The sequence below is a fragment of the Python bivittatus genome, unplaced genomic scaffold, assembly GCF_059951505.1.
Source record: "Python bivittatus isolate LINGU-HERP-01145 unplaced genomic scaffold, Pbiv_v1 ctg000480_np1212, whole genome shotgun sequence".
Lineage (NCBI taxonomy): Eukaryota > Metazoa > Chordata > Lepidosauria > Squamata > Pythonidae > Python > Python bivittatus.
Window position 1 is genome coordinate 68,565,958 of NW_028277075.1, and position 60,948 is coordinate 68,626,905.

At 40.0% G+C, this 60,948-nt stretch overlaps 1 protein-coding gene and 1 long non-coding RNA gene across 4 annotated transcripts; one reads left to right on the forward strand and one right to left on the reverse strand.

Annotated features, from left to right (window-relative positions):
• Positions 1 to 18,543: 18,543 nt before the first annotated feature.
• Positions 18,544 to 53,083, forward strand: LOC103052091 (acyl-CoA (8-3)-desaturase-like). Its single transcript, XM_088146180.1, has 12 exons — positions 18,544 to 18,817; positions 27,103 to 27,213; positions 31,406 to 31,603; positions 32,246 to 32,347; positions 36,898 to 37,026; positions 38,724 to 38,784; positions 45,114 to 45,187; positions 46,009 to 46,106; positions 48,186 to 48,282; positions 49,135 to 49,214; positions 49,340 to 49,465; positions 50,375 to 53,083. The coding sequence occupies exons 1-12, from the start codon at positions 18,575 to 18,577 to the stop codon at positions 50,457 to 50,459; spliced, it is 1,404 nt and encodes a 467-aa protein (XP_088002306.1). The 5' UTR covers positions 18,544 to 18,574; the 3' UTR covers positions 50,460 to 53,083.
• Positions 49,366 to 55,831, reverse strand: LOC148215007 (uncharacterized). 3 transcript variants are annotated; one of them, XR_015797138.1, is made up of 3 exons: positions 55,557 to 55,831; positions 54,678 to 54,799; positions 49,366 to 49,514 (listed from the first exon to the last, which is right to left on the reverse strand). It is a non-coding gene; the product is annotated as an uncharacterized LOC148215007 (long non-coding RNA). The 3 variants fall into 3 exon arrangements; XR_015797139.1 differs by having other exon boundaries at positions 54,659 to 54,799; XR_015797137.1 differs by having other exon boundaries at positions 54,678 to 54,857.
• Between the last annotated feature and the right edge of the window lie 5,117 nt (positions 55,832 to 60,948).

Here is a 60,948-nt window from a genome sequence, read left to right on the forward strand (position 1 = left end):
CTGAGGGACCACCTCTCCCTGATCACATCAGCCCATCCCGTTAGATTTGGCAGGGAAGGTATGCTATACATTCCAACAGCCAGGGACTTGCATTTGGTGGGTCCCAGGAGGCGGGCCTTCTCTGCTGTGGCTCCCTCCTTCTGGAACATTCTCCCTTGAAGTAAGGCTCACCCCTTCCCTGCTATCATTTAGGAAATCCCTTAAGACCTGGTTGTGTCACCAGGCCTGGAGGTCTTTGAGAACTGGAGACATTTTTAGATGGCTCTACTATGGTTAATATTCTCTCTCCATGGGGTTTGTATATTTTAAAAGTTAAAATTTTTAAATTGTTTGATGATGTTGTATTTTAATAATCACTTTTTAATATTTTATAATGATTGTTTTTACCTATCTGTTATTTTATTTAATTGTTGTACACCTCCCTTGTGCAAGATGGGCAGCTATATAAATGTGATATATAAAGAAATAAATAAGGGCAATGAAACATCATTATTTCTCTGCCCTTATTAAGTCAGCTGATAGCTGTTGGCAGCCCATTCCTTGGTAGGAAGGGGCAGGCCTCAGAAACATCTACAAGGCTGCTGTGAAAAATATTTGAGCTATCTGGAGGATAAAATCACTCAGATCCACTCAGAGTTGGACTCCAGCTGGGTAGGTCCAACTGAAGTGCCTTGGCCATGGTCTTGTAGGTTACCTGGACTGAGTCTGAATTCCAGTGATGTGGACAAGATCCTCCTGTCTGTTAGTCTGGCTAACAGTTCTCTACTGGGTTATCAAGTCTGCCTGGGAGGTGACCATTATTTGGGTCTATGAGGTGGTGTCAGCCACCTTGAGAGAAGTTGCTTCTGCCTTGAAGGAGATAATGGTATGCCCCTCCTGAAGAATCTATTGCTGAGCCGAACAATTATTGGCAACCACCATCCAGTCTGCAACTTTCCCTTCTTAGGGAAGGTTGTTGAGACATTGGTCAGACAACAGTTGCAGAGGATCTTGGAAGAAGTGGATTATCTTGACCAATTTCAGTTGATTATCAGGCCAGTGGTACAGTACAAAGACAGCATCAGCTACTCTTTTCACTGACCTTTGGCAGAGCCGGGATGGAAGTAGTGCATGCTTCCTTGTACTCCTTGATTTTTCAGCAGCTTTTGATACCATCAACCACTGTATCTGTTTGGACTGGCTGCAGGGTTTGGGGTGAGAATTCATATTGGTAATCAGAATTCATTACCCCCATTATTAGGAATTTTAATTTCCCTCATGATGAAATCACTATTTTTTCCTTTAAATAACCAATTTGTAGATGTATCAAGGGCAGTGGCAAAATTTCTATCTGTAGAATTAGCCTATAGAAACTGACTGGTACCTCCTTCACAATTTGGATTGACTTGATACTATGTTATTTTTATGCATGCTTTTTAATTGTAGTATATGTTTTAATGTATGATGGTTTGGTCTTGGACTGTAAAGCAATAAAATAAATAATAATATGAGAAGTCTGTGATGGTGCAGAAGAGGTCTTTATACATTTCTGCATTGAATTAATGATGTCTTGGAAAGTATCAAAAACAGAATGTATCTGTCAGCCCCCTAAGTAGACCAGATTAGGAAATCAACTCCACAGAAAGGCTAAAACTACCTTTATTGAGATTGATCATCTTGCAAGTCTGATTGTGTTGTACCTCCTCCTCCTTCTTATACTTCAGGGAATTAGGGAGACGTCTGTCTGGGCCACTTCTGAATGTTACCTTGTTGTTCTGGACTTTGAAAATGTTTCAGCAATTTGTGCCTAGATAACAGTTCATGTATATCTCCATCAAGGTAATCTTCCTTACTCTAATCACACAGACTTCATTCATGGCCTCTTTCAGGTGTTAGACTCTGGATTAATGTAGATATTCAATACACGCACATTCTTATTTATGCAACCATTTATGGCAAAAACATTCTGATTCATTAAAGTTTCCAGAACAATTTGATTCAGTGTATTAACTTTTAAAGGAAAGAGAAAAAAACTTAGGGGAGATTATTGCTATCAGGGAGGGAGGAAACACAAAAGTTTATACAAGTTGATACAAAAGGTGGTCACGTTGTTAGTAATTGGCATGTAGTCAAATATACAAACTCCTGTCCCTTTCCAGAACATAAACTCTCCCCAGAACACAAGGGACTCAGCTGTTTAGGATTAAAATAACAAATTTAATGGCTAATGGTACTAATTTCCATCCCCTTATATTAATACTCTAGTCTTTAGAATTACAAGAGCCAAATAAATGGGAAATAACTGAATATAGGTCAAGGACATTAAAATGTTGGAAGATGCATTTGTTTGTTTATTTCTCCAAACCCACTGAAATCCCTGCAAAGATCATCTCTGAATTTGGCAACTGGTCTGCCAACTCAAGCAGCCAGTCTTCAAAACTATCCCAGTTTCTATTAGTCTGTGAGAAGCTTGCAGGGGAGAAAGTGTATGTTGATTACTGCAGATTCAATGTTACATCTTTAACTAATTAGCCAGTGCTAATGAATCCAGGGGAACTAGAGGAAAAAAGAAGTTACACAAGGTTTAGAAGAGATAATTATTTAAATAACCCCATGAGTATGCAGCCCTTCAGGGGGAAAAAATGGCAGACTGAAGACAGCTCCACTAAAATCAGAGCCAATGACTGGCTATGAAATAAAGACCTGGTGAGTAGACCAGCTGTTTGTAATTTCTCTTCAGACAAGGAGAGGACCTGAGATCACCCACAAGTGCTCCTTACATAGCTCCTTACAGCAAGACAGCAGTCTCCAGTGGGTTTAGAGCTCTGGGAGATGAGAGAATAACTATCTTGTTCAACTCACAGTCAGCGCCTTTAAGAACACTGGATTTGCATTCCTCCTTTTCTAATCACTTTTGGAAATTGCTTGTTAACTGCTTTTCAGCTATTAGGAACCTTTGGATTGATAAGTTTGACAGCACCAGGGGAGTTTCTTCAATTCTTAGCGAAAGAAGTTTTAAATACAAGTTTAATGACTTGGGTTTTTTTCCTGGAATAAACAGCAAAAGGGTGATTAAAACTTTGATTTTAGAAAGTCTTTTTAAAAAATGATAGCATGGGACTTCGAAGATTGAAAACTGGAGGGAACCAAAAGGAACTAAAGATTACAATTAAAGGAGAAGAACACTTAAATTTGACCTATTAATACAGAATGGAGCAAAATATTTTAACATTGGACATACTGAAGGATATTTTTGAACAATGGACCCAGAAGTTAATTTTAGGAGTGTTTGCTTCTATAGATAGATGGTGTTTAAAATATGTTATGGAAGAAGAACCAATTTTACTTGATAAGACTGAGACTGATTTGAAAGTGGATTTAAAAATGACAGGCTACGATATGGAAAAGGTGCCTCACTGGACATATAAAAGAACCCAGTTGGTATCTTAATAATTAAAGGGGATATACAAATAACAAACCGAGAGAGTGACCTGGATAATCATCCTATATTGGATTTGCAAAAGAGGCTTGTTAAAGCTTCAAAAAATTTTGTGAGAAGGGACAAAGAAAAAATGAAAAAAAAATAAAGTTTAAGGACATTATTTGAAGAGACTAAAGAGCAAGATTGTTAAAAGTAAAAGGAAGGAATATAAAGTTGGTTTATTTGACTAAGCTTAAAATCAAATCAAACTTTATTGTGGTCATCAACCAGCAAGGAAATTGGCATTCAAATATCCAAAATATCCAAAATTAAGTTGATAATATGAAGATAATTAGGAAAAGTACAGACAGACAGAGAGTTTGTCTAAAAGACAATATTAAATCAAAATATGCTAAAGGGCTTGCTCAGGCTACACATATGCAGCAAGAAAAAGAAATTAAAATTAATAATCCAGATAATATAGACTTTAAAATAGCGACATAAAATGCAAATACAATACAGGTACATATGCATATAGTTGTGTTTGTGTGTGTGTGTATACACACACACACATACACAAATATATATTTATAAATAATACAATAAAATTATCAAAAAGGAATTTAAGAAATATAAACTTCTCTTACAGATCCCTGTCAGACCTAAGTAAAATATAGTGTAGTAGCTAACATTGTACGTACACACCAAAGCATAAAAGAAGTTAAAAAGTAGCCAATGGATAATGCTGAGCCTGAGTTTTTCTGGCTATCCATACTCAGGCAAGTTCAATTGCTCTTAATTATCCTTTGCCTGATTTTGCATGCCACCACACAAAACCTGGCAACCTTGTGTGCTATTTCAGGGTTGATATCGGAAAGTAGAAATTGCTAATACTTTCTACGGAAAGTAGAAATACTGATTACTGTATCCTGTTTTGCTGGTCAAAAGTGGGGTAATTAGGGTGTTTCAGGGTTCTGTATAAAATTGGCAATACACAACATGTTTGATAGTCTGTACCTGTCCTGAGTCACAAGGGCATATTCATAGTAGATATGGTGTCTTTTTATATTTTCCAGCCAGAAGTGCTGAAGGAAGAGCATTACATCAGGCGAAGGCGAAGGCCCTTCTCTGATTTGGAATGTTAAGCTGTGTGAGATACATAGCTTGTGTCAGAGTATATCTCCAGCTCTCTGCCATGGGAAGCTGAGTGGCATTAGTGACATCCATTTGACAGTCTATGTCGAGCAGACAATGCTTAAGTATAGCCCTTGCTTGCTCATGGCCCAGAGATAGTAGCTAACTGGGAGAAAGTCCTATGAGACAGAACTTGTTGTAAACTACTTGTTTCCACTCACTTTGGAATCTGTCTTCTAAAGTCAACGGGGCTAAGCCTACAGGGAAAAATATTAGCTTCAACCAGAAGTGTAGCACAGCTTGCCATATACTAGTCTCCACTCTCACCATTCCAGCCTCCATGCGTAATGAAGCATTGGAAACACAGTGAGGAACTTGAAAAATTGCTCTTAAAAATTGAACCGGTTCCAGTGGTACAAGGTTGTGGGGTATGATAGGATTTTCTCATGGGAAGAAATTCATCTCTCTATCTTTACAACAATATTACGGCTATATAAGTCATGTGGTTGTATGTTGTTTGTAACTGTGCACGTATACTGCTATTTATTGCCATCTATTGGCGTGTGTATGTTAGTTATTCAAGGAGTGGCAATATAACTGGAGGATTATATGCCCAGCCTCGCAGTATAGTTTTAGCCACCATGTAGTTAGTTTTTATGGGTTATGTAGTTGTAACTAATAACCAAGTAGTGTACCTCTTCTGAGAGTTTTTGGCTAGAGACTTTGTTAAGCTTGTGTTGTGGATAAGTCTTGGATGCTAAAATACATGAGAACTAGTGTTTTTTCCTATATTTTGTATGCAACTTGTATTTTATGGAATTTTGCATTTTTTATCAATAAACACCAGTAGTATATATTTTCTGGCTGGATTTCTTTGGGGAACAAGATATGGACATTGCATTTTGTAAATCTTTCATGCTGATGTGTATTTTTCCTGGGCACACTTTCCTGGAAGTATTGCTGCACTCTGCACAACAGGGTAGTCCAGGTTGTGCACCATATAATGATTGAACTAGCGGCTTGGCCTTAAAGAACTTGGAGGCTGCAGGTATATATTGACCTCCTCTGGAATAATGAAATCTTAAAATAGCTGCTGCACTCCTATGTGCATTTTGTGAAGCATGGTTAGCATGGGCTCTTTTATTTCCATTAGCCTGGAAGATTAACCCAAAGTATCGAAAACGTTGCACTTGTTCAGTGGTATGGTTGTTAATAGTCCAGGAGCACTTTTTGGGCCGATCTGCCACATAGTTTATAAAAAAATTAAATAGGAGATAATATGCAGCTTTGTTTTATGCCCTTGGTAGTTGGAATCCAATCTCTGAGCTTCCACTGAAAATGTCTTGCATAAACTTTACTTATAAGATTAAGAAGGCTTATAGGAGAATAGAATAGAATAGAATAGAATAGAATAGAATAGAATAGAATAGAATAGAATAGAATAGAATAGAATAGAATAGAATAGAATAGAATAGAATAGAATAGCCTCTTGATGAGGATGAAAGAGGAAAGTGCAAAAGCTGGCTTGAAACTCAACATTAAAAAAACTAAGATCATGGCATCTGGACCCATCAATTCCTGGCAAATAGAAGGGGTAGAAATGGAAGCAGTAACAGACTTCATTTATTTGGGCTCCAAGATCACCACAGATGGAGACTGCAGCCATGAAATTAAAAGATGCTTGCTCCTTGGGAGGAAAGCTATGGCAAACCTAGATAGCTTGTTAAAAAGCAGAGACATCACCTTGCTGACAAAGATCCACATAATCAAAGCTATGGTTTTCCCAGTAGTAATGTATGGCTGTGAGAGCTGGACCATAAAGAAGGCTGAGAGCCGAAGAATTGATGCCTTTGAACTGTGATGCTGGAGAAGACTCTTAAGAGTCCCCTGGACTGCTAGGAGGTCAAACCAGTTGATCTTAAAGGAAATCAACCCTGACTGCTCATTGGAAGGATTGATAATGAAGCTCAAGCTTGGATACTTTGGTCACCTAATGCGAAGAGAGGACTCTTTGGAAAAGACCCTGATGCTGGAAAAGATTGAAGGCAAAAGGAGAGAGGGACGGCAGAGGATGAGATAGTTAGATAGCATCACTGAAGCAATGAGCATGAAACTGAGCAAACTCAGGGAGGCAGTGAAGGACAGGAAGGCCTGGCGTGATATGGTTCATGGGGTCATGAAGAATCGGACATGACTTAACGACTGAACAACAACAATAGGTCAATAATTGGCAGGTCAGTCTTACTCCCTTTCTTCTGTATAGGCACAATGATTGCTAGTCCCCAGCCCTTTGGTATGCGGCCAGATTTGTCAATTGCAGTGAAAAATGATGCCAGTATAGAGGCCCATCATGCTGCATTATTTTTAATTAGCTCAGGTGTGATAGCATCTGCACCTAGTGCTTTCCCTGATTTAAGTTGGGAAATTAGATCCATAACCTCCTTGGGTTTTACTGGTTGCCAGAAAGGCAGCTCTTCCATGTCAATATGTGGGGATCTGTTAGACACTGAGCTGTCTCTGTATTGATTTTTCCATATTTCTGGCAATATAAAGTTATCCAGCTGACATAGGCCAGGGACAAGGCATCCTGCAGTGATACACCAGAAAAGGAATGAGTTCTTTGTTTTAACTGACTGAACAAGACAAGTCTATAATGCTTTCATGTCCTCCATTTTCTTTCATTGAATTGAGTACTTATATCATCGCTTCTGGTTAAGTAGATCTTTTACTGTAATTTTGCTATTATGTCCCTTATAAGAATTATAACTAGCTATTAATCTTTTCCTGGCTACTATACAATTTGCATCTAACCATGGTTTTGATGGATGTGCAGGCTGCCTGTAGATCTTCGTGTTGTTTCAAAGTGGATGTTTCTGAAGCTCCTGCACAAGGTTATTAAATAATTCTAAAAGATCACTGATTGAATCAGTTGTAGCAAAGAGTCAGCACATGTGAAAGGAGCGTTTAGTAGCTAGTTGTTCTGCAATTAATTTATCGAGTTAAATGGTCCATTTTACTCTGCAAGATGTAGTTGGGAAAACATTACACTCGTGCATCAATTTAATGGGGATCCATCGAAGTAGGGATAATAAATGTAGACTGAGTGGGAAATTATCACTATCAACTTGAGGGGAAAATTTAAAACAATCAAGAAACTGTAGAAGATTTCCAGATGCAATTGCATAGTCTACAAGGCTATGGACCCATTCCAATAAGTAAGCTCTGTAGGGTGGTCTGATTTAAGGGACCCATTCAGGATGTAAAGATTGAGTCTATTAGTTGTTTGTGCCAGGCATAAGCCTGCAAAGTTTGCTTTCAGATCCTTTGATCGCCTTGTGCATGGAAGGAAATCAGATTCTAAACTGGGTTGATGGAGATGGTATTGTGCATACAGAGTTTCATCATCAGGACCAAGCCTGGAATTTAAGTCCCCGATTATCAATATATATGCCAATAGGTATGTATGAAGTAAATTATTTAAATAGCATTCCAGTTCCTTCCATAAACTCCTGATCTCGTATTTTCTTCTCAGTGGTGGGAAGTATACATTGACTATTATTAAGATACAGGATCCTGATTGGATCTTTACTGACATGACATAGTATTTTAGTGGCAGGAGTTCATTAGTTGTTACATATAGGCTGGTGGTTTTCAATATACCTAAACCACCTTTGGGTGTACCTCTACCTTCCCCAACTACAGCATTTAGGGACTAAGTTGTATATCCATTTAGTGCCAAATCAGTTGGAAGCCAAGTTTCTTGCAGCAAGATGACATCAAATGTAGTTTTGAAACTTATAAAATTATTATCTCTACATTTTGGCAGCCAACCAGCAACATTCCAACTAATCAGGGTAGCTTTGTTCTGATGGACCTCGTGTCAGTCCTCTATATGGCTCTGAGGAGCATCTGTCTGTGGCATTGAAAGTACTTCCTCCTCAATAGTTAACAAGGTCTGGCACTCTCCAGCAGGCTTCCCATTCCTCCCATAAGGGGTGGAACAAATATTACTTGGAGGGCAATTTCCATCCATTCCATTATCTGCCAAAGAATAGCAATTAGTGTTAGTATTTGGAGACACAAGGTCAATAAGTGGCTCTGCTGTAGCAATAGTGACCAGTAAGGTTTTCTTAAGATTTTCCAGCTTATGTATTATATTAACTTGTTCATTCCTGGGCAGACAACCAAAGGCACTGATAAGGCCAGCCTCAGCTGGATCTGATGCATCTTCATTTAATAAGGATGGCTGACTCCCATTGGCTTGCTTTTTCAAGGCCATACATGGGGGAGAGGAAGGCTTGCTGACATCTCCCCCAAATATTGGAGTGGGTATGAAGTCTAGATGAGGCAAAGCCAGATAAAAAAATAACTTTTACATTGCGAAAGACTCTGATGAGGAAACTTTGAAATGATGCTAAAAATGGTCTCATTTTAAAAAGCATTAGTGGGATAGTAGACTGATTAAAAGATAAAATCTGTTTTCAGTTCTGAACAGTAGGAAGCCATTCAATGACACATAGATCTATCTGTCTATGCTGACAGTGAGGAAGTTGTCCTAGGGAAGTTTTAATTACTCTCCTAGAACCCCAACGTCCAGTACTGAGACTGTTCAGGAAGATACACAGAGCAATCTGCTGTGTCTAAAGTGAATGGTTTAGCTTGCAGGGAGTTTCCTCTTTTGTATCCAGAGAGGTGTTAGAATGTATAAGACCAGCACTCTTTACCTTGTCAGAGAGTGCGGGTTTATCAATACAATAATTTGGTCATTGCACACTTTTGTCAATTTGTTTTATGTTAATGATTTGCCCTTTTTCAAACTGTATGCCAGGAATGTATTGCTTTGCAGGATTGCTTTGCATAGCTCTGGCTATGTATTTTTGAACAAAAGCCTCAAAGTCTTTTTTCAGCAAATCTAGGTCATATTTTATAGCTGACAGTTGTTCAAATAACAAGATAACAGTTTGTGCTATAAAATGGCATTGCTTTGTCATAAACTCTATTGTATTTTCCCATGGGAGCCTCTCCAAATTCTGATTTTGTACCTTATTTTTAAACTTATTTTTATTTCCCTTGAGTTAGTAGGTGAGCTAGCTAGTTGTACTGGAGACATACAATGAGAGACTTGGAGGGGATCCAAATTTTCATTTAACTCTTCCCTGACAGATAGTGAGAGATCTAACAACTGCTGTTTTTCCAGTTCTGTTTGAAAGTCCCATTCCAGTGAGTCAAGGGCTGTAAATTTGTTGGAAGTGGGAGGAAAATTTGTTTTACAGATTCTTTTCTTGTAAAATGTTCTTCTTTCTTTGGTTGTTTAGCAGACTTTGATGAGGAGAGAGAGCCTGGACTGAGGCCATGTCATTTATTTCTTTTTTCCATGTTGTTCAAATCCACTCAGACTCTTTTGTTTGCCCCTTTTGCCATCACACTATAGCAAGTTGTGAGTATATTTAAAATAGTCTGGTAAGTCCAATAAAAATCTTATTAGAATCTACAGTAACCTAATATACTTATTTAAGTAAAACTAACTAAAAGAAAGCAAAAATAGCTAAAATATACTATTTAAAATAATATAAAATTGAAAAGGGCAGGAGCATGGAAAAAACATGTATTGCTGGGCTGCTCAAGGTTAAAATAGATATGTTGTTATCTCTGGTAACCCTTAATGGGCTTTTGCTCATCAGGACTGAAATGATGAGGTTTTTAAAGATTTGATTATTAGGTAAGAGATGGGATATGGGAAGAAGAGATCATTTGTTGTATTTTAAGAGAAGGTGATAAGTTACTAAAATTGTTTATACTTGTTGTGATAAAAAGGAGGTCATTTCTTTATATATTTCTTTTCTTTTCTTTTTTTACTATATTTGGAACAAAAAGTTTATTTGGAAGATCAAACAACCTTTATTCAGATTATTATTTCCTTCCCCTTTCTCTTAGTTTCCCAGAATATAACACACTGGTTTTTCTTTCTTTCATTTCATTGCCTGATTCATGCTCTTTGTTATTTATTTCTCTTACATTCCAAGTCACAACTTTCCATCTACCTTAATTACCATCAATTATGTTAGATGGGGCCTATTAATATTGACCTTTGCCTCCCATCATAGCTTTAGTTAATCAAGGCTTTCACATAATAGTTTTTAGTAAGTTAAGAAAGGCATAGTGTAGGTTGCCGGCCCAAGATCACGCCCTCTATTGAGCACCTAACTTTGTCATAAGTTTCAATAAATTTTACCCACTTTCAGGTTGTCCTTGGATGAGGATAGTCTATGAAGGAAAATATTACTTATATATATGTATAGCTAATTATGACTTAAAGCTATCTCAGTCCTGGGCTGGGGCTGGGGGTCAAAGAGAGAAATTTCTGTTGTCAAGTCATGATTGTGTGGTGGTCAAGCTCTTATTCTTCTGGGTGCTATGTAGACTCAGAAGGTAAAGATGATGTGTGGTGAGCCATTCTTTGCTTTGATACAGTCATGGCTATACTGTGAGAAGGAGGAGGAAGCGGAAGAAAAAGACTCCATGTGGCTATGTGGGGAGGGACTTCAAATGGTGAGGGAGAATAAAATGAAGAGACCAAAGTAAACATAACTGGAGACAACCAATGTTGCTATAGGGGATCTACAGATAGAAATACTGGAGTTGATAACTTTTTGGCCAGTGGAAGGTGCATTTCAAACATTATTTTTTCAGAGGCCAAGAGTGTACTGCTGACAGCAGTAATGTAAAAATATTCCTAATTTTTTAAACTTTTTTCAGTTGTATTTGAGGCAGGTGACAGATACTTTCACTTTATAAATGTGCTAAGCCTATCCAATATTGTTTTATTTCTCACTGAAAATCAACAGGAAATAGTGCCATCATTGTTGGGTAGTTTATCATCAAATTTCTGCTGCATGATATCAGGGACATATAATAGAGGTTGGGAGAATGCACACTGGCCTTACCTGCATTACAACATCCTCCAGAGTGAGCTACTTGGGGGAGAAGACTGGGCAAGGATCTAGGCATGTCTGTTTGCAAGAGACATATCAGTGTATAAGAGAATGCTGGAGGGCAGCCTGGAGGCAAACCTGAAAAATGAAGATTATTATGATTTCAAAGGATCAGAAATATTTTGGTACTTCATTCCAAGGTACCTTATATTCAGTTTGTTATCATTTTGTTCATAAGTCTATGCACTTCTATGAAACAGGTGTTCTTGTGCATGCTAGGGCAGCCATTTTGTCAACCCCACCATCCCCACATAACATCTGCTTTGTGATGCTGCTCATGACACTTTTTCAAGTTCCAAATGTGCTCACTGACCTTGAAAAGTTGGGGGACACCTATTAAGCTTATTATGGCTTACTTTGGAATAGGCTTGTATGAAATTGTGGTGTGAGGAGATGGAGTTTGTGATACAACTCAATAAATGCGTATGAACATGTGTGTATTATGTAACAGGTCAGGCAGGCATCTAAATATTAGCAACAGTGGGGTATGTCCTCCCACATTCTTTAAAGCATATTTAATGCCTTCAAATCCTTTATTATTTACACTTTCCCTTTCTTCAGATTTGAAATACTGATGCCCTCCAGTATTTTTCATGTATAGGCTTATAAGCTTGTTACCTTAATATTTTAAGTATGCAGCAATATTTTGATTGCATCTTTAAAATCGTAATGGATTAGATTGTGCTAAATGCAATGTTTCATATCTATCAATTATCTTGCAGATTATTATAATTCCTGCTAACCTTGATGATATATAGTTAACATCTTTGTTGTTGTAATATATTTAGTTATCTTAATGGGAAGCCAAATAATTTCCTAAGGATAGTTGCATGATAAAAGAAAAAGTAAAGTAAAGTAAAGTAAAGTAAAGTAAAGTAAAGTAAAGTAAAGTAAAGTAAAGTAAAGTAAAGTAAAGTAAAGTAAAGTAAAACAAATAAAAAGGGCCAGGGAAACAAATTATGTTATAAATAGAACAATTCCAAAAACTTTGACATATTTTTAAAATGTCTTCTTCCTTGCCCCTTTTTTTAAAAAAATCCTAATTTAAATGTTGACAAACAAGCATGTCAACAATCCATTTTTAAAGTCATATGTAGATTTCTCTTGCCAGTGGTGTATGATCATTCTTTTAACCAATCTTTATGCCCTAGAAATCCACAATTCTTGATAAGATTCCATATATTGGAGGTATAGTTATTCCAAAGTTATTCTTATGCATCTTTAATATACAGCAATTGATCCAAAGTCATATTAACAATCCTTCTGATGTCAGCCCTAAATGTGATGAAAATAGGACAAGTCCAAACCTTATAGGATAATATTTTAACTTCTTAGTTGCATCTCTAACTGCAAGGCAATTATAACCTTCTGTATGAAACATTTTCTGAGGTGTCCAATATACATGAAACAAAAATTTTAATTGCATTGACCTCATTTTAAAAACACAGGAAACTAATTTCATATATTTAAGTGACTTTCCCTTGATTTACCAAGACAAAACATTCAAGCTTATTATTCCAGACATTCTGTAGATAACTAATTTAATCAACTTCCTTCAGCTTCCTATAAGCCAAATACCTAATGCTCAAGTGGAATAAAGTGCCAAAACACTCCAAGATATTTTTGCAATTCTGCAAAAGTTTTTAAAAAAGGTTTTCTCCAAACAGAATTGATCCAAAGTAATAATATTGTAGGAAGCCTAGTTTGCCACCCCCCACCCCCCAAATAACTAATAGATGCTATTTTTTCAGCTGAGATTATTCCATAGTGTAAGCTTTTCATATAGAGAGCCAGTTTGGTGTTGTAGTTAAGGCAGCAGGCTAGAAACTGGGAGATTGTGAATTCTAGTCCTGCCTTAGGCATGAAGCCAGTCACCTTCTCTTACCCCTAGGAAGGAGGCAATGGCAAACCACTTCTGAAAACTTGTCAAGAAAACTGTAGGGTCTAGTCCAGGCAGTCACCAGAAGCCAACGCTGACTTAAAGGCACAAAAAAAGAAAAAAGAAAAAAAGCTTTTTATAGAAATTGGGTTAACATTACATCTTCCTTGTATAACGTGATTAAAAATCTATTTGGAAAGTGTAAAGCTGTTAAGTTCAAATTCAGCAGAAACCAAAGATCTGTATCAATTAATAGATGGGATGATAAAGTAATAATAAATCTTTGATTTTCTCTTTAAAAATTATTATTGCTTGTTTTTATAGTGTATAAGATATTTTGGCCTCAAAACATCCTTTAGTAGCATCCCATACCAAAGGCAGTGATGTGCTAACTTCCTGATAAACCAAAACCAGAACCAGAATCAGAACAAAACACCTAACCCTAACCTCAAATCCTTCTTCTTTCATCTATATCAATGTTTCTCAACCTTGGCAACATCAAATTGAAGTTCACACATCTTAAAATTGCCAAGGTTGAGAAACACTGATCTATTTAATAAAATCATTATAATTGAAAAAGAGACAAAGAATGTATTTTTAATCAAATAAAGGAATAAATTTCACAGGAGCATAAAATTGTAATAGCAACTATTTCACATACTTAAATTTTACATATCAAACAATGAGATAACAAGAAATAATTTAGCTATACACAACTCTTACATCTGAAAGAAAGAAAAGTATTTCTTGTTGGAAAAGATTAACAGAGTGCCAAATATCCACTAAGCTGAATTTAGATATTAATTTAGCAAAATATTCCAGTTCTAGGAATATAATTTGGATGGTGAAATGTTGTAATCTAAAAAAAGACCCCAAATTAGATTCAAATCACTTATAATTATTTTAAAGTCCACTTACTATACATGCTTTGGAAACATTTCTCTACTTCTGAAGAATCTGTGGCTGGGCCATATGAACACTAGATGTTAATTATGTAATTTGGCAACATCTATTTAAAAACAACCTTCCCCTTCTAATATTTCATCTGGAACAATCAAATTAGAAAAGTGATAATTTAAATTACATCTCATGCACACTTAGAATTGCCACTGATATAAACCTACTCCACCCGAGCTTCCTGTGAAAGCCACTTGTTTTGAATATGAGTCTCCTGCACTAAAGAATTTCTAGGTTCCATCTTTTTTAACTTAGCTAATATGTGCCAATATTTAACAGGAGATCCTAGCCCTTTAATGTTCCATGTTATAAAGGGAACTTCTATTACCTGTTATTAAAACAATGAGCAAGAAAAAAGATCCATCCATACCATATCTAGATTGTACAAAAGATCAAGGCCCAGGAAAAAAAAAGAAGAAACACTTCAATTGTGTGAAAATATTCTGTGAAGTGACATTATTAGCCTACAAATTGCCAATCATCATTAAATTGTGAAATAATGGCTAAAATTGTTTTCCTGATCTGTTTTGACTGCTGTTCAGTTATTTCTCCCAGTCCCAGGTCAAACTGATGCAAGAAAATAAACTGAAGTCAAATTCATGTGAATATTTATTATCATAGATACATAAGACTGCAACACTGCTCTGACATACCTGAGTGGAAGCACCATCAAATTAAATAGGATGTCCTTCTGAACTGACATGTTTAGGATTGCACCAAAAGATAATAAAAATGCATACAGATTAGACTTCAAAAGAGCTTTACCAAAATGTGTGAACGTTTCCTCTTGAAGCACTGTTTTTCCTAGGAAGTTAGAAGGCATCTTTCTTAGGCTTTATCTGCACCAGCAATGATGAGTTCTCTTTCAGAAGATATCAGAAAGAAGCGACATCAACCAATAGCTGAAATAGTAATTTCCCCTCCCAAACATGCTTGCTTCTTTTCCTACATGCTCAGTGTCAACAGATGTTTATTTATTATTTATTGAAAATCAGCAAGAAACAAGATGCCAACACTTGCTCATACCTCTTTTTAAATCTTTTAATTAACTAAATACCAAAAAATGAAGAAAAAGAATACATAAAATTATAAAAGAAAAAAGAACACATACAAAATGTATATTTGCAGGCAGGCAGATAGACAGACAGATAGATAAATAAATTGAAGCCATGATTCATTACAGTCATCCACAGCTGATCTAAATTAATTCTGCAAACTGCCAAATAGTTGGAGGCATATATTTGTGCTTCCAGTCCTGAACAGTAAGTCTTTTGATTATGTGTTCATTTTCTCTGTCCAAAAGTCAACTCCCATGTGATTGAGATAAGTCTCAATTTGAGTTAATACATGTAATTGCTTCTCACTGAAATGAAACAATATATTTTAATAAAGTGTTAGTTTCACTGAATCTCCCACAACATAAATGGTCATTTCTGAAATATTGTTTCTTGTTGAAAAGGATGTAATCTAAAAATCTATTGAACTTTTTGGGGTTTTTTTAACTTCTCTTCTTTTTATTGGTTAAAAGATATATATATATATATAAGATATATATATTTCTATACTGTTTTTATTGTATTTTAATTAATATTTATTTGTTGCTTTACTGTGAACCACCCAGAGTTACTTCCTTGTGAGATGGGCAGTATCTAAATTTGAAATATAAATAAATAAATACATAAATAAATAAATAAATAAATAAATAAAAAGCATTCTGGTAGCCCCCCTCTCTTTCTTTCTCCTCTTCCCCCTTTTTTAATCCCAACCACTAACTGCTACTTAGATTTTTTTTTATAGTTTACATTAGACATTATTACTTATTTCTGTTTATATTATTTTAATTATTATTGTTGTCATTATTTAAAACAGTTTCTTTTTCTTTCTTCAAAAACTACATTTTAAGTGTCTTAGCTTTCCTCACTGTGTGATATGTTGTATATAAGGGAACTTGCTTGAATTTGATTAGACTTCTACAGTGGATGAATATCGTTTTTCCATTGTCACATATTCTTAAATTTTAATATACCAATCCTGTATTGAAAGCAAAGTTTCTCTTTTCCAAAGTTGTGCCAAATGGATTTTTGCCACTGTCACCATGTACTTCTTCCATTGCTAATTTTCTTGAACAAACTTTAGTGGTTTTCTTCCCCATCTTTTCCATACATCCTGTGCTCACTGAGATACTGCTTAACTTACAGAAGTGTTTACATAAAATCAAAACATCCAACTATCTAGTACAGTTTAGTCTGTAATCCTTTAAATTGGGGTGGACAACCTGTGGCTTCAGGGCCACAAACAGCCCTTAAGAGTCTCTTTTTGCAGCCCTCAGAGCCTTTCTGATCATGATTATTGAAAACTGCTAGCACACTTTCCATCATCTTCAGATGGGAAACAGGCGAAAACTATAATGTCATCCCTAAAATAAGCATGTTATAATTACACAGCTAAGAAAACTCACAAATCTTCCCCAGGCCTCAAACCATGCCCTTCAGAGTTGCCCATTTCTGCTTTAACTGGATGCTTCAGTCATTGTTTTATCTTTCTCACTGCCTTATTGCTATTGAAAGTGTTTATAAAATTTTAGGTTGCCCTTCTGGAAAGCTCTTAAATATGTAAAATTCTCTCACCATATCCATTAACTATATTCGGACTACAGTAAATTTTCCTGAGTCCTTCAGCATTTTCTCTTACAGTTTGGGAAAACATCTCTTTCAAGTCCCATTAGTTGAGACGCAGCAATAGCCCACCACATCCACTCAATTGTTCTGGAAATTGTGTTGATTCTAGGCTTCCACATCTAGTTTCCTGGCCTGTTGCAATGCAATCATTCTATTAGAATAACAGGCAGCAGGCAGAGGGATTAGAAGGCCCTGGAGTATGCATAACCCTTGAAATAAACATTTCCCAAGACACATACACATGTGATCTGAGCTTAGGCACTTGAGCAACTGTGAGATGAGGATGCGGTTTATTAGAGATCCATCCCTGTCAGTCCCCCGTAACAGAAGGACACTGCCGTAAGACATGAGCTTTGCCACTGTAATGCCTGGACAAATGAAAAGCTGTTTCAGATTGTGCAGGTCTCCTTCTTGTGTAGCAGGTAGAAATCCTCAACCTGCGGTATTCCAGGGAAGGAGAGGAGGCAGGCAGAATGAACCAACTGAATCTTTTGAGTCAGTCCCAGGTCAGTCTCTAGGACTTTGGGGCTCTGTTCTCCAAAATGAACAGATACTGGCACAGCTGATGTCCAGCCCATCACTACCAGCTGGGGAGGGCAAGTGTCAAGGCGCACACAGAGACCACCAGGGTTTGGGTTGCAGGGTTAGGGCCGTCGCTCTTCTCCCTCCCAGGCCGCCAAATGCTTTTCTAAGAAGCGTCTGCATCCTCCGTCTGCGATCAGGACGTGCAAAGTAAATGGCGATGACATTCGGGAAGAGCTTTACTTCAGACTGAAACACAGACTGGTGCGCGATCGAAAGGTCTCCCGTGACTGCGGGGCTAAAAGACTCGGTAGGTCTTGCCTCTTAGTGAAATCAGTCAGAGTGGAGAGACTCCAAAACCTGTTTCCCATTTACCTGCCCTGCTGGAAATCAACCTAAGGATCCTTGATCCTTATCGTTTTACTTGCGAGGAAATAGGATTTTCACGGAACCGACAAGAGGAGTTTGGCTGGTGTGGGTCTTCCGGGCTGTGTGGTCGTGGTCTTGAAGTTTTGTTTCCTAACGTTTCGCCAGCACCTGTGACCGGCATCTTCAGAGTGCAGGAGCACAGACAGGAGCAGATAGAACTGCTCCTGTCTGTGCTCCTGCACTCTGAAGATGCCGGTCACAGGTGCTGGCGAAACGTTAGGAAACAAAACTTCAAGACCACGGCCACACAGCCCGGAAGACCCACACCAGCCATCGTATGCCGGCCGTGAAAGCCTTCGACAATACAAGAGGAGTTTGCTCCGCTTACTGCAAAAAGCCTGCCGCGCCGTCCAGCCACCGGCTCCTCCTTTGTACAGTACTCGAAAAAGCGAACGACTTAAGCTCGGCCGGGTCGGCTTTTCCTGTGCTGCCGTCGCCGCGCTTCTTACGCGCCCGCGTAACTCGGTCCGCCAATCGGAGGCGCAGAAGCGAGGCCTCCCTCGCGCGGACCCGCCCAGTCCGCCCTCCCGGTGGTGCTGAAAAGGACAGTGCCAGGTCCCGCGAAGGCTCAGTCGGGGGCGAGATGGCTCCCCAGCAAGGAGAAGCCGCGGGGAGGCGGGCGAGGGAGGCTGATCCCGCGGCCGATCTTTCCTGCCCTTCGCGGCGGTTCACCTGGGAAGAGATCGGCCTGCGCACTGGCCAGGGAGACCCGCCGCGGGAGCGCTGGCTGGTGATCGACAGGAAAGTCTATGATATCAGCCGGTTCCACAGGAGGCACCCAGGGGGCTCCCGGGTCATCTGCTGCTACGCAGGGCAGGACGCCACGGTAAGGCGCGGCGAAGACTCGGGTGGTCACAGCTGCCTTGCAGCCGCGAAGCCTTCATTCTTAAAGTCACAGCTGGATTCTTTTTCTTGCTGTCCGTACTCTTCCTTTTTAGCTTCTTTCTCTACGTGGTGCTAAGATGTGTGTAAAAGTGAATTGATCTATGATGCCAGGCACGGAGTCCTTCCTTTCTGAAAATCAGACTCTTCTTTCAATTCCTTCTTTCTAATCATACGCTAATCTAATTTAATCATAGATTTTCTCCATGATGATCTGTCCCTAACCTGGTCTTTCAGATTTTCCAACGGTGCGCCCATCGCCACTGTAACTGAGTCTATCCAGGTTGCTGCTGGTCATCCTCTTCTGGTTCCTTGCACCGTTCCCAGCATTAGAACTTTCTCCAAGAGCTGGGTCTTCGCGTAATGTGTCCGAAGTGAGATAACTCTAGCCTGGTCATTTGGGCCCTGAGTGAGAATTCTGAGTTGATTTGATCATTGATCCATTGGTTTGCTTTCTTGGCTGTCCATGGTATTCTCAGGAGTCTTCTCCAACTCCAAAGTTCAAAAGTGTCAATACTTTTCCTATCCTGTTTCTTCAAAATCCAACTTTCGCTTCCATAGAGTGTCACAGGGAATAGCATGGCTTGCACAATTCTGATCTCTTTAGATATAGACACATCATGGCATTTGAATATCTTTTCCAAGGCTTTTGTGGCTGCTCAACCAAGTGCTAGTCTGTGGAGTATTTCTTGACTGCTTGTTCCTTGTTCCTTTACTGTTGATGGTTGATCCTAAAAGGCAATGTCTTCTTCCAATCCAGTTTCCCATAATATATATTCTTCATATAAGTTGAATATGAGGGGAAGGCATACAGCCTTGTTGCACTCTTTTACCAACCTGGAGCCAGTCTGTTTTACAGACTGGCTCCAAGTTGGCAAAGGAGTGCAAGAAGAAGTCTGTAGCTTCTTGACCTATATATAAATTTCTCATGAGAACAATGAGATGTTCTGGGATTCCCATTTTTGTAAGCACATTCCACAGCTTGATGTGATTGACAAAATTAAAAACCTTTCTATAATAAATGAAACACATATTGACCTCTTTTTGGTATTTTGGTTTCTCAATTATCCATTGTGCATCAGCAATAATGTGTCGTGTTCCTCAGCCTTTTCTAAAGGCAGCTTGAACATCTGGCATCTCTTTTTCCATGTAGGGCTCTAATCTGCTTTGGATGGTCCCTGTAATAATATGTAACCAGAAGGGAATGACCTGTGGACATGATCAAAGCAAACAATTAGTTCTAAATATTATATTCAAAATAAATTGAAAAGGAAAGAAACAATGTATTAGTTGCTCCATAAAGATGGTAAAGAGATAACAGATTTAAAAGAAGATAAAGGAAAGACATTTTCTCAACTCATGTTTTGGCTCATAGTTCTCAGAGAAGAGAATATTTGTTCCACTGGACAATTCAGAGGAGCCTGTTAAAGGAGCACGATTCTAGTTTCATTGAAAGGGACACACTGAAATTGAATCTCCAGGGCCAAACTGATTGATTGATTCCAATTATATCATGCCACTATCCAAAGAAACTCTTGAGAGTTTATGTGTATAAACTTTAAAACATCCACAGTAACTATTAAAATAAAACAGAAACCAACATGATCACAAAAGAACATAAACCAAACCTTTTTTATCAGAAATAAAAGATGGCCAAGACAGACCAGAATGCCCTCTGGAACAATTCATTCTGATCTCTACCAGGAAACTCTTCCACAGAACTGCCACTGCTGCTTCTAGTGGGGAACCAGAGGTAGCTACTCCAGAGGTGACCTAATAGGCCAGGCCAGTTCTGATTGGAGTAAGCAGTCCTGCAGGTACCTGGATGGCAAACCATGGCTTGACGGAATGTCTCTTGACTTTGAGAAATCCTGGAGAATGGATAAAATACCAGATGATTGGAGGAAGGCTAATGCTGTCATGAATTTCGTGGGGTGGGGAGGACCCATGGAACCGCAGACTGGTCAGTCTGACAGCAACACCTAGAAAGAGTTTAGAACAGGTTGCAAAATGATCATTAGGCAAGACCTTGAAGACAATCCAATAATCAAGACAAGAAACCAGCATGGAATCATCAAGAACAACTCTTCTTAAACTAATATCTTTTTTATTATTTAGACAATTTCCTTAGTAGATTTTGGAAGTGCTACAGGCAAATGCTTAGCAAAGAATCCTATGACACCAGTATACCTATTTGATGGATCCAGAACTGGCTTCAAAACCATTCTAAAAAATTATCATTTTTATTAATAATGTGGATGAACAGGAAAGCTTATTGAATGTACAGATATTACAAAATTGATAATTATATTCTAGAAAATTGAAATAAAATCATAATGATTTTGAAACATTAGAGAAGTTGAGTGAAAAGAATAGAATGAAATTTAATAGAAATAAATGCAAACTTTTTCACTTAGAATACAGAAATCAAATGCACAGGTAGATAATACATGTGAAAAGGATCTTGGAATTGTAGACAATCACATGTTGAATATGAATCAGCAAAATAAAACGGCTGCTAAAAAGGCAAATGCAATTTTAGGCAGCATCAATAGAAATATAGTTTCCAAGTTACAAAATGTTCCATTTATTCTGATCTTTATTCGATTTTGGGAGCTGCAGTTTTAAAATATCTGTTCTGGAGTGGAGGACATGAAAAGACTTCAGTTATAGGAAGGCTGATTCCAGCTTAATGTTGGGAAAACAATAAGTGTTGTCTGAGAATGGAACAATTGATTGAGGAAAGGCATGCACTTCCTTTTGGGATGTCTTCAGGCAGAGGCAGGACAGCCTTCCATTCCCACACAAGAAGAGAGGTTTGACATGATCGCCTACATAGTCCTTTATAAATCTATGATGTTGTGAGTCTATGATTTTTCCCAACTCTGCAGGAACAGAGCCAAACAGATGATGCATAAGCAAGCAAATCTTGCAAACCCGTTGTTTAAACTAAATTGAAGTGAGATAATTAAAAGTGGAAACCTACCTACAAAATGGAGCAATGAAAGCAGTACTCACTCTTTCTCTTTCTCTTTCTCTTTCTCTCTCTCTCTCTCACATTCACGCACACAAACACACAGATGCATACAAAGTCTATTGCTGACAAAAGCTATGCAAAAACCATCTTTTAGGATAAAAAAGAAGACAAAACCTATGATGTATAGCTTTGCTTTTCTTAAAATTTTCTATAAAACACTGCAGGTTGCTTACAGCTTCACCAAAACCAAAGTGAAGATCAGAGCAACAATAAAATCCTTCCAACTATATTTAAATGTAATTACTAAATCATAACTCTGAATTAGATCATCGGTAAATTAATTTGTAAGCTTTTAATTAATCATAAGCAACTTTGACAGGGACCCAGTTCTTCAGTCATGCAATAGCTAGCCTCTGCCTCTTCCCTTTTGCAAGCAGAGAAATTGGATCTATACCGCATGTTTATTTGAAGATACAAATACGTCTTCATCTTTTTGGTCAGCTGGGAAAACCAGTATCTGGCTTCTATTAAGACAGACTGCAAGTGGGAGCTCACAAAACAAAATACACCTCTAAAAAGAAAGAGAAAAGAAAAGAAACCAACCCTGCATGTAGAAAATAAGCAGATAAGCATCAGCTAGCATATTTCTGTTCCTGAGTTATGTTATGTTACGTTATGTTTGTTATGTTATGTTATATTTAAAGGTCTACAAGAAGGATATATAGAAGCATTTAGTCAAAATGCTTCTGCACCTAGAAGCAGCATAACTCAAGGACTGATGATAATAATAATAATTAATAATAATAATTTATGAAATGTATATACCAGCTGACTCCCAGCAACTCTGGGTGGCTCACAAATTATTAAAAACATTTAAAAGAAGAAAACAACACAAAACAAAAAGAACAAAGATGGCAGAGATAACAAACCCAAATGGAAACACAGAAAAAGAAGAAAAGGGGGCGTCAATCACACTCACCAAAGACCTAGGCAAAGAGCCAAGTCTTCGGGGCCCTTTGATATACAAGCTCAGAAGAGCAAGGAAGGAAGGAGAAATAGTGGATCCATATGAAACAGTACAGACTAAGAAAAGATTGCTAGCTAGATAAAAACACAGTTGTGAAAAGTGTTATGACAGAAATCAACAATGCCCAGAAATGCACCTTGCAGTAGGATTGAGGAACTCAGCCTCATGAAGATGATTTCACAATGCTTTTTTTTCCCCTCAAGATTATCATCTTAACAGCAAGTTAATCTTTTAAGGATGATGGTGCAGCTGGAAGTAAGCCTGTAAAAGGATTATTGATCATCCTGCAATTTGTATGAGTCATCTTTACATATACAATTTTTCCACTTGTAGTCATCTTTTCTTTTAACAAGGCAGCAGTGAAATGTTTGGAGGTGAACCTTTTCTGCATGAAAAGGATTTTGTGGGAGATGATTGGTGAAATATTCCTTGAAAATTTTTCTCTCTTTCTTTTAAGCAGCTGAGGAAGAGGGGCATCCAAGGCGGGGGGAGGGAGGGTGTGAAAACAATCGAGATGGCAGCTGTGCCAGCATAATTAAAACCCTGCCCTTTTTTACATGCATCACAGGAAGAGGCCTGTATTTTTTTGTTTTTGCAATCCAAACTGGGTGCGGCAACAGTGCAATTTCAAAAATCCTCTTCTTTCTCTTCTGTCAAAATAACTCTGTCGTTAATAGCCAAATCTAATTTGCTTCATGACACTATTCTTAAGGTGAGAAAGCTGATATATATATTTTTTAAACTAGTTATGGTGTTGAACTTCAAGCAATAGCTTTTCTAGGTTGACAAAATAATCAATCTATCATATATAGCAATCAATCTTTCATTTCTGTTCTGTTGAATTTTATAGCCACCAAAGGGCATTTTTCCCCACTGGTAATGCTCAGTGTTGGTCTACATTTTGGCAAGGTTTTATTTTTGATGAAAAGATAACTAATTTTCTGGACAGTTAAGAATAAAAGTAAAAGGTTATCTGTGGAGTTCTTGGGATTCTCTGAGCTTGGTTGTTTTCTTGCAGACGTTTCATTACCCGTCTAGGTAACATCATAAGTGCTAGAACAGAGCGGGGTTTGCTCTCTGTTTATATACAGTAGCTTGCCCTGTCAGTGTTAGTGGGGGAGTTGTTTTTTCCTTGGTAGTTCCTAGATTAGGCTGTTGTTTACTGCTCGATTATTTGTCTGAGTTGGTAGTTCCTTGATTAGCATAAATGTTGTTTATCTCTATGTGCCTGTTGATGGCTGACTTGTCTGAATACCAAGCTTCCAGGAATTCCCTCATATTTTTGGACTTAGCTTGGCCTAAGATGCTGACAGTTTCCCAGTTTTGATTATGGTTAAGTCTGTCCATGTGTTGTGAGATTGAGGAGTTTTCATCATGTCTTTTGACTGCTAGTGGGCGTTCATGTCAGACAAGTCAGCCATCAACAGGCACATAGAGATAAACAACATTTACACACTATTCAAAAGAGACCATAAAAAGGAAACAAAAAGACAGAACACCTCCTCGCCAGCAATCAACACCCGGATAAGCAGGGATTAACACCAGGATTAACACCAGACAAACAATCAAGCAGTCAACAACAAGGACCTACCAACTCAGACAAGCAATCATGCACCTAGGTAAGAAGATGTACCTAGACGGGTATCAAAACGTCTGCAAGAAAACAACCAAGCTCAGAGAACCCCAAGGACTCCACAGTTCAACCCTAAGCTACATATATTCTCTTCTATTGGTAAAAGGGTATATATTATATACAATTTACATTTCACTAATTAAAACCATGATTAATAAAACCCAATCCTATGCATATTAAATATATTTTATTCCAACACTGTTGGAAAGAATACACATAGAATTACAGGTTTCTTTACTTCATTTATAATTGGTTAGATATTTCCTATTATGCTGATCAAGCAAAGTTTAGAACCTAAGGCTGTAATATAGAGAGGAATGAGAGTGTAGAATATCATCTTTGCTTGATCACTGTATTAAGATTTATTTGTAATTGTTTTATTGTCTTTTTTAAAATTAAGACTGCATCCAGTCTCTGAAACCTACTTTCTGCCTTTCTCTCTCTTACCTTCTCCTTTTAAATGAATTTTCTTACAATGAATTTGAATGAATGGCTGACATTTTGGTGTCTTTTGTTTAATTGGTCTACATATTACATTTTTGTAAGTTTTACATTATCTAGGTTAAATTTTTATATCAATAAGTTTCTTCATTGAAAGTGGATGTACTAAATATGTAAATATGCATGTATGAAAGTATAAAAGATTATACTTACTATAAATGTCTTTAGAAAAAAGCAAAGAATGGATTTTTCCCAAATCTAAAATTAAAGCTTAGGCACTGTACATGCAGAGTGGAGCAGTAAAACTAGTATGGGGTTTATGTCTAGCAATTGCTGATAAAAGCTAACAATAAATACCACTTTCCAGAGAGAAAATATTGAACAATTAAAATATGTGATTTATAAATGTTGCTGTCTTTGATGTTTTCTGTAAAACGCTGCAGTTTTTCTGTCATCTGTTGCTCCAGACTTTGCTTGAAGCCAAAATCATTTTCTGAATAATTATAGTTTAGAATTAATCATAACCTTTCAGAACAAAATGTGATTCCTTAAATAATAGTGCAAACCTATAAATCATCCCAGAAGCAAATCCCACTGCATTCAAGCAAATTGATGTAGGAATGTGGCGTAAGTGCAGAAGTTGAAAAAGAAGTTCTGGAAAGAAGTTCAGCAAGTTGTGATGCTGTGATTATGCAATCATTCGTTCCAGTAGACATTTGCTATTGTATCACGATTCACTGCTTATAACCTACATTGTGAGTCATCACAATAGAGGAGAAACGTGCAGGGAATGGTGCATATAAGTTAAGCAGAGAAGCATTTAAGCAAAGGGGTCAGCTGCGGCTTCCACAATTTTAAGATAGCCTTCGCAAACCTACTAATCAAGGAACCAGCATCCAAAGAGATATTAAGTGGCCTAGGTTCCTTACCTACGTCTACTAAATCCACGGTTTTAGAACAGTTTAATCCCTTTGTCGGAAGCTTTGTCCCATCGACCCTTGGGGGCTGATATTGACACTTTGGGGACCCTGAGTTAAGTTGTGTCGCTGATCAGCACAGACCATTTTTTCCATTTTAGAGCAAATAAATAAAGTATTTGAAGTACTGTAGTGACGTTAAGGAACTCAAAGGGTTTTTAAACTTATTTATTCATTTTTATTCATTTTTTTTAAAAAGTACTCTGATCAAGGCACTCTCAAGGACTTATTTCTGACAAAAACAAGGCAGGAAAAGTTGTTGCAGAAAAGCCCAAAATATTAAAGAATAGAGAGGAAAAGGCAGAGAAAAATATAGGCAAGGTGAAATGAGGATGAAAGCTGTATGATATCCATTGTTCCTTTTCTCCACAATAACAAGCTGAGATCATTCACAGAAACTAAAAAGCTCACAGGCTGTGATTTCTACTTCACAAAGTCCTTTCAAAATCAGCATGGCTACAATGTACTAATGCAGCAGATGGAAAACAGAGAGAAAAACATCTCTCCCAATTTTTTTTTTTTTAATGCTTTTGAGCACCTTTGTTTATGAGATTGGCAGCAATCTCCCAAAATACTGAGAAGTCCACAAATTTCTTTTCTCCCTCCTTCTCAGCTCAGGGAAATCACTGTAAAGATAGTGATCGTGACAGAAATATGCAAGTACCATGACCTAGGCCAAAAGGGCTAAAACATTTTTTCAGTCCAGAGCAACAAGATAACATTTGGAAGAAGCTCAGGTGGACACCTCCCTAATTCACTGGAGCATAAGAAGGGGAAGGAGGTACAGCACAATCAGACTTGCAAGATTCTGTTATTATAGCCAGTCTCCATCAAAGTAGGTTTAGCCTTCCTGTGGAGTTGATTTCTTGGTCTGATCCATCTACTGGGGCTGACAAATGGTGTGATTTCTTGCCGGTTCCAGGATGGAGGGCAAAACAGCTGCATGCGATTGGCCTTAGGTTTTAGGGTTTTCTTGAAGGAAAATAATTTCATCCAGGGTTGAATACCTCCTGGGAATTCTGTCTGTGCCGCCTTGAATTGGACAGAACAAAGGCAAGAATCAAATATAATTAATCAACCTAAACATTTTTCTTTCAGATTGCCTTTAAGGTGATTCCTTATTATAATATTTCATGATCTTTTCTTTCTTTTTTCTTTTATGTTTTGGCCTTAGGACCCCTTCACAGCATTTCACGTTGACAAGACTCTAGTAAGGAAACACATGGCACCACTTTTGATTGGGGAATTGGCACCTGACCAGCCCAGCTTTGAACCTAGCAAAAATGTAAGTTTCTTATCAAATCTCCAAATAAAAATCAAACTGAGATACAGTAGTGGCTTATGGTATTAACCTTCAAAGCCTTAAACATTATAGGACTTGACTCAGTAATGGCCTTTGCCATTAAAATTGATCTGCTGTTAAGGTCAGCAAGAGATGCTTTTGCCAAGGTGCTCCTCAATCTTTCTGCATTGCCCTTGTACTTCACCCCAATCTCTCAGCCTTTAGAAACACAGTAAAGGCCCACCTCTTTCATCAGACTTTTAATTATGAAGAGTTCTTAGTATCTGCTACTCCATTCCCTTCCACTCTCCACCTCATTGCCTTGAAGCCCCCCCCCCCCCCCCCGCTTCCCAAACGTATTCCAGCCCATTCTTGAGTTCTTCCAGGCTGCCTTCTTCAGCCACCACCTTATCCATCCTAGCTGTCTTCTCCAGGTTGTCAAGAAGGTGGTTGCAGAGCTTCAGAGGGCTCTGGAGGGCATGGATTATCTAGATCCTTTTCAGTCAGGTTTCAGGGCTGGGCATAGCACTGAGACAGCATTGATCATGCTTGTGGAGGACCTGTGGTGAGACTTCTGGGCAATGGGTATTTAATAATGTAAGTTGATATAAGTCATTGATGGGCAACTATATAAATGGATTAAATTCAATGAATAAAATAGGTAGATAGATGATACTATCTACCAATAATAGATCCATAAATATTTAATAAGAAGAAATAATATTAAATATTAGATAACATTTAAGAGTAACATTAATTCATAATTAATATTTATTCAATATTAATTATGACAAACAAAACCCACACCCACACCAACACTGGCAGGGCACGCCACAGTATATAAACAGAAAGCAAACCCCATTACATTCTAGCACTGAAGATGTTACCTAGCCGGGTAACGAAACGTTTGCAAGAAAACAACCAAGCTCAGAGAACCCCAAGGACTCCATATTTATTAAATATTTATTAAATATTTGATAACAGTAATAAAATACTACATTTAAATACGTACTACTTAATGAATTTGGAATACATTATAAATGAATTATATAAATGAATTTAATGGACAAATACATTAAATATATGAATAAAAATAGTATTAAATAACACAACAATCAGTGGTTCTTTTAAAACTAATAACTATCTGACCATGGATTAGTACGTGCATTGCAGAAGTATATAAATTGGTGTCACCTTGCACACACTCAATAAAGCTATACCAAACTGTCAGAAAATCATGTTGTGGGAAGATGGCGACCAGGAGCGAACGCCAGCTGCTGTGCTAGGCAAGGTGAAGAAGATGGCCACCGTGACCAGTCTAGGTTCTTACCTGGGCACCCTGGGGGTTCTTCCCACCCCAGATTCTGAACTCTGGGATGTGCCCTGGCCCCGTGTACCCAACAGAGCTCAGCGGAGACTGGTGGAGCTGGAGAGAACTCTGTGGATGTGGTGACCAGCATGGCAAACAGAGCCAGGCAGAGCTCTGTGGATGCAGTGAGTGGTGTGGTGAGCGGCACGGTGAGTGGCCCAGCAAGAGGCCTGGGCTGCAGCAGCCTGGGAAATGGTTGAATTGGTGCCAGGACAACTCGAATGGCCGAGAAATTAGCTGGATTGGCACCCAAGTGACAGCAGCAGCTCAAGCAGGACAGGTGATGATAGCCTGAAGCCTGGAAACCGGCCTGAAAATCAGCCCAGAAACTGGCACCTGGACGGCAGCAGCTTCAGTGGGACCGAACAGCCTGAAAACTGCCTGGTTTGGTTCCTGGGCGGTGGTGACGGCCCGAGGACCGGTGGCGACGGCCAAAGAACTGATGGCAATGGCTGAACATTGCATGGGGGGCTGGTAAGCAGCCAGATTGCTGATTGGGCAGCAGAGGATCAGTTGGGCAGCCCAAGGAGATGGCTGGAGTGGCTGTGCAGCCTGAGGAGCGGCCTGGGCTGTGTCATTGGCCAGAGTGTCAGCTGGAGGTACCTGGGTGAAGGCCAGAGTGGGAACTGGACACTGACTGAGCTACAGAGTGGCTTGAACAGCTCAGGCGGCACATCCAGAGGTGGCTTGGTGATGACAGCAGTGGCTTGGATGACCCCCTCGTACTGTCTAGAGGGGGCAGAGGTGTGTTGAGGTCCCTCCAGTGTGTGAGAGCTGGGCATTCCCTCTCTAGTATGAGAGACAGGGAGGAAAGTTATGTGTGCAGTGTGTGTGAGTGTGGTGAGGATACTCGCCCCCAAGTGAGAGTCAGGAAGGGAGTAGGAGTGGGTCAGGTGCCCCCTGCTGACTAGTGGGATAAGCCAGTGAGGGGGGCACAGCGTATGAAGGGTAGAAGGCTAGGGTTCCAATGGTGCTGAGAGCGGGAGCTGAAGTGCCGGGGAGTCCACCACCACCCCCTGATTGGTTGGATGTGTTTGTTGACATATGGTTGGATGGAAGGACACCTAACCAGGGAAACTGGAGGGCTGAGACTGGGGGCAAATGGTAGCTCTGGGGAGGTTAGGGTGGGTTATTCCATTCAGGTGGTGATGGGGAAGGGAGTTATGATGGGAGTCAGAGGGTGGGCCGCTTTCGGGGAAGACACACCAAGTGTTTATTACTAGTGGCATGTTCTGGCCCTCTGGACTCAGACCCAGACTCTGGACAATAGACCCATGGTGGCCCTCGTTTTTGGCTGCTGCTTCTTAACGCCAGGTCAGGTAACAACAAGGACCCTTTATGTGTGATTTGATCACTGAGCAGCAGGCCAACCTGGCGTGCATCACCAGGACCTGGCTGGGCCCTGAAGGGGGGTGCCCTTTTAGAAATGTGCCCAGCCAGGTTTATGGTTTGGCACCAGCTGAGACCCCAGGGCAGGGGAGGAGGGTTAGCGGTTGTCATCCAGGAATCTCTGTTGGCCTTCAGGGGGCTGCTCCACAAGTGGCTGGTTGTGAGACCCTGTTCCTGAAGTTGGGTTCTCAAGAACAGTTGGGATTGTTATTGCTGTACCAGCCTCCCTGCTTCATAGCAACTTCCCTGCCTGAACTGCTGCAGGCTGTCACAGGGCTGGCGATGGAGTCCCCCAGACTTATGGTCTTGGGGGACTTCAACCTGCCATCCCTTGGGCATGCCTCAGAAGCGACTCGGGAGTTCATGGTCACCATGGCGGCCATGGGCCCGTCCCAGATTATTCATCACCCAACTCGGAACAGTGGTCTCACACTGGATTTGATTTTCTTGTCAGAGCAGTGGCAGTTTGCTTCCGGGTCCAATTCAAGTTGTTGGTTATGACCTTTAAAACCCTACGTGGCATGGGTCCAGGCTGCCTGAGGGACCTTCTCACCCCCATCACATCAGCCCGTCCCACCTGGTCAGGCAGAGAGGTCAGGCATGTTACGGACCCCTTCAGTGAGAGAATGTCGGCTGGTGGGCCCAGGAGGAGAGCCTTCTCTGCCGTTGCCCGCGCCCTTTGGCACATTCTCCCCCCAGAGGTGTGGCAGGCCCCGACCCTCCCAGCTCTTTGGAAAGGACTAAAGACCTGGCTCTGCCAGTTTGAATGGGGGAATAAGGGTTTTAATCAATCCTGGGGGTGGTTGGCTCCCTGATGATGCTCCCTGAGCCACTTGCCAATTAACATCAATCCTTGGAATATATTTATTTATTATTTATTCAGGACTATTTTTATATTGTATTTTTGATTGATTTTATCTTCTCTGTAAACCACCCAGAGTCATTTTCTAATGAGATGGGCAGTGATAAATTTTATCAATAAATAAATAAATAAATAAATAAATAAATATTCACTGACACCAACTATTTTCTGTCTCTCTCTTTCTCTCTCTCTCTTGGTCAGTTTCTCCATTAGTGCTATTTGCCATGATTACTGAATCCAGATAGACATTGAATGATGATTCCATGTGTCTCAAACATGGGTTGTAAGTTGTCTAGCAATCACTAAGAAAAATATTATAATTGTTTAGCAGTCACTAAGAAATATTATAATTTATTTATGCAACAAGTTTTCATCTGCTTCCTTCCATGTTTATCAGTGTTAAGAGTATTTATCACAATTTGGGGTCACATAGTTTCCAGCTTCAATCCCCTGTAAAATGTTGGAAAGAAGGGGATAGTTTGGAGGGCAATTCCACCAGATATTCTTGATCATAACTGTTGATGCCACAGGGCAGCTCCATTGTATCCTGACAGTCAAGTTGGTTTCTTCCACAGAAACTGTTAGTAGAAGAATTTCGGGAGCTGCTGTCCACTGTTGAAAAGATGGGACTCTTCAAGCCAGACCAAGTCTTTTTTTTCCTGACCCTTCTGCATATTTTACTGCTGGATGCTGCCGGCTGGTTTGTGCTGTGGTATTTTGGGACATCTATAACACCTTTTCTTCTTGCCACAATGCTGCTCACCTTTGCTCAGGTAATTTTCTTGAGTTTATTTTTAGGCAAAATTACATTTCCCCTTAGATAGGGTTCCTACAGCAAAATGCCTTTCAACCAAATTAAAAGAAAATAATTTCTCCATAAGGAAAATAATGCAAATTCAGCTGTCATGGGCCTTCAGAAAATTGCTCTGAATTGTTTGGAGGAACAAGGGTTGAGGAAAACTAAAGACAATTCAGTCGTATTTTGTCCAGCGAATGGTTCCGTAGAAAAGAAGGATATTGGATGTCATGTCATCTTATATCTCAAATCTCCCATTCTGAAGGACAGGAATGGAGCATTAAAAAGCAACCATGTCTTCCTAGAGTCTATCACAAGGTATCAGATAAATTTGTGGAAGATAATTATATCAACGGTTATGTTGTAGAACTGCTTTCTTGTGCAGTTCCTGGTAAGGAAGAACAAAGGAACAGTCCTGTTTGGAATGTTTCTCTGGGTGGCTGCCCCTTGGGCTGAATAAAAAATCCTAGAGTGAATGAAACTTTATTTTTATCTACCCTACCAATTCTTGCATGGCTGTTAAAAATACAGTTGGATATGCTGGGGAAGCTCCAATCTAGGAGTTGTAGGAGTGACACAAAATGTGGCCCTTCTATTGTGAATCACCCTTTCTTTTTAGTCTCAAGCAGGTTGGCTGCAACATGACTTGGGACATCTTTCAGTCTTCAGGAATTCAAAATGGAACCACCTTCTTCACGAATTTGTGATGTGCCATCTAAAGGTAAGTAAGGTATATTATTCTGGGAACGTTTCATTTAATCGAAGGGAAGGGAATATGGGATACTGTAAATATACTTGAAAAAGTCTCATCAGTAAATATCAAATGTGTTGTGTTATTTCCAACCGAGGTGGCAAATGGGATTTTCATTTCCCCATTCCCACTCCAAGAACATAGGAAGCTCTCTTATACTAAATCAAACTATTTGTTCGTCTATCTCATTATTAACTGCAGCTCAAGAATGGCATTTCACTTATAATAAACAATTTGAATGTGAAAATTATCCAAGAGCCAATCCAAATGTAAGATCTGAAGTCCTTCTTGGAAGTCCCAAGATGGCAAAGTGAAAGCATCTAGCTACTAGAGTGCTCTGGCAAATTTTTATTTTTACTTCTACATTATCAGACTAATCTTTTATTCATTCCTGGTCCCTGTGCACAACTGTATGCAACTAATTTCCAAACAAACTGAATGAGAACTGTTTATTTTATCTATAAACTGGGTGAGAACTGTTTATATTTTGCCATCAAGAGAAGATTACAGCATGAGAAAGAGGAAGAAACGACAAAGAATGAATTCTGGCATGCAGGCATCGCTTAAATCATCCCAGCAACAAAAAATAGATGACCTTATGGAATTTTAAAAGAAGGCGACTGAAGAAGTTAATGTAAATAATGGCAGCACCAGCATTAGCATGATTAGTAATCCAAGCCTCGGGTACACTCCAAAGAGATATGAGGTGTTGAATTGGGACTTAGAAGATGAAAGTGTAGTGGACCACCCCACTTACAGCAGTGGGGAGCCAAATTCCCTGGGCCCCTTAGACCTCACAGTTTCCTCTTCTGAAGCAGCCACAGCATGTTCGGTTGCAGCGTTTACTGCAAAACGTTGGCAGGAAGAGATTTCTAAAAATGAGACTACAGATCTTGTGCCAAGGCAAAGTTTACTGATGGCACAGACTGTTCGATCAATTTTTGATTATTTAACAGAAATAAAAGTGAAAGTGGATTCATTGAAAGAGTCCCTTGATGTATTTACTCAGTCTTTTTACAACAAATTAACTCAGATTGCTGAAGCAGAAAGCTCCAAGTCCAAAAATGATCAAGCTGTTGTAATCTGAAGTAAAGACTCTACAGCTGAATCTACTGAGAAAAGGGAACAAACTCCCCAAAAAACTGCCCTTCAACTTTTGAAACACAGAAGGGTTGCAGATCAAAATCAAAACAACCATGTGTTGCAAACTAATCACATTTACCTACGAATCACCCTTAGTAGACTCAACAGCGGACAGTGGGATTCAAAGAAAGCAACACAGTCTTCCCTGAGCCAGCTACTCTGATGTCATTCCTGTGCAATTGACTTACATTTGGTGGAGTGGCTTCCTAGTAAGATGGGCTGTGAGCAAACCCTACTGACATTTAAGCAGTCCATAATTCCAAGTATGCTTTTTAAAATGAAGCCTATGCTGACCACTTTCCTAATATTTCCAAGGCGTGTATTTTGTGAGACATAGTCTCCCCACTTTTGGAGTCAGGACATCAAGATGCTGCCGGCCTTTTCAATGAGACCCAAGGAGTGGACGTGCTGCTGCTGCCAGGCGCAAAGATAACAGACCAGCCCTGTCCTTGGGAGAAGCTTATTTCAATAAGAGTTTCAGGCAGAGAGAGGAGGCCAGATTGCGGCTGAACCGCTGGAGGCAGAATCAGTCGACCCCTTTGGAGCCTTGCCAAGCTGGGCACAGGAGGATTTGTTGAAGAAGTTAGAGAATCTTATGCAAACTTTAACCAGGGTGCGTGAGACAGCTGCCCCACTAATTGATCTGATCTCTGTGCAAAAGCAGTACTAATATGAGTACTTCATCACCCCTCAGAGGCAGGCAGCTAGACAGACAACCAGTTTGCGTCACTGAAGGTTTGAATGCCCCACCAGGAGTCTCAAATTCAGTCCCACAAATTACAGAGATTGTAAATCAGCACTTACTGCTCTCCAGCATAGCTGCATTGAAAGGCCCTTAGATATCGGACAGATATCCAGCACAGCAGGTGGCGGTGCAGGAGCCACCGGACGTAACCCCCCACCCCGGGGTTCCCCAGGAAATGTCTGCAGCCATCCTTTTGCCTGCCCAAACTGAATGACATTCAATGAATATTACTCCTCTCGCCTTCATTTCCTGCAACCTTGCAAGAAATATAGAGATCCGTCATTTCTGGCATACGTATCTCCAGCTATAAAATAGGTTTGTTTTCCAGGAAACACGGTTATTTTTATCTTCTTGCCACGTTGCAACAGTGGCTGATGGCCTTTGCTCTATTCGTTCTAAATGGCCTTTGCCCTGTTCGTTCAGCAAGCAGCAATAATTACTAACTTCGTTAGAGGAGAACTAGGCGAGTCCCTTTATTCAGTCGTAGTGGATGAAGGAGAAGAATAAGGGTATTTGGATGATGAACCACAAGGCTGGGAGCAGCGTTACAGTATCTGAGAGGTCAAACTGGGTGTAGTTGTGCCTTGTATTTTTCTACCACGATATCTTCGTTCAAGGTTTAAAAGAATGATTTTCCCTTCTTACTTTCAGAATATACTACTGATTCTTTGGTTCTTATCCATTCTAAGCCATCCTGAAAGCCATTCATTCTTTTTTTTAAATTGTGTCTACACCTTGTTTTGAGTTCTATAACTGTTTTTAGGCATGGGCATTAGTCGTCTCTTTTTAAGTTTGGGCCTCAGTTCATTTTTGGCTTTTAGTTCAGGTCAAAGACTGATTTAGGAATTGCTTAGTCTCCAAGAGCATACATCCTGATCTAGCATTAGGTCAGGATCTCCAGTGTACTTTGATGCTTTTCCCAGGACTAAAGTTACCCATTTTCTTTTCTTAAATTATGTTGTTGTTTCATGAGTAAAATGATCCATTTATCTTGTTCATTCAAAAAGGGTTAATACCCTGAAAAGTGTTGAATAACAATCTTGGCCCTATACAGTAGATGGTATGAAGTAGGCTTCTTTCTCCCACTTTTGGTGTTTCACACCAAATTTAGTCCTAAATACGATACCTACCAAGTTGAGTCCTGTGACCAATGGCTATGATGGTTTTATTACCATTGAGAGAATTTTTATCTCCTGAATTGCATGTGGTTCTTCAGTAATTTAATAATAATTGATCCTCAGTTTAATTTCTGCTGTATGTATTTTATACAACAGTGAAAAAAAAAAAGATCTGAAGGTGGAAAGACTTGATTTGTATATCAGATCTGAGATCAAGATCCAAGTCAAATCAATTCAAGAACTGATAAAAAGTTGTGCTTTAGACTTGACTGGGAAAGCATCAAAATGCCTATAGTGGTTTCATTTGGGAGGCAGAATAGAATGAAAATAACAGAGATAGGACACACTGTTGAGGACATTCACACTGCAAAGTTTCAGACAAATAGGTTGAAAGGGTTCACTGCTATACATTTTGAAACATTCCCCTTCTACTGCTTTTAAGGCAGAAATAATAGGAATGAAAAAGGCTAGCGCACAGCCTCTCAGTTGTCCAACAAAAAGTCTATGCAGCAGTTGTGCTGAACCAAAGCAGAAAACACTCTAGTCAAACTTAATAAATAACAACTTTTAATGCCTGCTTAAAAATAAATTCATATTAAAAACAAAGAATCCATCACCTTTTTTTTGGACTGACAGGCGAGTTGGTATGGGCCCTTCTAGAAAAAGCAGGTTATGTTCTACTGTGACAAGCTTTTTTAAAAAGGCTGAAAAATGTTGTTACTACCATATAAAGAATCAGTCTGTATATACACACAGTAGCCCAGTATCCCAACAGCCAGCACACTATCTCAGATCCATTAGCACAGTGAAGAAGACACACTCAGCACAAGGTAGAGATAAACAAGTAGCAGAAAGAAAGAAGACTTTTTCTTTTATTTTGAGAGGGAAAGGGAGAAGGAAGGGGGAAGAGGGAAGTGGGAAGGAAGACAGACTGGACACAGAAGCTGACAGGGACTACACTACAGGTGAGTCAAACAGATTCAGAGTGAAAGAAGGATAAGGAGAAAATGGTGTGGAGGAAAGAAAGAGCAACACTCATTAAAAAGAGAGAGAGAGAGCAGAATAAACGGAGGCCTCTATTTTGTTCTCTCTTCCCACCCCCCACTCCAAGTGAATCTCTCTAAATACACAAACAGCAGAGCAACACCCCTTCCAATGCTTTGATAGACAGGGTTTGAAAAGTTGATGAAACTCAATTGCCAGCTATTCATGTTAATATCAGAGAACTCATCACAACACTCAGTTCCCCCCAGCTTTGTCCATATATGGAATGAAAGTTGCAATCGTGTTTGAGATTCTTCAAAGCTAGAAAGTGCACTGAACCTTTGAATTGTTTTTGAACCTCTCCAAGATAATTCAGTCAACTGATACCACCCAACTGATTTGAAAATCTGATTCAAAGGTTCAGTGGAATCTCCTCTGTATCACCTCTTCAAAGCAGTACACTGCCATGGTACATAGTCTAATAATGTTTTAAAAGAGCCTGAGTGCTTTTTTTCACCCTTCCTCTACAGGGGCTTTCAGCTAACTGGTGGTCTTTGCATCATTCCCAGCATCATGCTAAACCCAACTGTTTCCAGAAGGACCCAGATGTTTCATTTCACCCCGCCCTTTTTTCTTTAGGGGAACCTCTCTCTTTGGAGGTAAGAAGCAACTGCTTAGATGACACAGATTTTACTGAACCCAGACTACTCTCAGATCAGAGTTCAGAACAGAAACTACTTTAACGACCGATGGTCAGAGTTTAGAGTTGGTCACAGATCATTCATCTTTATCTGCAGTGTCTGATAAAACAGATCAAGTAGAGACAGTAGGTTAGTAGGGCTGGGCAAAACATTCACCCAAGGTGCCCACAACAGGAGTGTATCTCCATGAGGATCAAACATGGACACTACTTACTCTCACGGGCTACTCTGAAAGTTGTTTCTGGCCGCCTCCACATGCAGCCCCATGAGGCTTGCTTTAGGATTCACTCACATTCCCAAAAGCTTGTTTAGCAGAGATTCTGCTCCTCTTTGATAGCTGCTATTAGAAGATAAAGGGCCAGGTGGTGGCTGCTATCTCAGAATAGTGACAGAGATGGCAGTTCATAGGGTGGTATCTTCAGTATACTGATGGGAGCCAGTTCTGCTCTTCCTTTACATCAAATCCAGGAACTGCAGCTCAGAGTCTGAATGAACACTTGAAAATTGTTGACATAAAAACAATTTACTATCTACAATGATTAGTAAACTATTTATGGATAATTACTAGTGATTCATAACAGTGAACATTACTTACTCTTATTAATTTACTGTTATTGATAATCTCCTCACTTGGATGAACTAAATGAGTTGAGCTGCCACAGCACATAAACCAAATGCATTTCAGGCACATTCAAGTTGATAAAATAAATAACTGATTTGAATTATGGCAACTTTATCTAATACATTGAAATAAACCAGAGGACAATATGAGCTAGAGCTACCAAAGTGGGAAAGGCTTTCTTGGGTTGAATTAAATTGACACCTGATGCTATTTAGCACTCCTGAGATCAGCCAAGAAAACCAGGGGCTGCCACCTGTGGGAAATGCGTGTTGCAGTTGTTTTTTTTTAATTGGTGCCTTCAATTAAGTTTTTGACTCCTGGCCGCTGCCTGGTCTAGTCCCTGCAGTTTTCTTGGCGAGGTTTGTGAGAAATGGCTTGCCCTTGCCTCCTTCCTAGGGCTGAGAGAGAGTGACTGGCCCAAGGTCACCCAGCTGGCTTCATGCCTACGGTGGGAGTGGAACTCCCGGTCTCCTGGGTTTTGGACTGGTGCCTTAACCACTACAACAAGCCGGCAGTCTTATCGCAGCTGTTAGCGATAGTTAACTTTGGTATAGTTGACTTGAAACTTACAGTGTAGTCAGCAGCAGCTTTGTGGGCTGGGGTGGGGGCAGAACGGTGAAAGCAGCATTGCAGTGCAAGCCCTGCCCCTTTTGTGCGTGTGTTGTGACTTTGCAAGGACATACAAAGGGATTCTGAGGACAGCAGCAAGCTCCCGTGGCCAGGAGTGGAATCCTAAGTAGGTTTGTTGGGGAAGTAGAACAGCAGGTTGTCTACCCTGTCCAAGCCCCTGGCAGCTCTGGTAGGGCAGAAGATGAAGGGTGGGATGGAGGCTACGCACCGACCTACGCAAGACTGCAGTCTACTACAACTGCAATCTATTATACGGACAGCCTGTGTGCATCTCACTTTCCTTGCTTTTTCTTGCCCAAGTAATTTCATGGAGCAGCAGGAAAGGGTATTTATAGAAATGGAGTCCTGACAAAGGATAATTACTGAAGGATATTTGTTTTTCATGACTTTCTTTCTTTTACAGTTGGGTTTGCAGAAAAAGAAATTCATGCCTTATAACTACCAGCACAAGTATTTTTTCTTCAGTGAGTATCTATGTTTTCCCCAGAAGCTCTTTGAACAACAACAAATACCTCCTGTTAAGCTGCAGATTAACTTTCTCTTGTGCAAAACAAAAACAAAAAAAAAACTTTCATGAAAAAGGTCTGGATCATCTTTGGACTTTATCTTTTCTACCATGACCTCTTTGGAGGCTTAAGAGATTATATTTGCATCCTACAGAATGCCTAGCTAATTAATAACTAAACAACTGTAGTGTTAGTAATAATACAAAGAGGAGGAGGGGAGGAACAAGAGTAGTGGCAGCAACTGCAGTAGTAACATATCAGAACATTGCAGAGAATGAGGAGGAATTTTCTCTTTTTCCTTCTCAGAACAGATTTCCATGAGTTTAATTTACATACTTAAGGTGGTGCCCTGGTTCTAAGTCCACAGCTTCAGAAGCAGACTATGGCTAAAACTGCAACGAGAGAAAAGGCAAGCAGGAGAGGGCACTGCACTTTTCTCCTGCAGTTGCTCAATTATTTGGTCCTCCATAGGCAGGGCTGAGGACCATCCATCATCAAATTAGACCAGAGGAAAATGGCCAGGGGAAGAGGGACAGGAAAGTAATGGAAAAGACAGCCCACCCTCTTCTTTAGCAGCTGCTTTTCTTCTTGAAACTACTTTATACAGAAGAGTATAAGCGGTGTCTGCTGGATCAGGCCCCTGATTCATCAAATCCAGCAGTCCATTCTCACAGTGGCCAACTGAGGAAGGCCACTAGACTCCTGCAGATGGCCTTCAGAGGCAGCCACACTACCACCCAGGCTAATAGCCATTGATCCTCATGACTTCCATGAATTGGTCCAACCTTTTTTTGAAGCCAGCCAAGCTGGTGACCACCACCACTAACTGCTTACAGCAGTTGAGAGGAGACCACATTGTTGAAGGTCTGGTCTGCTGGCCCTTTGCCTATAGCACTGTCATAATATTGGTACCTTCACTCTAATAACTTGGGGCCCAGCTGATTCGATCCCAGGCAGGGTGTTGGGGGGCCTCCAGTAGTTGATAGCTGGGCCTCCCTCCCTAGTGTGAGAGACAGGAAGGGGAGTCTGAGGGTATTTGTTTGAGTGTCTGGGTGAGTGCATGTGAGTGAGGATACTCGTCCCCGAGTGAGAGTCGGGGTGAGTGGGGAGATGAAGTGGGTGCCCCTACTGGCCAGTGAGAGAAGCCGGTGAAGGGGACACAGTGTATGAGGGGGTGAGGGATAGGACTTCCATGGCACTGAGAGCAGGAACTGGAGCCCCCCCCGGATTGATTAAGTGTCTTATGGTAGGATGGAGGGTCCCCTAACTATGGAGGCCAGAGGTCCAGGATCAGGAGGAACTGGAGGCCCTGGGTGGCTCAGGGCGGGTTGTACCATTCAGGTGGCGATGGAGAGGGGATGTTATGATGGGAGCCAGGGGGCGGGCCACTCTTGGGGAAGATGGCCCCGGTGTCTATTACCGGTGGCATGTTCTGGCCCTCTAGACTCAGACCCAGGTCTTGGACAGCAGATCCACAGAGGCCCTGGCTTTTGGTTCCTGCTTTTTAATGCCAGGTCAGTTAACAACAAGGCCCTCCTTATATGTGATTTGATCACTGAGGAGCAGGCTGACCTGGCTGGGCCCTGAAGGCAGGGTGCCCCTTTCAGAAATGTGCCTAGCCAGGTTCATGGTCTGGCACCAGCCAAGAACCCAGGCAGAGCAGGAGGGGTAGCAGTTGTCATCCAGGACTCTGCTGGCCTTCAGGGGCGCTCTCCACAAGTGGCAGTTGTGAGACCTTGTTCCTGAAGCTGGGCTCTCGAGAACCATTGGGATTGTTGCTACTGTACCAGCCTTCCTGCTGCATAGCAACCTCTTTGCCTGAGCTGCTGGAGGCCGTTGAGGGGCTGGCAGCGGAGTTCCCCAGACTTATGGTCTTGCCTTCAACCTGTGTCCCTAGGACATGCCTCAGGGGCAGCTCAGGAGTTCATGGCCACCATGGCAGCCATGGGCCTGTCCCAGATTATTTGTGACCAAACTCAAGACAGTGGCCTCACACCAGACTTGGTTTTCTGGTCAGATCTGTGGCAATGTGATCTGAAGGAGGAATTACATCTGTCCCCTTTGTCATGGTCAGATCATGTCCTTCTGGCCTTGAGATTCTCCTTGTTACCCCCCTCTGCAGGGGGTGGGACCTATTCAACCAGTCCACGATGATGACTGATGGACCCAGTGGGGTTCCAAAGGGAGCTGGGGGTTATACCCGAGGGTCTGCTGCATGGTGCAGTGGAGGCCTTGGCTGCTACCTGGAATAGGAAAGCGGCCAAGGCCTTGGACAATATTGCGCCCATGTGACCTCTCCTGACCCATCACGTCCAACACTCCTCGTGGTTTATGGAGGAGTTAAGGTCTTGAAAAGGATTAAGAGATGCCTCAAGTACTGCTGGAGGAAAACAAGGACCGAACACAACCAAAAACAAGCTAGAGGTGCTATTAAGGCCTACCTTATGGCAATAAGAGTGGGAAAACAGCAACATTCTGCACTCTTTGTCGCAGAATGCCACCCAGCAGCCTGTTTAAGATCACCCGATCCATTTTGGGAAAGTGAGGCCCAGAGGTCCATTTACAGGACTGTGCAGAAGAGTTTTCTGGGCATCTGGAGGATAAAATCGCTTGCATTTGGTCCCAGTTGGATGCCAAGTATGGGGCATGGTCTGTAGAGATGCCCAGGATATGGACTTACCTTGTTATCTGGGAACAGTTTGATCCAGTTGGACCCAAGGAAGTGGACAGGGTCCTCCAGAGGGTAAGTGCCACCACTTGTCAACTAGATCCATGTCCCTCCTGGCTGGTTAAGGCTACTTAGGAGGTGACGTGGGTGGGTGCAGGCAATGGTGAATTCATCCTTGAGGGAGGGAGTGTTCCCAGCTGCTTTTAAAGAGGTACTGGTGCATACCCCTTCTCAAGGATCCCACCATATTGGACAATTTTTGTCCAGTCTCCCACCACCCCTTTTTAGGGAACATGGTTAAGAAGGTGGTGGCATTGCAGCTCCAGAGTATTCTGGAGGAAACAGATTATCTGGACCCTTTTCAGTCAGGTTTCAGGCCCAGATTCGGGATGGAAACAGGATTAGTCACACTAATGGATGATCTCTGGCAGGAGCGGGATGGATGTAGTGCATCCATCCTTGCTCTTCTTGACCTCTCAGTGGCTTTCGATATCATTGACCACAGTATCTTTTTGGGTCAACTTAGGGAGTTGGGAGTGAGCAGCACAGTTTTGCGCTAGTTCTCTTCCTTCCTCCAAGGTCAATCCCGATCGGTGTTGCTTGGGAGCGAGAGGTCCAGCCCATGGCCCATCCATTGTGGGGTGCTGCAGGGTTCAGTACTCTCTCTGCTTCTTAACATCTACATGAAACCACTTGGTGAGATCATCTGCCACCATGGGATGAGGTATCATCAATATGTAGATGATACCCAGTTATACATCTCCATCCCGGGTGACATGAGTGATGCCGTGCCCACTCTTTTACGATGTGTAGCCTACCATGGAGGCTGTGGGGGTCTGGATTGTAACAGGCTTCAGCTGAACCCTAATAAGACAGAGTGGCTGTGGATCGGAGGCCCCTCTGAATCCAAGGATTTACCATCTTTGGTTTTAGACAGGGTTACACTGCCCCAGACAGACCCGTGCATAATCTGGGGGTCCTCCTGGACTCACAACTCCTGCTTGAGGAGCAGGTGGCAGTTGTGGCCAGGAGGACCTTTGCCCAACTTCGTGTGATGCACCAGTTATGCCCTTTCCTGGATCAGGAGGCTCTCCGGTCAGTCACTCACACCCTGGTCATCTCTCAGTTAGACTATTGCAATGCGCTCTACATGGGGTTACCCCTGAAGAGTATCTGGAAGCTACAGCTGGTTCAAAATGCAGCCACATGGACAATCTTGGGTGCCCCAAGGATGGCACATATAACACCTTTGCTGCAGGAGCTGCATTGGGTGCCAGTTTGCTTCCGGATCCAATTCAAGGTGTTGGTTAGCTACATGGCATGGGCTTTAAAGGTGAGGGACTGACTCACCCCCATCAGATCCTGCCTGGTCAGGCTGAGTGGGCATGTTGCGGACACCATTGGCGAGAGAATGTCGGCTGGCGGGGCCCAAGGTGAGAGTCTTCTCTACTGTTGCCCCCGCCCCTTGGAAAATTCTCCCCCCAGAGGTGCGGCGGGGCCCTACCCTCCCGATTTTCTGGAAAGGACCAAAGACCTGGCTCTGCCAGCTTGCATGGGGCGATAAGAGTTTTTATCAATCCTGGGGGTGGCTGGCGCCCTGATGGCACTCCCTGAACTATTCGCCAATCCCATCATTCCTGGAATTTATTTATTATTTATTTAAGACTGTTTTTATATTGTATTTTAATTGATTTTATCTCCACTGTAGACTGCCCAGTCATTTTAATGAGATGGGCAATGACAAATTGGGGGGTGTGTGTAAAGCATCTGCAGGTAAATTGCATCTACTGTATATTTATAGGCATCCACCTGGGGGGGGGTGAGGGGCGGCAAGTGAGAAAATGTTATAGTGCTTGCAAGCAACATTGCAGTGTAAGGACTAAAAGATGACACCTGCATTGTGAGTCACAATGTACATTTTCCTACATGGTAAGGAGAAAATGCTTATGATGAAAAGGTGTTCTTATGAAAGATCTTCTTATATCTTTCAGACATCAGAATAACAACAGTAACAACAACTTGAGATATCAATTGTCCCAATGTCTTTGTCTTATCCATCTGTGGCTTTAATTCTGTGCGTGTTGTTCATTCATTGCATATCCTCAGAATTTCACTTACAATGAAATACGTGAAGGGATTAAGGCAACTCTAAGATAATAGAACAAACTGCATTACTTAAGAGTCCAGACCTCAGAGCTCATATGTTATAATATTTCTTGATACAAGTTAAAATCCCTGAAGGTAAAAAAAAGATATTTTAAAGTAATATCCCCTCCTGTCGTGCTTCCTATCTTATTCACATGGGGAAAAAATCACATATGTTATAAAGTGATAACAATTAATTACACCTGCTTCAGATTTTTCTCACTTTTACATGCGGAGACAGTTGGCCAGAGAAGTAACAGTTGCAGGGAATTTAGTTTCCCCTTTTCTGCCATCATTATTTGTCTCCAACAAATAATCTTTAGAAGGACCAAAAAGCAGGATAAAGTTCTCTGGCCTGCATAATTGCTCAGGGAAGCAGGGGCTGCTGGGTTAGTCCCAGAAATCTTTATCCAACCAGGAACGCCAACAAGGAACATCTGCCTGGCCCCAGATTGATACAAATGCCTGCAACTTCTCACTTTGGTCCGGTATTGTTAAACTGATCCTTCCTCCCTCCCTGCTTCCCCCCATATGAGCCACCGTGGGGAACAAAATCTGAAAAGCCAGACAAAAATATAATGAAATTAGTACCATGTGGCACTTTCCCAGATAAAAAGATCCCTTGCATGTAAGGCACAATGCAGTGCAGGATGCTGTCACCTTTTCCTGCCTGTCCTGCAGGTTATCTGTGGGACCGCCTCTCCTTGAGGGTATCTGCCTACTCGACTAGGCTAGCTAGGATGGGCACATTCCAGGCCCATCCCTTAAGTCTTGCCCTCCAGTGGGGTCTAGGAAGCAGGCCTTTTCCGTGGCAGCCCCTGCCCTGGAACCCCCTTTCCCTGGGATCTGGCGAGCCCCCACAATTTTAGCCTTCCAGAAATCCGTAAAGGGCTGGCTTTTCCCTTTGGGCGTGGGGATTCAGTACGGCTGGAGCCCAAGGAGTGTATGGATTGATGGGCAGGAGATTGTGGGTCAGGTGCCTGTTTTTTTTATTTTCTTTTTTCTTTTTTCCTTGTTTTTGGTTTTGTCATTGTTGTTAAGTCGCCCAGAGTTGTGTGCACAACATGGGTGGCCGTGTGTCTTCCAAATGAATAAATAAACACTTGAAAGTAAGCCTCGCTGGATTTACCAGGACTTTCTTCTAAATAAACCCGAGTAGGTTAAGATGGTTATTGTGCACTTACTGCCAGGAATACTGTAAGAGACCTTCTTTTAACTCATTCCGATGTATTTTAATCAATATTTGGAGCCAAAACAAACAGTCGGAGTGGCACAATTCAGGCAGTGTCTGCCAGTAAAAGTTTCAGGGTTTGATTTATTTTTGACGCTGGGCTTCCCAAGCACAATGACAATCTTTCCAGAATGTTAAGTACAAACCATTCGGGGAGTGTGGTTCATGCTTCCTGTTTCTATGGGTCCTCTTTTTGTTTAGAAAGAACAATCAATGGCTATTTACATCTTTTTCCTTCTACAGCGTTGCCAGTAATTGTAGTACCGGTTTTTCAATTTTACTCATTCTACTTTATACTGCAACGCAAGCTCTGGAGGGTGAGTATGCAAATCATCCATACCAAATATTAAACTTCCCCCATACAATAAGCTTCTAGGTTTAGAATTTTACTTACTTAAGAGGGTATGAAAAGGATAGACAATTTTTAGGAGCATATAAAAAATTGGCATGGTGGAATGGTGAATAGGAATGCTGATCCCACCCAATTCTAAAGTGCTTCCAGATGAACAGTTCCCATTGCTACTCATCAGAAGGCCTTTTATGAGGAAGCCATTTTTTCCATCTTCACCTTTCCATCTTCCATCTTTCCCAGGACATGATGGTCAATGACATCAGTTGGACTAAGTATGTAAAAGAACTCCGACCCAGTTTTCTGAAGGAGTAATTTTGAGGGCTTTGATTCAGGAAAGGTTTGTGGCAAGTTGAACACAAACATAAATGAAGTTATGGTTCATCTTTCTGTTTAAAAAAAATCTACAGGGATTGGAAATAGGGTTGGACTTCTTTTTACAAATGGAGAGGATGGCAGAAGAGTCTTTTCCAGCCTTGTTTAAAGTGGGGATCCACCATGCACTGTTAACAAGCAACCTAATTAAAAATGGCTGAAATTTTGTGGGGTAACCAAACCTAACAAAATCTTTGTGATCTTACCTGACACCACATGACATGTCAATAGCTGAAAATAATGTATTTATTTAGTGAGCTGGGTTGGAAGACTACTCTGTCAAAGTGGGCAGTCAACAAAGCAGAGTTTTGAAAAGATGTACATCTGGATCCCTGTAAGGCTCCATAAAGGGTGCCTACTTGGAGCAAGGGAAGATGCTGTTCTAATGTCCATTCCTTTTCTTTTCTTCTGTAGGAATTAGCATGGAGTGTGGCATATTTTATCCGATTCTTTATTGCCTTCACGCCCATATTGGGATTCAAGGGCGCTTTGGGACTCCTCCTTCTTCTGAAGTACTGCTCATCATATTTACTAATTTTTTTAAAAATGTTTTCCTCCATTCTTTCATAGAGACAGTCTGTAATTACAGACTGGCCATTCTCTAGATCAGCCTTCTCCAGCCTTGCCCACCTCCATATGTGTGGGCTTCAACTCTACCATTGCTAGTAGTGGCTATGCCGGCTGGGGAATTCGGAGAGTTGAAGTCCGTACACCTGGAGGGTGCCTAGGCTGGGGAAGGCTGTTCTGGATTTATCCAAAAATCCTTGATATTATTTTTAGCACACACATACTCATTTCCTTCCCATTGAGGACTGATACATTCACCATTTACTGACCACAGCATGCACCACTTTACAGTTTGCATATGTGAATCAACCATCACGTATATGTAAAGCATCAAAGAGGTCTTTCACTTTGACTGAACCTTAGATGAAGTGCCACTTCGATGGAGGTCCATGAAGTGAAGCAGCCCTCAGTTCTAGGTGCCATATTGAATTGCCTGCAGATGAAGTGCATGGAGGAAAAAATATATGCACCAAAGTGAAGTAGCCAGGTGGAATAAAGTGGCCCACCTTTTTGCTTCCAATGCAACATGTCAGGCTGAAACACCCCATTTTTCAGCATCACACTGCTGTCTCAAAGGTTATCACTATAGTGACTGGAGTCAAGACTGTTCCACAAAGCCCAGTGTTGCTGTTTCACACAGTGCCGTTGTCTGATGCTACTCCAAATATACTTCTTTCCATACCAATGGTTTTAATTTAAAACAGAATAGGTGCATTCTACCTTACTCTTTATTCACAAGCATGCCTTAGGCCCTATTGGCTTTCTGAGAAAGGAAGCAGTAGATGATTTTCTCTGAATACGGCTCATCTGCAACTTCCAGGGGAGGTATAGCGAACTGAAGCCGGCTCGGTTCACTATACCTCCCCTGGAAGTTGCAGATGAACCATATGCAGAGAAAATCATCTACCACTTCCTTTCTCAGAAAGCCAAAGCAGACTCAATGACTGCAGCAAAGACCAAGAAACGGGTGAGTAAATTGGTTCTTTGGAACCTCCCCAGATAAGGAGAGGATGGGAGATCACCCGCATGTGCTCCGGATGGCTGCTCCCCACGAGGAGACCACAGGACAGTGGTTTCTGTCGGTTTGAGTGCTGGAAGAGAAAGAGATCAGCCATCTTGCTCACAATCATGGTGGACACTTTTAAAGGGCACTAAGTTTGCAAACCTCACTTTCTAATCACTTTCAGAATTGCTCATTAACTTCTTCTAAGCTATTGGAGACCTTCAGAATGACAAGTTTGAAAATGCCAGTTGCGTTTGCCTTTCATCTAAATAAAAATTTAGTTATAAGCTTAAGAATTTAAAGAATCTGAAACAAACAGCAAAAAGCTAAATAAGATTTTGATCTTAGAAAGTTATAAATGGACTAAGGGTCCAGATAAGATTGGGATATTGAATTTTTTACAAAAAGATTTTGAAATTAATTATAAAGTGCAAACAGCTTCTTGTGGGAAGTAGATCCTGTTTGGGTTTCTCTTTTCTTTCTTTAAGTTTAGTTTTATTAGATTTTACTATTATAATCAAAATGCTTAATAACAGGTATGTCCATCTGCCTGGAAAAGTAGACAAAAGTCATCTGAGTGTGGCAAAGAGCATGCTGAGGGGCTGGAGGGAGTAGCAAGAACAACCTCACCAGTTTTTCTTGGGTGGTATGTCACCCATTTGCCATTATACAGTATATCTCTCTGGGATACAGCCAAGCCTCTCGATAGTGGCCATTCTATGTCAGTTTCCACAGTATGTGGTCAAAGCTCCAACTGTGCCCATTGACTCAGAAAGATTGGGTGCCCCTGGACAAAAGCAGAGCTTCGTTTGGATCTGACTCACTGTAGCTGGGGGGTGGGGGGGAGGTGTTTCAGCTGGACAGGTACTGGTTTTCACCAAAAGGCATGATTATATCTTGTGCATTACTTGTATTCTAAGCCTAGCAAACAAACCAGCGAATTACCCCACTCTTCTCCTTCATGGTTGATTTGTGGAGATACGGTTTCACTTCCTGACTTTGCCTCATTTCTGTCTCTCAGTATTCTTGAGAGTATCCTGTTTACATGGATATCACAGATGAGCCATATTCCTATGCATATTGATCGAGATACAAACAAGGACTGGTTCTCTACGCAGGTAAGAAAGAACCCACAGATAAAATTGATGGCTGGGCACACTTAAACTCTAACTGCTTTGTGTAGTTTTGCTATATGTGCGGTAATTCAAAGATCCATAAGTACCTAATTACCACAGCATCAAACTATAATTTGCATGTATGAAAGCTGAATTTGTTTTTGAATGTTTTTTACCCATTATTCTTTTGACAGTGCTTTTCTATTATTTCCCTAATGGAAAGGTCTGAACTGTGTTTAGAAATACCATGCCCTTTCTTAGAGAGTATGATTGTCCTTGCTTTTGTTTGGATTGTATAAAAATGGAAATGAGATGAGCAGAACAAGTATCCTTTGGCCTCATTTTAAGATAATAGCACTAGCTGAAAGAGAAGCTGGCCAGTGGAGAAATCATTTCTCTCTTTTCCATTCCCAGCATCATGTTTTCACCAGGATCAGCATATTCTTTTTAGAAAAGGAGGCCTGTGTGTTCCAGTCTTACCAGATGACATGGTCCAGTCTCAAATATGTAGGGAGAAAATTTGAAAGTAACTGTTGAAAAGAAATGTTTTCCAAAATGAAAAATAAACATATTTCTGGAATTCCATTTTAATTCATGTTTTCAGAACTGTACAATGGTGAATATCAGATTTGATACTGAATGAATATTTAAACTATATTATTAAGGTAATATAATTCAAGTTTTCCAAAATGCATTTTTTTTCCTGAACATACAAATTATATACCCATACATACATACATACATACATTCAAGCATACTGTACGTGAATATAAATCGTGGGCATTTGCTTGAAAATTGTTCTTCCATCATTCGCGGTATGTCCAGACTAAAACACCTCTTTCTCTCTTCTCCCAGCTTCAGGCGACATGCAATGTGAATCAGTCTTTTTTCAACGACTGGGTAACAGGGCACCTGAATTTTCAAATTGAGCATCAGTGAGTACAGCTTTAGGGCAGTAAGAAATGTTCTAAGGCATCAGTGAGAAACTGTTCCATAGTTCGGATAAGAGAAAAAGATAGTAGAGGGATCACAGCTTCTTTGCCTTTCTTTCTGCCTATAGTCTCTTCCCTACGATGCCTCGACACAACTTTCGGAAGGTGGCTCCTTTGGTGAAGGCCATGTGTGCCAAGCATGGTGTTGAATACCAGTCAAAACCTCTCTTCACTGGCTTTGCTGACGTTGTGCAGTAAGTACCAGACTGCAAAGAGTACCAGGTCAGAAGAGGAGCTGGGGATCTAGGAGGCATCCAATATATAAAGATTGGATATCACAGATGAGCCAAACAGCAATCAAATTAAGAATCTAAAAAGTTTTGCTCTTAAGGGTATGGGAAAGGAGAACATGAGAAGTTACAGACATATTTCTGAGGGTGAAAACAGCAATTGAACACTCAGTCCATTGGGTAGAGGCTTCAAAAGGGACCTGTATGTAAAGAATCATGCTATTAATGAGGACAAAGATTTTGGATGTAGATCCTTTAAGAAATAACCAAGCTAGTAGCAGAAAGAGAGAGATGCCAGTCATTGAGCATGTGCTCTATCACATTTTTCTTTCATAAAATTAGTTATTACTAGAGAATTAGTCATTAAAGAAGATAATAAACAGGGTCTAAGTTGGTAGTATTGGGATAGGAGCCTCCTGAAGATAGGTAGACTCTGCCCTCCACCACCTTGCAATTTGGGGGCTTGGATAAAGTGCTGCTTTATGATAATGTTGTGGGTCTATAAAGCAGCAATGCAAGCTAGAGATTACTCTCAAGAAATGTGAAACGCCTAAAAGGAGAAATAGCAACCACTCAGAAACCTTTGTGTGGCTCCCTTCCTTCCTTCCTTCCTTCCTTCCTTCCTTCCTTCCTTCCTTCCTTCCTTCCTTCCTTCCTTCCTTCCGTTTGATTAAATCAATTTATATAGCCGCCCATCTCACCACAGGCGACTCTGGGCAGCATACAACAAAGCTAAAAACAGTTACTGTTTTTACTAACATGTACTGCACTTGCTCTGAATTCACTCCTCTACTTGAATCAGATGCATGTCTCCTTCTGAGTAGGACTTAAGCCTCAGCAATGAAGCAGGATCTTATTTTCTGTTCTTTTCAGTTCCTTGAAGGTTGCGGGTGAAATATGGTACAAAGCGTATCATCACAAACAGGAAATACAAAATGCTAAAATCTGCCTTCAATGAGAGAAGAAGGGCGAAGAAGCACGATGGACCTGAGACGGACCTGGCGTAGGCTTCTGGTGACGGAAACCTAAAGTGATTTATGTATGAAACAGAATGCTGCAGAGACTTTGGGCCTCAGCTCGACGTTTTGCATGTTTCCTAATGAGTATAAGCATTGGAAGCAGCACATTTTTTCTTTTCTGCTTCTGGGTCTTGGATGCATCATAAATAAAGATGTAGGAACGTTTCACAAAAGCTGGGTTTATGAGAGCGCAGAGGGAGTGGCGTTTTTCAGCGTTTGCAGCATGCCAACACGCCAGCTCTGCTTCACAGCCGTCATCACGATACAGCCAGGGGCGTGCCCAGCAGCAGATGCCAGGTATCCTCCTGGTGTGTAAGGCTCATTATACACATAAGCTTGTTTGCGGGCTTTTTAAGAAAAAGAACGCCCAGCCAGAACTAGAAAAAAATGGTAGATTGGAAGTAAGAAAAGAAAAGAAAACAGTTAAGAAAAACCTAAAATCAAGCGAATCCCAAAAGTAGCGGCAGGGTGGATTAAGAGTAAATCACTAAGAGACCAAACAGAGACAGAGAATTTGTATTTTGTGTATCCATCCGAAACACTTTTTTGAAATTAAACAATAGTTATTAAAATGGACAACAGGGAACAGTTAAAAGCACAATCCTATGCAGTTATGCAAAAGTAGCACTATACAATGAAGCTTGCTCATAGATAAGATTGCAATTCCTAATTATATTTCCTGGGATAAACTTCCCCAACTTTCAGAGATAGTAGATTCCTGCTCCCATAATCTCATTCTTTGGCCCTGCTCTGTGTTAACTGTAGGAGTTAAAATCCCAAACTTCTGATGGGCACAGTACTGCAGAAGGTAGCTCAGAGAATAATGACAGTTGAATTTGATGGGGTTTATTTCTGACTAAATAGGGTCTGGAGTGCGTTTCATATATAGCATTATTAACACCCCTGTTTAGTTCTCCTTAAAACACTCTTACGTTATTCATAGTCTTGTTATTTAGAATTCTGCACAATAGATTATACTACCAAGATTGCAGAATAGATGGAAATATATGCATTGCTGTGGTTTGCATGCATTGTATATTAATGCCAGAGGAGGAGAAGGAGAAGGAGAAGGAGAAGGAGAAGGAGAAGGAGAAGGAGATCAGATAAAGCAAACTCTGCGATGTTAGCAAAACTGGGTACTTTTGAAATATGACCCTTCACTTCCAAAAACGCCATGTAACATTTTTGAAATCTGATCTGTGTTTTTTTAATCTAAATGGCTCTTTTTTAAGAGTTTAAAAAGGTGAGGTTTATTTTTTAGAACTGCAGTAGCAGTTTAGCTCTTTTTTCTCATCAAATCCTCATAGTGAACACAAGAGGTCAGCAAACAGCTAGAGAACTGCTATTTACAGTTTTATGCATATCTGTTTTTAGATTTTTAAATCTACTACTGTATTGAACAGGTAGGACAAGGAAGGAGGTGAAGACAGAGAGGTTTTTATGGATGTAATTTCCAGAGAGTTTGCCATCTTAATCCATTGTACAAGATTTTATTGCAAGAAGATTCTGTTTAGAAAGAGTATTGTGACAACTTAAAGACAAATATTCATTCATTTAATAAGCTGTTGTTTTATACTAGTCCCATGTCTCTCCAATTATCTGACCTTGGTTTATTCTCCTAAACCCAATCCATGCACCATGGCCAACTCTGATTCATCTTGGCTCTCTGTCAAAGCACGTTGAGATGTGTGTGCTCTGTGCTCTGTAATAATAATTAAACCAGTGACTAATTATTTCCTCCCACGTGTTACTCTGATTGCTAAGTCTGATAACTGGGCCTGCCTGTTTACTGTAGATAGAGGCTGAAAATGGAAAAACTCTTGCCTCTGGTCCCTTTTGCAGAGTTTCTGTTCAGGCTCTCAGAAGAAGGGGAGGGGAGGGTAGATGCATTAGCAAATCTCTCCCTGGTTTCTGAGACACGCAGGGTAACTTGTGGACTGAGGAGTCAAGCATTAGCAGCAAAGCTTCTCTCTGTGAGCAAAATGACTTTGCTAACAGACCAACGTCCTAAACTGAAACAATTGTGGAATAACAGATAAAACCTGGATTTATACATTGGACAATCTAAGATTCTAATTAAGTTGCCAAGGGATAATGCACAGTATATCATGCAGCTGATAAAATCACATCCTTAGCTTGCTTAGATTCTTCTTTCATGCATTCATAATGTGTATTAAAAATCATGTATTTTTTCATGCCCCTATTTAGCTTTTCTCAGGTATAATGATATATACACCTGTATATCAAAATTATCCACATAAGAGTTTCAAGTTTTGAGAAATTGTTAAAAAAGGAATTTGTGTGGTCAGGTGTATTTTTGTGAGAACTAATAGTGAATTGATCCTTTGATTTCTTTCTTAAGGTGATCCATGGTTACGTTTCTGAACTTTTGCCTAAGGGCTAATAATTGCCAATGGTGGGATTGGGGAGGCAATCAATAGAGTTGGTAGTTAGTAGATTGCAGTCAGGCTATTTTCTGCCATACTATAACTCTCCTCAGTGTCTTTTTGTAACTGCCACATAATGTATAGCTTGTTACTTATTAAACATGTTTATCATCTCATTTTATTGATTATAACTGTAATCTATGGCTGCCCAGAGTTATTGTCTGAGATGGGTGGCCATAGAAATTGAATGAATGAATGAATGAATGAATGAATGAATAAATAAATAAATAAATAACCAAACAAACTTCTCATGAGAGCTCATCTTCACGTCCCCCTAACCACAGCATGAAGATGCCCAGTGATGTCATATCCTTATGTGTAGCCTTTGTCTCATACCCAACCCATAGCTCAAGCAGATTAAAGTCATATTTAGCTGTTCAGATTTTAAAGGAGTGTTTTCCCTCTTCTCTTGATACAACTGTTATTGTGGGTATGTTGTGGGATACCAGGTACCACGTGGATGATGCCATGGGTGGGAGCAGGAATCTCCTGGACACTTGAGGCTGCTGGGGTACCCTTCCTTCCCTCCAGTTGCTGAGAACTATCCTCCATGACAATTTTGAGTTTGGCTCTTGGCTCTTGGCATGGCCAGACACCTGGCTTCCACAGAAACATCTGCCTCTATGATGCCTCATTGGCATTTTCCAGAGTGGTTTACAGGTCTTTGGTGGTGGAGAGAGAGCGGGGGATAGGTTAGCACTAGAACTGCTTGTTGGTTTGTAACATGGATAGCGCTCTTTTGAAAGACCTGTGTTTAAACATGGGACAGGTTAATTAAACCAGGAAAGCTCTGCCAGCTGTGTGTTGTTGATTCTGTCACCGGTAAAGGCATTATAAACTTTCTGCTACTTCTGCTGACAAGGGATTTTCTGTAGCTGTAGTTTTTACTGTTTTATTATTGGAAGGGGGCAGGGATGCCATTTTGCCTACACCATGGGCTAAGTGCTGCCAGCTACAGCCACCCACTGCCAGCCAGCACTGCCACTCCCTTACAGCACTAGTTGAGGATGGAGCTCACTGATTATCCACCATCCCCTTCTGCTTCACACTCTGCCCTCTTCCATGCCTGCTAGATTAACAGACAGGTAACAGACACAGGGAAGATGTGCAAAATGAAGCAGGAACTGCAACTCCTCCTTAGTACCTGTCACCTGTCAGTGAGGCTATTTTTGAACAGTGGTCTATTCTCATTATTTTCACAGTTCTAGTATCAAGCTGGTCCATAGAGTACATGCTTTTCTTCCCCAATGTTTATATTGATTTTTTAAGATATTTATATGTCTGATGTTCATTTGTGTGCTATTTGAAGCTATACAAAAAAGGATTTAAAAGGAATATATCTTTAAAGATACAAGTCACAATAAAACTGAGAGCAGGTCAGAATTGTATAGTCACTCTGAACTATTTCAGAATCCTTCAGTTCACAAGCAGTTTATTTTCTTCTTTGAAACCTCTCCACTTTCATAGTATCCTTAAAAAGTGACCATTCTGAAAAACCTTAATTTAAGGCAAAATCTAAACTAAAGATGAGAATGAGACAGAAGTAGGAAACTGTGGTGAAATGAACAACCTCAGTAGAGTATATAAAAAAGAAAAAAGCCATACAACTTCATTTACAGGTGGTCCTCAACTTATGACCATCCGTTTAACAACCATTCAAAGTTATGATGATGCTGAAAAAAGTGACTTACGACAGGTCCTTGCACTTACAACTGTTGCAGCGTCCCCACGGTCATGTGATCAAAATTCGAGCACTTGGCAACCGGCATGTATTTATGAGAGTTGCAGCATCCCAGGGTCACGTGATCACCATTTGCAACCTTCTCAGGGGGCTTCCAACATGCAAATTCAACAGGGAAGCTGGATTCACTTAACAATCACCATGATTTGCTTAATGACCACAGCAAAAAATGTCATAAAATCAGGTACAACTCACTTAACAACCACATCTCTTAGCAATAGAAGTTCTGGTCCCAATTGTTGTAAGTTGAGGACTACCTGTACTATTTTTCATAGGCATGTTTGAAAAGGTTACATATTTCAGTGTTACTACTTGCTTCTCACTTTCCAAATTACTGAAAAACTTCATGAAAAAGCAACACTTCTCAGGTTTGGAGCTGCTCAAAGGGAAAAAAAACACATGCTTTTGTCTCTTCCCCTGAAATCAGTGGAAGTTTAAAATATTTAAGTTTGATTATGTCTGACATTCTTACTTTACTTGCTTTGCAGAACAAGGAATAGAATATCAAGGTTTTGCAAAACTCAGCAAGGCATATTGATTTTTCATTTTTAATAGTAGCCAAGCATGTGTATTTCTGATGGAACTGGTCTGTCTATACATACAGTTCTTTCTCCAATTATAAGGATTTAAGTATACAAGAATACAAGTATATATGCTGCCCATGGTCAATAGTACAGGTTTAAACTGCTAAACCAATAATGGGCATGTTACGTGAGTCCAGTGTGATACCTCTATCAAACAATAAAAGAGCAAATATACCATTTCCTTCCCAAATCTTAAATATATATATAAATTATTGCCAAATTAGAAATACAAGAAAGTGTATCACTGACAAATATGATACTTACTCTGTAACATAGCTGTTCATGAGGAATCCTGTATAAAAACCACATCTGTTCAGACAGAAAATCTTCATTTATTAAATGCCTTGTAACCTACTGTTGCTAAAAAGATTAAACACTTTCCAGCTATTTGGTTTATGATGCAATGGCTGATGCAATAAATTTGCCAGATTACAGTAGTACTTTCTCAGCTATATAAGATCTTGGCATGTAGTGACAAGTCTGAAGCATTTCACATAGTTCTGGGTTCTCCTCTGAGTTCCTATCTGCTCTTAAAATTAACGACAAAACAGCTTTCAGGTATTTAGCATCCTCTTCTCTAACAGAGCACCCCTTGGAAATTTGCTTTGTTCTCTTGCTTGTTCTTTTTTCATAAATTAAACCTCAGCAAATGTTCAGGATGTCCTCTGGAAAAACCCAGGGTTGGCTTGGGGTTGGGGGGTTGTTTGGGCCACATTTGGAAATATACCAATCTAACTGACCTGTCACAGTTTCATGAGTATCTAAAAATGTTTCCTTAGTCTGCAGACTCACTATTCCCTGAAAGAATCCCGTCCCTAGCCCTGCTTAACCTTATGAGCCCCAACAAAGTGAGTGAGGGGCTGCCAGGTATTTTGCAGCAGGGCTGATCTTTGGATTTTGACTTCTGCTAGTTTGGAAATGCATTTTTTGGCTAAGCCAGTGAATATTCTTTTTTTGTTTTAATTTTATTAAGTTTTCCACAAAAGTTAAAATATAGAAAAATCAAGGAAAAAAGTGGGGGGGAAGAGAAAAAAGAAAGAAAAGAAAAAAGGGGGGGAAGAACACACACAAAAAAGAGTAGCTTCCGACTTTCCTTGGTACAGGTATTGATAGAGAATATATTCGCCCTTACTCTAATATCTAAACATTTACATAGTAAAAAATAGTTTTTAATCTAATATTCAAAAGGATTCCTAAAAATTAATCTGTTTGAGTAATATATATAATTTGTACAAGATATTTCTGTAAGTATAACATCAATCAGCAAATCCCAAAGTTAAGGCTGGATTTTTTTGAGTATCAAGCAAAAAGCCTAAGAGTGGTTTCCAATTAGAGACAAAGTTGGACAGTGCCCTGTCTTTGAGCAAAGCAGTGAGTTTTGCCATCTCAGCCAATTCCAATAATTTCAATGTTCATTCTTCAGCATGGATATTTGTATATCTTTTCATTTTTGTGCATAAAGAAGTCTCACTGCAGTTATCATATAAAGAAATAAATTTCCATGTTGTCTTTCCATTTGTTTGTCCATCATATCTAAAAGAAAAGTCTCTAGTTTCAATTACAAATCTATTTTCAAAATCTTTTGAATCAAAGTACATATCATATTGCAATATTTCCTAGCCTTTTTGCAAGTCCACCATAAGTGACAGAATGTACCTTCACATTGATGACATTTCCAACAGACATACCTTTATACACCTTTGACAATTTATCTGGTGGCAAATACCAACAGTACATAATTTTATAAAAATATTATTTTAACGTATAATTAAGAGTAAAGTTTAACCCTTTGTTCCACACATTTACCCGCTGGTCTAACATTGCATGATATCCAAAGTTTTTTGCCCATTTAACCATACAGTCTTTAACATATTCATCTTCCAAATTTATCTTTAACAAAAGTTTATACATTTTAGCAATAAGACGTTCATCATTAGTACACAAAGCATGTTCAAACTCAGTTTTCTCGGTGATAAATCCATAATTTTTCTTATCTAGTTTAAATCTTTCCAGCAACTGTGCATATGTAAACCATTGGCAAACAAAATCTTCCAATTCTAGTTCTTCTCCCCTCTTCAGATTAGGTTCTCCTTCAGAAAACAATAAGAGAGTTGCATACATCAACCATGATTGCTTAACCATCATTTTTCTTCTGTAAAAAGCTCCTTGAGGTGACAACCATAGAGGAATTTTTAGAGACAGTCTTATCTTGTATTTATTCCAAATGCTCAATATAGAACATCTAATAAATGATTCTTAAAATCAATGTTAGCTTTGACTTTATCATACCATAAATATCCATGCCATCCGAATCTTAACTCATGTCCTTCTAATTCCAATAACCTCTTGTTTTGTAAAATCATCCATTCTTTCATCCATCCCAGGCAACAAGCGTCAAAGTATAACTTTAAATCTGCAAGACCTAACCCTCCTCTTTCTTTCACATCCTGTAATAGTTTATATTTTATTCTTGGTTTTTTACTTTGCCACACAAATTTAGAAATATCTTTCTGCCATTGTTTAAATGGTACATCATTTATCAATATTGGTATTGTCTGAAAAAGAAAAAGCATTCTAGGTAAAACATTCATTTTAATTACTGAGATTCTATCTAACAATGACAGTTGGAGTTTTCCCCATCTTAAAAAAACCTTTTTAATATCATTCCAGACTTTAACATAATTATTTTGATATAGCATACAATTCATAATGGTCAATATAACTCCCAAATACTTAACCTTTTTTTCAATTTTAAAACCGGACTTCTTCATCAGCATTTCTTGATCTTTCATAGTCATATTCTTAACCAACATCTTTGTTTTTTGTCTATTTACCTTAAATCCAGCAAGTGCACCAAAATCTTTCAATTTCTTCATTAAACATTCAACTCCATTTTGAGATTCCTGTAAAATCAAAACTAAATCCTCCACAAAAGCTCTTAATTTGAAAACTTCCTTTTTAATTTGTAAACCCTTAATATTCACATCTTCTCTAATATCTCAATTTAACACTTCCAAGACTAAAAGAAAAAGTAAAAGTGACAGAGGACAACCCATCTTGTCCCCTTTTGTATCTCACATGGTTTTGTAAATTCATCATTAACAATAATACTTGCCTTTTGGGAAGTGTATATCGACTTAATCCCTTGCAGAAAATTCTCGCCAAAGTCCATATCTTCCAAACTTTAAACTTTAAACTTTAAACTTTAAACAGGAACAACCAGTTCAAATTATCAAAAGCTTTCTCTGCATCCAAAAAGATCAGAGCTGCTTGCTTTTCATTATGATGTTGTAAATATTCTATTATATCTAAAACTATTCTTACATTACCTCTCAATTGTCTTTTAGGTAAGAAGCCACATTGATCTTCATATATAAAGTCTGATAAAATCTTTTTCAATCTCTCTGCTAATATTGATGTGAAGAGCTTATAGTCATTATTTAACAAAAAGATTGGTTTATAATTTTTAGTCAAAGTTGGATTTTGACCCTCTTTTGGCAATAACACTATATTAGCTTCCTTCCAAGCCTCTGGTACTGCTGAGCCTCCTAGAATTGAATTCATCAACCACCTAAGTGGTAGCAACAGTTCATCTTCAAAACATTTATAGTAAGAACTCGTTAGTCCATCTGGTCCAGGGGCTTTCCCTATTTTGGCCTTTTTGATAGCTCCAGATACTTCAAAGGTGGACACAGGATCATTCATAATTTGTTTTTGAGATTGTGAGGGTTTGGGTAAATTTTGTCTTTTTAGATATGTATCAATATGATCTAATAAAACTCCTTGTCTTTTGTACAGATTTGAAAAAAAATATAAAAAGATTCTTGGATGCTTACATTATCTGTGAGGGTAGCATTTCCTTCTTGTATTTTCATTATCATTTTCTTGTTTCTATCCTTTCTCATTTTATATGCAAGCCATCTCCCTGGTTTATTTGCAGATTCAAAATATTTTTGCTTTGTATAGTTTAACTTTGTCTCTATTTCTTTTATAGTTAACATAGATAGCTGCTGTTGTAGAAGCTTTGTTGTTGTTGTTTAGTCGTTAAGTTGTGTCCGACTCTTCATGACCCCATGAACCATATTGCGCCAGGCCTTCCGGTCCTTCACTGCCTCCCTGAGTTTGCTCAGTTTCATGCTCATTGCTTCAGTGATGCTATCTAACCATCTCATCCTCTGCCGTCCTCTTCTCCTTTTGCCTTCAATCTTTCCCAGCATCAGGGTCTTCTCCAAAGAGATCTCTCTTCGCATTAGGTGACCAAAGTATCTGAGCTTGAGCTTCATTATCAATCCTTCCAATGAGCAATCAGGGTTGATTTCCTTTAAGATTGACTGGTTTGACCTCCTAGCAGTCCAGGGGACTCTCAAGAGTCTTCTCCAGCACCACAGTTCAAAGGCATCAATTCTTCGGCGCTCAGCCTTCTTTATGGTCCAGCTCTCACAGCCATACATTACTACTGGAAAAACCATAGCTTTGACTATGCGGATCTTTGTCGGCAAGGTGACATCTCTGCTTTTTAATATGCTATCTAGGTTTGCCATAGCTTTCCTCCCAAGGAGCAAGCGTCTTTTAATTTCATGGCTGCAGTCTCCGTCTGTGGTGATCTTGGAGCCCAAATAAATGAAGTCTGTTACTGCTTCCATTTCTACCCCTTCTATTTACCAGGAATTGATGGGTCCAGATGCCATGATCTTAGTTTTTTTAATGTTGAGTTTCAAGCCAGCTTTCGCACTCTCCTCCTTCACCCTCATCAAGAGGCTCTTTAGTTCTTCTTCACTTTCTGCCATTAGGGTGGTATTGTCTGCATATCTGAGGTTATTGATGATTCTCCCTGCAATCTTAATTCCGGCTTGTGATTCTTCCAACCTGGCATTTCTCATGATGTACTCTGCATATATGTTAAATAAGCAGGGTGACAGTATACAGCCTTGTCGTACATCTTTCCCTATTTTGAACCAATCGGTTGTTCCGTGACCGGTTCTAACTGTTGCTTCTTGGCCCACATACAGATTTCTCAGGAGACAGGTAAGGTGGTCTGGTACTCTCATCTCTTTAAGAATTTGCCACAGTTTGTTGTGATCCACACAATCAAAGGCTTTTGCATAGTCAATGAAGCAGAAATAGATATTTTTCTGGAACTCTCGTGCTTTCTTCATGTTGGCGATTTGATCTCTAGTTCCTCTGCCTCTTCGAAACCCAGCTTGTACATCCGGTAGTTCTCGGTTCATGTATTGCTGAAGCCTAGCTTGTAGGATTTTGAGCATAACCTTGCTAGCATGTGAAATGAGTGCAATTGTGCAATAGTTTGAGCATTCTTTGGCATTGCCCTTCTTTGGAATTGGAACATAAACTGACCTTTCCAATCCCGTGGCCACTGGTGCAAAATATCAGTTTCTGTTGGTGTTTTTTGTAAACTATCTTCTTTTTTCTTTATTTCATTTAGAATAGTTTGAATTTTTTCTTGATGTTTCCTTTGAAGTTCCCGGTTATATTGAATGAAGTAGCCCCTCATCACTGCTTTACTGGCATCCCAAACAATGTTTAAATCTGTTCCTTTATCCAAGTTGTTTTCAAAGTATTCATTTAACTTCTTTCTACGTTCTTTTACTACTGATTCTTTTTGGAGTATTGAGTCATTTAGTCTCCATTTAAATGT

Bases quoted from the DNA above. Each gene is read 5' to 3' on its own strand.
- LOC103052091 (XM_088146180.1), top strand. From the start codon at position 18,575: ATGGCTCCCCAGCAAGGAGAAGCCGCGGGGAGGCGGGCGAGGGAGGCT. The intron at 31,604-32,245 runs GTAATTTTCTTG...CTTTCTTTTTAG, and splicing joins TGCTGCTCACCTTTGCTCAG to TCTCAAGCAGGTTGGCTGCA. The intron at 46,107-48,185 runs GTACTGCTCATC...TCTGTCTCTCAG, and splicing joins GGACTCCTCCTTCTTCTGAA to TATTCTTGAGAGTATCCTGT.